Genomic DNA, 72,089 nt, shown 5'->3' with positions numbered 1-72,089 from the left:
CGCTTCAAAAACAACAGCATTGAGGTAGCCTCCGTACACATCACGCATACTCACAGCCATTCAACTCTGCAGGTTACTTATGTGAATGAGATCGTGAATTCAATAAATCAATCGTGTTTTAATGAGCCCTGCTTGACAAGCCCACGCTCACTTAAACCTGGCAGAAAAAAAGAAGAAAAAAACATGTAGCAGCAACACCAGCAGGTGTGGGGAACACATCTAGAAGTGCTTGCAAAAGTTGAACCCTCCAAGCAGCCACAAGTACAGTTTTGTTGGGTGCAGCCAGAAGGTAAGAGGCAGTATATACTCGTAAATGCGTGTGATGATTCAACATCTAAATGCATGCACCTGTATGCGTGTCTAATTCGAAATTAAGTTTGATCATATTATTATTTCAAATCCGACTGTAATATGCAAATTTCAGGTCTGTTTGAAGAAAAAGTGTATTGGCAATTGTCAATGCTTTAAAAATCTAACATTTGTTGAAGATGTCGCATCCTAAAATCACCGATCAACAATTTCGATTCAAACAATTACGTTGTACACAATAAAACTACGAAGATATACGGAACTGGATGTCAATTCCATTGTAATTGACGTACTTCAGCACAATACCCCGAGGCGACTGATGCGCTGCGCAGCAAAGTCGAACACAAACAAACGACCGTGTCATGTTAAAATAAAACAAAATGTGCAATGCAAGGTGACGATATTTCGGAAAAAGGCTTTGGCTTTGAATAATAACCACATTCCTATGCGAATCATTGGGTCCACAAAGGAGCATAAGGCAGACATTGTGGAACCCTAAATTGCAGAGCAAGCGTTACAGACACTTTGAAGTTGAAGCTCACTGTCGGTGCTTTTTTTTTCTTTCTTGTGACAGTAAAACAGACATCCTTCAGTTGTTTGGCATATTCCACTAATCATTCGCACATTTTTGATAACGTCCGAGATTAATTAAAAAACATAGGCCAATAGATATGAATACTGTACAATCACAGGCACTGTATTTATAATTTAAAAAATCTAGTTGCCAGATGAAATTTTTCAATTTTCTGAGTCATTCCGCGAGCTGTGGAGGCTTCTACTGTTCTTATCTCGTCGCGGATCAGCGCTGATGGCTATTGGAGGCTTGCGAGGTGGCAATTTGTGACGAATCAGCTGTAATTGGATCAGTCATTTGCGCACAACTCACAGAAAGTGCTGTTTCAGTCACTTTACCAGTCGAACGTAAGACCAAAACGAGGTTCTGCCAGACTGGGCCCAGTTAGGACAATCGCATCCTCTGTTCCCTTTCACCTGGTTTTCACTGGCAGAGAAAAACATTTTGGATTCACAAATGCGGTTCGTTTGAGTTGATCAAATGCCATACTGACAGAGTTGTTATTTAAAATAAATAGATTTCCTGCCATTATAAGGCAAGAGAAAACATGCAACTCGGTATCCTCTCTCATCATGCTGCGCATTCTGCCTTGAACACAAGCTCCTCATTGGACCGAGGCAAGCTAAAAAATGATCCCCGCCCGCGGATGAGGCAAAATCACTGCCAACCCGCACCTCTATTCGTTAATGATCAATTGGATTTAGATGTCTTCCGCATACTGACAAATGGACCAACGGGAATCATGCACGGAAAGCTTGCATGTGATTCCAACACCTTATTTATTTATTTATTTATTTATGTATTTATTTATTTATTTATGTATATCAGTTTGTCACCAGCTGGGCTGAAATTAAAACGCCTCCTCTGATCTGCTGCAGTTTCGTTCACAAATGAATATTCAAATTTAAAATATTGTACACGTGAGCCATGACTCTCCACATATATGCATTTTAATACAAATTCAGTTTTGATCAACTGAAAGTAATACAAATTAAAACTGAAGTCGTGCGTATTTTGTTTGTGTACGTGTGTATACACGCATCGGTTATTTATAAAAGGCCTTAAAGGTATAAATATAGTCGGAAAAGCGCACTCAAACATTAATTGGAAAACAAAATGTTGCTTTACTGTCTATTCATTATTTTATTGGAAAAAAAGGTTGTGCGAGAGTGTATAGAATTGGTTGGCCATTTGAAAAATACATCATGAGTATAATGGGATACTGTGTTAAGTGTAGTTTATTTTAAATCACTTTTTTTAAAAAATGATTTAATCAGTGTTCTTGATAAAACTCTTCAATTTTTGGAGAATCTGATGGCGCTGATTGCCTTCAATACTTTGATTTGATTTGACATTAGTTGAAGCCCATGACCTGATGTCTGAATTACAACATCGCCTCCTGCTGGGCAGTAGCGGATAATACAACACATTGTACTATCATTGAAACAACACAACCACAAAAGCTGCGCTTATCAATCAATCAATCAATCACATTTTATTTATATAGCACTTTTCATACATAAAAATGCAACTCAAAGTGCTTTAAAACATTCAAAGCAAAACATAGATAATTAGAAGAAAAAAAAAAATCCGTTCATGCCCTCCCTCCCAACAAATATATAGAAAAAAAAGAAGAAAAACAAAAATTATCTTCAATCAAAAGAAAAGATAAATTATTTAAAAGTTGTTGAAAGCCAAACTAAAAAGGTGTGTCTTGAGCTTCCTCTTAAAAATATCAACAGTCTCTGCAGACCTGACGTCCTCTGGCAGGTTATTCCAAAGGTGAGGACCAAAACGGCTGAATGCAGCCTGCCATGCATTTTGGTCCTCACCCTTGGAACAAATAAAAGGCCGGCGCCAGAAGACCTCAGGATCCGCGAGGGTTGGTATGATAAAAGCAATTTGATCTTTGTCAACATTTAAGATGCTAAATAAAACCAAGGCCAAACCTAAGTCATACACGCATTATTAATATTAAGTTTAATATTTGATTTGTATCTGATTCCTCCGCAACACTCATGCTTTTTGGGTTATACAGTATATAGATCAAAATATTGCCATTGTTAAGAAAAACAATTAAACGTAAAATATGAGTTAATGTAAAAAAAAAGAAATAATACTAACGTTTTATAGGTCTGTAAATTTAGTCACTTGCAGTTAGAAATGGCTCATGATGACAGTTATTCTGACTTGACAGTGTGATAGTTAGTACAAAAGCTATCCATCTAAATCCTATATAATCTCTATGCCGCACACATTATATGATTATATAGCCTAATTGTAATCATGCTCATAGCCTAATTGTAATTATGCTCATATCAATATTTCAACATTTTGTTTTGTTTGTTTGTTTCTGATAAGATGACTTAAATCTAAATTACCCATAGGCTGTGTGCATATATATATATATATATATATATATATATATATATATATATATATATATATATATATATATATATATATGTATATATATATACGTCACACACAGGGTAATTTTGATTTAAGTCACTTTATCAGAAACAAACAAACAAAACAAAAAAGAATCACGCAATTTTTAATGTCGCCTTTGTTCTCTGTGTGAAAACGTCTCTCATGCTGAAATAGCTGTTCTTGAAGTCCTTTTCTAAAAAAGTATTGATTATTCAAAATCGTAGTCCATAATAGCAAACACAATCCTAAAATGAATACACGGATTTAATGACAGTCCAATGCAAATGCAATCTGAACAAAAATTCTTAAGCATGTATAGGAAAAATAATTAACAATAGTGACGATTTAAATTTTTCCACAGGGTTGTTGATGGAAGCAGTGGCATAGGAAATAGTGGTGGCCCAGTGAAATTCACTTCTTGCACAGGTAACAATGAAGTCAAATAAGCATAACAGTAAGGGCATTTCATCACTTTTGCTGTCTGCTATTATGTGAATGCAAAATGGCTGCCACATCCTGGCACTTCAGATCACAGATCTTTCAGGTGTCGTGTAAGAACATAATTGATGCTCCCTCCAGTGGCAGTAACTGTGAAGACAGCTTGAGTGACACAGAAGGACCATTTGTTATAGAACCCTCAAAAAAGAAGAAATCCTAAGGGCCCTGAGAGATATTTGTGTCAGTTTTCATGAATAAGATATATGAGGCAATATGTAGAAAACAATCATACACATGTACAGTATATTACTATCTGTCCGTCCGTCCGTACGTCCATCCATCCATCCATCCATCCATCTAAATAAGAAACGTGGCAAATCATAAAATTTCATTTGTGACACATAACATTGAAGACATTTTGACATTAAAAGTGTGACAAATATTGATTGAGAATTTTTTGTTTTCTTATAAACAAGTATTACCATTTGAATGATAACAACTGTCAATGATTTAAATATTTGTAAAGTAAATAAATAGATTTTTAAAATTGTTGTTGCAAAAGCCACACATGGTATTGTATTGTTTATTGTAAAGTTAATTGACAATTGAAGCATGAAGTGAAAAAAAAAGCCAAAAACAAACATAAAGTGATTAAATTCACAGGGCAGAAGCTAAATTAACTGAGAATTTTTAAGGTACCGATCGATACTAATTTGATTTTCATCCATAAGTCAGTGATGTGTGCTCCATCTCTTTCGTAGCAATCAAGCCACCATTTTACGTGTGCCTGACCAACATCTGACAACATTTCGGAAGTCGCTGAAGCACATTCGTTTTTGACGCCTTCTTGAAGTGTTGGGAGATCCTGAGGCCTTGTTCCATCCCTTGATCGGGAGCTCATTCCGTGAGACCACGTTGACCAATTCACCATTCCGGGAACAGCTCATCCATGATAACACTAACATCATATGAAGAATGAATTATTATTATTATTATTATTATTATCATTATTATTTTTATTTGAATGTGCTGGGGCAGTTATCTCAGAATTCAGGAATTCTGTGTCCTCGAACTGTGAGCTGTAGCTATCATACAGCAGGTCAATTTCAAACAAGATGGCACCCTCTAGATACTGCCTTCACTATACTGCAAGTGTACACATGGAGAAATAATCCTCTATATCAGGGGTGTCAAACTCATTTTTCTCGCGGGCCACATCGTAGTTCTGATTTCACTCGGAGGGCTGTTACAACTGTTAACCTGTGTAAATGTATGATCGCCTTATACACATCTAATTGATGGATCACTGGTTTTGAAATCAGAAGCTAGTAAATAGTTTGTTCAATTATGTATTTTAAAGGAAGGATTGGTAACAAATGCTTGAAATATTGAATATCTTGTGTTCACAGTGAAGACAATTTAAAAAAAAACACATGATTTGTCTTTGCGGGCCACATAAAATGATGTCGCGGGCCGGATGTGGCCCCCGGGCCTTGAGTTTGACACCTGTGCTCTATCTGGACACGTAAGGAAAAACCTGCAGCTGGATAATTTCATACAGAATGGACCCATGGGCTCCAACTGTCTCCAAGATACACACGCCCACATGTAATTTGACTTTCTCTGACTGTTGATGAGTGCCTTAACAATCTTAAATCTCTCTATAACAACATGCACCATAGAGGTGTTAAGAGGAAAGGGCCACAGTGAAACAAAGTAACTTTGGACTTTGGGAAAACACTGAAAAAACACAGCTACTGTGAGGAAATGTAGCCTTTGACTGTTTCTATCATCAACAAAATACTTGCAGTTTCTTCCAGCATGATCATGGACTCTTGCAGATTTGTTTGCGTAAAAAATATAAAAAGGTTTCCTTCAAAAAGAAAAAAAAAAAAAATGGGTAGACAATAGTTATGACTGCAGAGGTATATAAAATTAAAAAAAAAAAAACTAATTCACTTCCACAGGCTACAACAGCTCCACAATTTATTGCGACCCAATGTAAAAATTATATGTAAAACATCAGGGCTCAGTTTTTTGGTCAATAGTGCTGTCAAATGAACAGTATTATTTTTCTAAAAACTTGTTCAACTATACTGCATAAAACTGAGCAGTGTTTCAAATATTTTGCGCTCCAAACCCAACTGCTCATTTGGGGTTCACTTGGTCTCTCACTGTGAGAGGAGTGCGGTTCTAGAATTGATTCATATTCAAGCACCGTAAGTCAAATCGCGTTGAGATTTGGCGCTGTATCAATAAAACTGAACTGAAAATGAATTAAATTCGCTAGCTAAATTAGGTACACAATTAGAAATGCTGGTCACTGTAGCCACGTTCATTGATACACTACTATAAACTAAATCCACAACAATAGCCAAATACTTTTGGATGCAGATCTTGTAGCTACTGGATATCACTGGATTATGCAGCTGTATCTAATGTTGTGGCTAATTGCAATACAAAGATCATTCTGAGAAACACATACTGTACTGTATTTGGAAAATCATGTAATGCCATATGGCTTAAAAATACAAAGCCACAATTGTTTTAAGAGAATATTTTGCAATGACAACCGTAAACTTTCACAATAATCATCAGCATTAATCGACATGATAGATGCTGTGCATCAAAGTATACAGTATGTATGCATCCGTATGAATGCAAGTATGTTGTAAGAATGGTAAATGGGCTGTCACTTATATAGCGCTTTTCTACCTTGGGTACTCAAAGCGCTTTACACTGTACCTCATCTACGGTAGAAATCATCCAGATGTTTTGCAGCTGCTTGTATCTGGTGGTGAAGATCTAGACAGCATCTGTCACGGGCCCGGGCCATTTCTAATCTGTTCAGAACATTAGGCAGAGAGTACTAAAAACCCATCGCGCGCTGAGAGTGCCGCTCAGCTCACAATGTGCTCGCCACGGGCTCGGCTGGCTTCAAGTTCAAAATTAAAGCAGAACAAGGGAAGAGGTGTATCAAGCTGAGCCGTACAGATAGGACTATTTTATACACACCATTTCTCTTTTAAACTCTTACAAGCGGAGTGAGGGTGATGGCTTTGAGAAAAAAAAAAAGGCTAACTGAAGTTATGAGGGCAGAGCGCCTCAGGCAAAAGACTGGAGCTTTGAACTAGAGGTCCAACACAGCTTATTGAGGTCAAGATCTGGCAAACACCAAGCAAAACTAACATCACTCTAAACTGGAAACAAACAACTTTTAAAGCCCCACATAGTTTTATGAAATTACTTGGCATGGAAAGATAGCTACTGGATGTATCCAAATGTGGTCATAAGAGAAATTAGTAGAGCATTACAGTATCACAGTATATTCGAAATGGAATATTGTGCATGTTCATGCAAAAATTCACACATTGGCACATTGCAAAACAAAAACGAAACTTGCCAAAACTTACAAATGCAACAATTTGCCACAAAATCACACAATTTTTAAAGCAGTTTGGGAGATTAGGGCATTCAATTACATAACACTAGCAGGCCTATGCGTTTTCAAGTAAACACACAGTCAACAAAATGCTACTACGGTAATTGTACTGTATTGAGATCATTATCATTTCCAAAAGGGTCAAATCATTTTGAGAAAGAAACATCGTACACAGGAAGAAGCAAATCTGAGATTCCTTATCTTGCCAAGGCTGCTGCCAAATTTCAAGTGACACAGCGGTGACACGACTGCACCTCAGAGATGTGTTTAGCTAACATTCTAAGTTTAGGAATGTCCCTGGTTTTTCCCTTCCTGGGTTCATGCGTCTAGTTACCAGCCGGTCAACCTTGTGGCCCCGTGAACTGACCCTGTCCTCCCTCCGAGGTTTGAAAGAAAAAGAAATCCAGCTCTCAGGGGAAAGCTCCGACTAACAAGAAAACTGCTGGTCCGAATCTCTCAGAAGTGCTGTGTTTTCCCACTGGACCACTTTCAGCTTAATAAACATCTTAACTAGCCAGAGGTCCCACGGGAGCTGCTGGGAAATCCGCTGGGCAGCCGGAGCTCAGGAGCTGGGCCTTTATTACATCCAGGTGGCTGTTAAAAAAATGCTGGCCTGCCATTAATGTCAAATAAAATGCAAGTGGCACCTTCGAGGGTGGACAGGGTCAGTGCACCTGTCTATGGACGAAAGCTACACTGGCACCCCCCAACCCCATGTCCAAACAGTTTGGTCTCACAGTCTTGCTGTGCTTTCTCACAGCCAGTCCAGTGCCTAAAGCAAATAAACGTATACCAGGGTCGATGGCACATTTAGTTTTACCTCTGCCAACTACCTAGCTGTTAAATCAAGGAATGCTGTTGAAATGGTCCACCATTAGGGTACTTCCTGTTTGTTTGTGCGCACTCCAGTCCTACTGTATGTGCACAGTGGCTGATCTGGACCGGAGCAAAGAGCGCTATAATTGTCCTGCAGGTTGTGGAAAGATGGTGATCAAGCGCTTTGATCAGACTTGAAAGGAGTTAATTGATTTCTGTGTTACAGGCGGCAGAGGCGGGGCAAAAGATGCTTGCTGGTCATTTGACAAATATCTTCGAGGGGGTTGCAGGGAGGGATGAAGAGAGAGATCACATCACACCCGACTACATCCCAGCTCAATTATAATAATTTGACTCACATGTGGTGGCCGCAGAATGGCAGGGAGAGCGCGGAGGCTGTGCTGGGGAGGAAGGGGTCTGTGTTCTGGGAGATCACTCATGTAACCTAACATTTGATGTCCCGTTGGAGTGCAGCCAGGAGGCTTGCTGAGGTGGTGGTGGAGCCACGACCACGCGGCTAACCTCTCACTTTAAGTCTCTGTGGGACACGCTGACGTTGGGTTGGATGATGTCACAATGCAAGTGGAGATGCAAGAGACCCCCAGGCACAAATGGCTTACAGGCTATTTGTCTCTGGGCGCATCATAACATGTTTTGATCTTCATTATTGTGTGAATACTGAGATTTTTAGATATCATTCGGCACATGTTATTATTTTTCTCAGCCTGAACACTTTTCAATTCGTAAATATCATTATTTTTATGGACTGAAAGGCACTGATGCAACAACATTCCCATGAAGTCATGCGAAAGCATTTACAAGCACCCTATGGACTTACTCTCTTGCTTGGAACCTGGTGATTGTTATGCAAACAATTTTCAAAATACAGTGGTATCTTTTAGCTGAATGTGTTTCGTGATCAAGTTTATAGCTCAGTTTACTAAAATTTCCCCATTTATATTTTCGCTCCCGATAAAAATACAACATTTTTTGGGGGTTACTTTTGTTTGATTAAAAAAATAGCACTGTTTTAGTAAAACAAATATACACAAAAAAATGCTGAGTTGTTTTCCTATCCCACTCGCTAGGTAGCTTTGGATTTGGAGCAGATTTGTTTACTTTTAACCAAGATTGGGGTAACCAAGCAGGTTGGGTTTTGAGATTGGATTTGGGCAGGTTGAGGAGAGATGCCGGTCACCAATTTTTAGGTGCAGCCCACTGAAATTGAAGTTTAAAATTCTTCGAACATGTGGGTATGGGTAACATCGCTGACTTTGTGGATCCCTGACAGGGGAAAGTTGCTTCCTATAAAATGTTTGGAACAAAATTACAACACTTTAACCATGGCTATACAGATAAGATGGTAACCCATTTCCTGGCATCTTTAATTCATCAATTAAAATTTTGACCCAACGTGCTGGGTCAAATCTTCAACCCAATGCGTTTGGTAAAAATAACCTAGGATGACTCTGTCCCTTTTGGACCCATCACTGGATTACCAATTTCACCCTTTTTGGGTTACTTTTGGTTTTTGTGTCATTAGTGTTGTGTTAGTGTCTGTTACATGCTCCTTGCAAGTGTTTTCATTTTGTATTTGTGTGTTCAAATGTTTGTCCCATTCAATAAGCAGCTGCAAATGCATCGCCAAATGTGGATCCTTTTTTTTTTTTCTCACATCACTCAAGCTTCCGCATATATAAAGCCTGCTCGTAATTACTATTTTACAACATAAATCAAAACCAGAAAAAGTCAAATCGGTGCTGCTTCTCAATCATGGCACCACTGTGGACCTCTAAAGATGCAATCATTCATTTGGAATCACAATCATTCATTATGCATTCAATCAGAAGGCTGTGAAGTCACCCTATTGGTCGCAGGGGGTGCATTTGCAGGGTGTTGGGTGATTTGTTTTCCACATTCTGTGAGGTATGAAATAGATTATAATCTTTGATTTTTGGGAGGCAATATCACAACATTGGTCGTGATTTTGTTTTGGTCGAATGTTGTGTTAAATGCAAACATTAGATTTTTACTAAATGATAACATTGTGAGCATTGTGGAAACATGTTTTGCCTTGCTATAATTTACAAGCCGAGAGAAATGTAAACGTCTCATTGTCATCCGTTTATCAGAGCCAGTATTACGTTTTCATTTTTACCAATGGTGGTGACACCCATTAACAGACAGCAGATTTAATTATCTGATGCTATGTCTAATTGGAAGGCAGTTGCTCATCTGTAAGAACAGTTCAAGTCCTGCTGCAGAAAATGTTAGGCAAGCCCTCTCACGGTCCGTTTTTAAAACTCGACACATTTCTATTCTTTGGCTTTTGACCCGATGTGAGACTGGCATTTTTCTGTTGTTTCCTGGTCTCCACTGTCCATAATAATTTTGTGTTTTAATTTATTGCTTTCAGTGTCTTTGTTGCTGTATTATTGCTATTTTGTTAATGTAAAGTGCTTTGTTACAGCTGTAGCTGTAAAAATTGTAAAGTTGTATTGTATTGTAAAACAACAACAGGATTAAAAAACAAAAGAAACCAAATTTGTGTTTCAAGTCTTTCTCATTTTATGCATTTTTTTTTATTATTATTTAGTTTTTTGTATTTTGCAATGTTTTGTTTCAACTATCGTGATTTTATTTTTCCAAATATTTCTGAATTTGGGTTTCACAGTGTCCCCTCACAATTCAGAAACTTGGGATTTGTCCTGTATTAGATTAGCATGTTCCAGCACCACGCACGAAGCTCAGACAAACCACCCACCACATGCTCATTAACTAGATGCTCAGTGGCATCCACATGATTGCTGCATCACCTGCTTGTGAGTTTGTTAGCTGTGTGTCCAGGTCTGGTCAGAACCTGTTTTGACAGGCCTTCTGCCTTTACTCCTTTGCCTCTATCTGTCTCTGGTCACCCAAGCGCAGGGGGAAACAGGGCTGTCAAAGGGAGAGTGGCAGGCTAAGCCCGTCTTAACACCGCATCTCAAACCACCTCATAAATATGGGCTTCCTTTTCCAATTTCCAAGCAGCCCATCCACCTCTGTCTACATGCTTACACACCGCTCTGTGTCATGCGCTCGGGTGTGAGTGTAAAAATGACCACGCGACATCTGGCATACGCACAGAGGGTGGAGCTTTGATGTGCTGCTCACCAGTTCAGCTCAGCTTGAGTGAGCCAAACCCTCTAAAACAACATACTCCAGCCATTGAGCCACAAGTAGGCCTGGTGGGTCAGAGATAGCGAAAAACTTTAAAGAATGCCTGAAAACACATCTACTGGTTGTGAAACGCATAGCAGCCTTCAATTATTGCTTTGTCCTTTTAATTTCTCCTCAGAACAAGCACACCCATACACACACACACATCTATTTTAATTTCCAAGTGTGGTCCAAAAATCCTTATTTGCCTTATCATAAAGGCGTTAATAGAAAATGGAAACCATCCGTGGCAGCTTTTTTAAAAAAGGTTTATTCTAGGCATGCAGTTCTGTGAACACTGTTTGTATGTGCCCATCTGCAGACCCACCTTGTTTCCACCAGGCAATGTTTTTTTATCTGACCTATACTGTCACATTTTTCCAGTGGCGGCCATGCATGTGTTACCTGGCCCAGTGAGGATGAATTTCAAGTTTGATTGGTTAACAGTTGTTGAGATAAGATAGTCTTAGCACAGAAGCCCACTTTTCAGCACACGTTCTGTCACACTGGTGGTAGCAATGCAGTAAATGGTTCACTCGCAATGCAGAAAGAGGGATTTGTGCACATAATGTTGCCTCCCCACTGACACAGTCCACTCCTTTCTGTGGTGGAAACCTAAGCCTCATGTACATTTACCAATCAGAACATGATTTTGTGGAAGAGATGGGCATTCCATCCCGGGGATGGAATTGTCCGTCCGTCCTGGACGTACACCTATTTTGTAGACGGACGGAGGACGAGAAGTCTTTTAAAAAGGATGGACTAAGCAAGGACAGAAGTGGGTTTTCGTCGGTCCCTTTATTCGTCCCTAACCAGGTCGAGTACCGATTGATTGTGTTGGGTTCTTTTAAAAAGCAAGACCACTGTTCTCTCTGCGATACCATGGATAAGCCTTTAAAATTAATTCCGTACCAGGCATTTTCAGACCCTCTTTTACCCTAAACGTTTGAAAAAAATAAAAAATAATAAAAATAAATTCCTGGGAATTAATGGCTGGACTGTGCAAATGTGGATCCTTTTCTTCCAAAATGTCTTTTGGGATTGAATTAGTTAACTGCCTGCACAACACTTTTCATGTGCGTTCCTTGCAATAACATTGCACAGGCACAGTCTGCCCTCTAGTGGTTCAACACATATAATGCCATGGATTATGCCACAAGACACCACACAGACAACTGACAGGAACATGCCCTGCCTGTTTTGTATGTGTAATCCAGGTTAAGGTTTGTATTGGGCATACAAGAAAAGTGGGTAACAATTTTGTTTTGTTAACTACCTGTTACATTTACATACCTTATCTTTTTGCACGTGAAGTATGTTCTTGTCTGGGACTGGGACATCTCTTGAGCGTAAAAATCTCTGTCAGTGGCGCCATAGAATCCGGACGTGGAAGTCTTTCGTTTCCTCCTAAAAAAACCTTGAGTTATTTTTCAATAATTATTTTATTGTTAAATAAGGCAATAAAAACGGAAAACGTATTGTATTATAACTTCAATGTTTTGCAAAAAAAGCAATGGTATTGTTTTATAAAGCAATCTTAAATATTCTCGTGAGCCCTGGCGGGTTCCTTTCTCGTGACCCATGTGGATGTTTTGGCAGCTAAATGCTATCTTGGTCAAACAGTTGTAAACAATTCAATCCACTCACAATACACCCAGCCGGTAAATGGATGTGAATAGGAAATTAGGAAAATAAATGAGCTTTAAATAATGTTTATGAATCATGAAATCTCTACCGTTATCATATCTCCCACGTAAGGACAGAAGGAATTTGAAAGGATGAGGATGAATGGGGTCGGAGGACGACTATTTTTATGAATAAGGTGGAGGGACGAGGACGGAAGGGTGCCCAGGTCACGGACAGAAGACTTACCGCCAAAATTGGATAAAGTGCCCATCTCTGGACTAAGGTAAACTGGACTGTGTTGCACGTCTTGGTGCCCTAAAACGTCTTAAGTTGTCATCAACATAAACCTGACAATAATAATTATTTCAAGACACAGCTTGCTTTGCTTGTATGCTAAATGTCATTCTTTTGACAAGTAGCAGCCATTTGTGGTCCAGGTGGAGACTGATGTTCTGGAATTGATTTTGATATATGGGTGTTGAGCCGCACAGTGGCCAACTGTTGCACATTATAGCTCAGAGGTTGTGGGTTCAAATCCAGGCTACCGCCTTCTTGTGTCGGGTTTGCAAGGTCTCCCCATGCCTGCGTATGGTCTTCTCTGGGTACTCCAGTTTAATCCCGCATTAAAAATAATTGCTTGGTAGGTTAATTGAGCACTCTAAATTATCCGTAGGTGTGAATGCGAGAGTGAACGGTCGTTTGTCGATGTGGCCTGCGACTGGCTGGCGACCAGTTGAGGTTCGCCCCGCCTCTCGCCGAGATGTCAGCTGCACACCCGTGAACTAAGTGAGGTTAAAAGGTACGGAGAATGTTTGGATGGATTATCATGGGTGGTAAAATGAAACCATCTTTTTAGTTTGGCTGTGTAAATGAAATGCTTATATAGCCTTCTGTACAGTACTTTCAATATACAGATTGTCATGCACTAACATACTCCACCGTAAAAAAGGCTTCCTGCCAATTTCTTCTGACAGGCAATGCACAACTTTATGCAAATTATTACATTTGAAGGGTACTTATCAGAGGTGGGTAATCCAGGTCCACAGTTCGGCTTCAGCCACAGGTGCTTCTACTCAACCGGCAGGTAAACAAGCTCAGTTGATTAGTAGCACCTGTGGCTAAAGCCAAACTATGGCAGAGTTTTTACTTTCTGGACCTGGATTACCCACCTTTGGTACTTATTGACTAAAAGTCTAAATGTGCTGGAGTTTATAGTTCATTTGTTAGTGTTTTTAAGGTACATTTAGTATAAAAATAGTCTGGTATTCTCTGTGGCAGGGATGCATTTAATACTGAAGTCAATGAGGAAAACATCTATATTTAAGTAATTTTTAGACAACAGAGACACAGATAATTAAACTCTGCTCACTGAATGGTGAGGGAATCATAATTTTTTGCTATACTAAAACATTTGCTGTACAATGATGTTCACCCCATGGGATGCAGTGGTGTAGTTACTGTGTCTTAATTACACATGCTCCTAATATCCCAATTCTGTTATGAATTTCTTTATTTCCAGTTTTACACAGGAGAGGAAACTAGGAAAGGACGGAAATGGCTAAAGTAAATATTTACATTATGAATCAGTTTAAAGCTCTTCAATGTACACCAGTGGTGGAATATACTGCATGCAAGTCTGTGGGTGAATGTGAATGCATATGGCATGCAGTTTATGCACTGTATGCACATCAGGAAGGAAGGCTTCGGGAGCCTCTCAGTGTGCTTTAGGGAATCACTGACATGAACTTAACCTCAATACAGAAGCATGAAAATGTTTCCCTGTGCGCAGAAGAAGAATCCTCAGATTGCCACTGCTACTCCAACAGCTGAACTGAAGAGTTAACGTAAAACCTCATGAAGGGATCTGCAAAAGTTGAATTGAGGCACCTGGACTCTTCTTGGTTGGTCCAGTTGTTCATTCACCAATTGTGAATTACCGTACACAGGATGACTGAAACACTAACACAGACACTCATTAAGAATTGTCAGGGATTCTGGTTAGGGAAGACAGACATTTAGGAAGCAAGTACAAGTCTGGAACGGAACAAGAAACTGCTTGTGTCGGAATCTAAACTACTCAGTAAAATAAAAATAATCAAGCAAAAATTCTTCAAAAAAATATTTGCATAATATCCTTCTGACAATTACACCCTTGTTTTGGATTGAGAATTGATCTTATTGATCTTTTATCTGGATGAAGGCGATTATGTGATACCCATGCAGCTTCAGGGAGAAGCTCACATTTATTTATTAGATGTTTATCTAAATCAGGTACAGGTATACTCAGTTTCATGACACGGATGAGACACAGCTGGTTGGTAAGGAGCTGACTGGCTGAACAAGGGAAGCCAATGACATACCACAAGGAACATAAACACACTAGTTTTGTCCATCCATTCAATTTCAATACTGCTTAACGTCATTGCAGTTGCCGGTGAGCTTCAGCCAAGAGGTGGGGTACAGCCTGGAATGGTAGCCAGCCAATTTCAGGGTGCATTTAGACAAACAACCATAATTCAAATTCACACCTAAATGCAATTTAGAGTCTTCCATTAACCTAACATGCAGGCGAGAGGCAACCGACGGAAAGCCAACCTCAGAGCTTAGAGGCGGATAAATATAATATTGTCATACATTAAAAATGATAAATTATATGCAGCCCATTTTGCTTGGAGCCAATTAAAAGATTTCTTCAAGGTGCCGAAGCTAAAAATGGATACAGGCATGCACAATAATTCAGTCCCATCACCAAATGCCATATTTAAAAAAAAACAATATGATTCTCTTACATGACATTACAGTGTCCATGTAATGTAAATTAGTGTATAGTTGTTAACAGTTATTGGCCTTTTCATCAACAGTTTAACACTTTCTGTGAGACTGTGGAAAGAGGCATGCTGTGCATCAGAACTGACATGTTTTAATATTTGAATGATTTTCTTGAAGCGCTGACTCAGTTGACGTGTCACTGCAGTGAAGAATGGGTGTCTGGGGTAAAGGCTCAGCGATTTAGAGCTCTGCTCACTCATTCCGCACACTGCATGATGAACTTTGTGATGAAAATATATTTATGTCAGAGCATGCGAGATCTGTCTGTTTGTCGTGCATTTTGGTCCCTCGGAGGCAACCAACCAACTGATGTCAAATGTCAAAGTCTCTGCCAAATTAAAAATACATATATTAATTGGATATTATTGGGCTTTATTTTTAGCATTCCATTGTTGTCTCCTCTAAAAAATACACAATAAACTGTTTTGCAAAGTCCAATTATCAAATGTAATTGATTAAAACGTTTTTGACATCGTACAAAGCCAAGCTTTTAAAAAAGTAATTTTTCACGTTGTTTTTTCTTTTCTTAATCACTTGGTGTTGATGCTTTTGTCCGTCAGCATGGTCCATCATGTTGGAGGATTTCAGAAGGATGTTATTTATCAATGCTTCGCTCTGTGCTGAAGTTGTAGTGAAACTGCACAAGGAGAAAATATACAGCATTAGTGAACAAATATTGCTGCAGAGCACACATGCTTGAATGCATATTGACACTTGAATCTGAACTGCAAAAAAAAAAAAAAAAAAAAAAACCATAACACAATACTGTATACAACTATTATAGCAGACAACTATATAGACTATTTTGATTAAATAACATGATCATTTATTTTGGATAAAACACGAGAGTAAGAGTAAGTCCATACACTTTTTTTATATATATACTTGAGATTGAATTCAACAGTACGACATTCCGAAGAGAGGATGGGAGGGAAAAAAAGTTGTACTGCCCCCTTCTGGTGACTACATCACTCTCACGGTCTCCCAACGTTTACTGAGCCAATGCACATACTGTACTGTACTCTAGTTCCATTACACAAATCTCATGGCACACCACCAAACCAAAATGTCACAAAAGTAGGCATAACCCTAATGGTCTTGGTGCGATTCACTTCCACAATTATCTACTGAGTATGAAATACGGGCCTGTTTAGTTGAATACAAAGCTGATGATATACCTGTCGGAGGTCATGACACATTCTGTTTTATGAATCAAGAGTCAGGTCTAGACAGGACCAAGGGCCTGGCCCCATCAAATAAATGATAAATAAATGTTGTGCCCCCCACAAATAAATCCCAGAAAATATGTTATATTTCACATATTTTTATTATCTTATGCCTCTTTCCTCCGCTCCACTTCTTACTGTCTCAATCTTGCTTTCCCCCTCAAATGTAAAATATATCTAGTTGTTTCTCGTGTCATGTTCCTCAACTTCGCTCCATCTCCCCTTTTCACTCTGCTTAGATCATTGGCTTGCTGCCGGCTCGCTGTGAGGGATAGCTGTCTGCAGCGAGCTGAGACCAAACTTCCAATCACCCTTCAGTATGCAAATGAGCCAGTGTCAGGTTTCTAATAGCAGCTTGCAGCAGTAGACTGCAAAATAGGTTTGTTAAACTCGTTCATAGTGTTTTGTGTAGTGACATACTTAATTGCTAATAATCCAAATCCAAGTGAGTAGATTTGTCAGTTAGACATGGTAAAAGGTGCTGGAGCTCAATGCCCTCTCAAGATTTGTGGCTGCCCCCTTATACATGCCCGTCTAGACCCGACCTAGGTATGAATAACAGTAACGGGAATGGAAGAGCATTTGATTGTTTTTCCTGTCAATATACAGTATGTCACTGTCATAGACGAACACAGATACAACAATTGAAGTTAATGTTTAGTATATTTCAGGCCAATTAAGTGAGATTGGATATTTTCCTGCAGCACACTAGAATTTATCTCATGCCACAGCACAGTGGTTGGGAATCACTGCTCTAGAAAGAAACAAGTCATGGTTTTCATAGCTGTCGTTCTTGAAGTCAAAATGGGACATGATTATTTTGAACATCACACTTGTTTCTGTATTATTGTACGGATTCAAATGACTGAGAAAAAATATACACATAACACGAACCACATGAGATACTCATTAATAAGTAAAATATTAAAACTAAAATATCATTCTGACTGTTGTAACGTTGCAATGAACGTTCAGTGACGTTTTCAATCTGTTGTACTACTGTAACACAACACTAGAGGGTGCTGTAAGATCACTGGAGTAAATGTTCCAGCTCTCTAAGAAAAGCAAATATGCACGAGGTATCATTGAAATGCGGGTTCTCTCAATCAAAACACCTCATTTTCTGATTTTCATCTACTTGACGGAACCCGGAAACCTGTCACATATCACAGCTGTGTTAATGGGATCATTCAGAGCCCCACCACGCGAGAATCCAGTTTCACAAATAAATCCTGTATGTATGTATGTATGTATGTATGTATGTATGTATGTATGTATGTATGTATGTATGTATGTGTGTATGTATGTATGTGTGTATGTATGTATGTATGTATGTATGTATGTATGTATGTATGTATGTATGTATGTATGTATGTATGTATGTAGCCCATGTGGGTGAATGTGTGTGGATGATGGATGGGGGAATGGGGTGTTATCGGGGCGAGCATGTATCAACGTCTGCCAGTTTTACACACGGGCTGACAGGACAGTGACACACTAGAACATGGGCGGCAGTCGCCCAGACGAGCCCAGCTTCATTTCCTGTTCCTGCTCCACTGCCAAAAATATGTGACATGTTGTCTTCATTAATTCCACCTCTATTTGGAGCTCTCCCTCTCACACCACGCGCACACTGTGTACCTCGGTGCCTCTTCTATGCAGCCGTAGCCATAGGAAGAGACGTCCACAAACACACGCTAACTCCCAAAGCAACGCTGAAAGGCCATCATGCATAGGCGCTAATGAAAATCCTGTCATGTGTGCACACACACTTCTCCATCTTCACACACTCCCCAAACTAAAATTAAGCCAGCCGCCGCCAACATCTTTCAGCAGAGTAAACCACATAAAGACGTCACTTTAAATTGTGTACTAATTAACACTTAAAAAGACACAAATTAGATATGCGTGGCTAAGAGCAATTATAATATCCGCAAGTTTTGCGAGTCATTTGGGAAATGAAAAGAATGACTAATTGCTGGAACCAACAACATTGCATGCATAGCCTAAGTGATGCCTGTTAGGAAATGGTCTTATCTACAACTGCGGCTGCAGTCTTTAATATAAGTCAGAGAGCACATCAAGCATCCATATTTTCAGTGGGGTTAGAAATCCGGCAATTCGAGGCAAAGTGGCGCTTGTTTTAAGGGTCATCATATGCACTCACAGTAACAACTTCTGGATGAGAAAAGAAGACTGAACATTCTGAAACCAGTGGCAGTGGGTTTTCAGTCAAATACTGTATGTTTTTCATAAACTCTCAAGGACACGACACCAGTATCGTGAGCCGACATCTTCTCTGATGCCGGAAAACAAGTACAGAGCTTACTTGAGTGGAAATGAAGCAAATGCACATTATTACCGTTTGATAATTAACACAATTACCTCCACCAGGAGGTTTCGCTCAATGCTGGTTGTCTGAAAGAAGGCTTATGCAAAACAACGTAGTCACTTTTCATATAACTTGTTGGAGACGAGGAGAATGGGTCAAGGGATGTGCTGCTAAATGGTGATATTGACCCTACTGGTCCAATTAGGACATTTGAAAATATTTTACGTAATTTAATGAGAATAATGGATGCATGTTGTTGAAGAAAGGTGGGCATATAAAGGTTTGGATTAGGAAGGCGCTGATCCAAAGAAGTATTGTTTGGCCTTGGTGGTGGTCTGCGCTCCTCTGAAGCTATTCTAGTTCCCTATGAAATGCACCACTTGCGTTATGTTTTGTAAAAGTCTCACTAATTATATTTCTCTCCTGCTTCTGTTGATATCATCCTGGGATAATAACAAGAGGAGAGAGAAGTAAAAATAACACAATTGTGAGGGATGCTTCCACTTGCAAACTAATTATCAAGCTAAGCTGCGACTTCATCCTCATCAGCCAGGCCCCGCCATTAATCTTGTGCTGTCGTCCACTTCACTAAATCCAGCGTGTTACACTATCTCACATTTACTTCATCAGCTCCAGTGCGGCTGTAATTAATGATTTCTCATGCCCTTCCCTTCCCCAGCTCAGCTCACCATGTGTCCGCCTGCTAATCACACCCGCCGAACAGAAAGAAGGAGGCGAGGGAGCGACGAGTAGTGCAAGGAGAGGAGAGAGAGCAGATAGGATGAGCAAACAGGTTGGGCTCACACACGCATTCAGACACACACACACACACACACCCACACACACCCGCACCCACACCCACACACACACACACGCACAGTTAAAGCCTACTTTGACAGTGAGCTTCAATCAGATGACTGCATGACAGCATGGCGACTGTGTGATTTGGATAGTTTGTGACAGAAGACAGAGGCAGAGTGCAGAACAGACACCTGGTTTGATGAGGGAGTGTTTGCTCCGTAACACATCTCAAACCCAACAGCACCTGTTCTTTTACAGTGGTCTGTCACTTCCTGGCACTTCAGATACCACGACACCGTGCTAATGAGAAAGAAGGGGGGGATTGTCTCTCTTTTTAAAGCACACCCATATACTGTACAACACACACACAGGGTCTTAATTTCTGCTGGCTACAGTGCGGAGAGGAAATTGAGCATGTTCTCTGTGCGAGCTCATGTTTTCTGGGACGCTGATTAGGAACTAAAAGAAGAGCAAAACCTACAACATTCTGAGAGATGCTTGATTGAACTGTTTGGGAGAAGAATTGGGGAATAAAAGTCAAGGGCTTTGGAACGGTAGACAAAGCTTTTAAGAGGGAATGGCTGCCTAGCCAGGGCATGCTTTTATTCAATTGGGGCTTAGTGGAGCCAACAGGGTCTCGCTGTCTCAGACACTTAATTACAAGCCCATGACTGTTTGCTTTGCATTCTGGGCCAGCGGCGGCAGCTGCAGCCGAGCGTTGCAGCCTCTACTCACTTCCTCCTCGATCTCTGCCAGGGATTTGATCGTAATGCCCATTAAATTGACTTGCTGCATCTGAAATCAAAAGCATTGAGAGGAGGGAGAAGGGAAGGGGGGGAAAAAACACAAGGAACATGGCGGTTAGGCTCCTGGCTAAGTAAGCATGCTTAAAATCTTTAATCCTCTCCCTCTGTGTCAATACGAACCGGCTATGGTGACAACCGCCGCCAGGCAGCCAAATGGACCGCATTGAGCCAGCGCTGCCTGAGTGCATGCATTCATCACTCAGGGTGAGAGAAAGGAAAGGATAGCAGATAAAGGGATAATAGGAGAAAGAAAAGGGGTATGGATGAGAAGAATTGAAAGGACAGTGAAGGAATGGAGGAGAAAAAGAAAGCTCAAGAAGGGACAAAAATAATGAAAGACGATCTAGAGGAAAAGAAGGCTCAGACAAGTAGGAGAAGGCAGGAATGGAAAGTCTGGGAAGTGCAGTGGAGAGATGAGGAGAAAGGGGGAAGAGAGTGAGGGAGTTCAGGAAAAGAGTTGAAAGAAATAAAACATAAGACCTGTACTTTCAGTGGACAAAATGGAATGAGACCCACCTTTTCAGGAAAAATCATAGCCCAATACGACCACCGTTGTGATAAGGTCCCCATGATATGTACCTTGGTAGGTGTTTTCCTCAAAGAAATGTTTGCATTTGTGTGTTGACTGTATGAATGGACAGAGAGTTGCATGATGCGACAAACAAATGTGATAAGGTGTGAAGAATACGTTCAGTCTGTCAGTGTGAACATGACTCAACTTCCAGCTAGCTCCTACAAACTTCTCACAACCTGGCGTTTCAATGGTTACAGAAAATGGAAATATGGATTTTAAGGTACCGGTAAATAAAGTTGTTTTCAAACTTTGTTTCAGCTTCAAAATGGGGGACTTCAAACTTTGCCTTGGCTACGGCTGTGGTTATGATATCCTTAAGTTAGTTTACACGATATAATCATCTTTACCACAAGTATTTGGTATGATTTTACCTCTTTTGATAAATCAGAGAATCGCTGAGTGATCCCAAAGGGCACATCATCCATGGCTGTAAAAAAAAAGAAGAAAAAAGTACTTTTGAAACATGACTTTTTATACCAAAAATGACCATTTTTTCTTTATTTTGAGGGTTTGAACAAAACTGCATGTGGCATAATGAAGCAACAAAGCTATCAACATCTCCAGGCTCTCGACACCTCCCCTCCCACCAGACAAGATGAAAGCCTTTTCTTATTCTTTGCTTCTCTCCTCCAACCCAACCCTTCCCAACCCTCTTCCACTTTAATTACTCCTGATTATTCCTGATTTTGTCTTGTCAGAGAGATGTTCACCTCACAAACAAAGACACACTTACACCCGGCACAGAAAAAATTGAAAGAATAAAGACAAAACGCCGGATATCAAATTTGCATGAAAATAAGCTACAGCGTTCGGCCCACAAAAAAGGTAGATTGAAATGAGGACTTGCCAAAAGCACGGTGGTATAATTAGCATTTGACCAAACAAACGAGCTTCAACAGAGCTATAATTAAGCAGGCCTGTAATTAAGTGTATGCCCTTTATCATAATGATCGTGGTTAAAATGGTGTGATGGCTGCCAGTTGATTATTAATGGTGTAACCCAGTACTGCCTGCATCCTGCACTGGAATCAAGGTGTCACCACTGTCAGGCTAGAGTGCAGGTCTTTGTTTATAAAAAAAACATTAGGGCACAAATTAACACGAGGTGACAAGAGATACAAAGCTTCTCAGTTCAGGCTCAAAGAAAAACTGCAGCTGCTTGGCCTCATTAAAAAAAAAAAAAAAAAAAAAACTCTTAAAATCTAGAGCTCCAACACTTGCCGCAAAGTGCTTTGACAGGGGCCCCAAATATCAGGGCGCTGAGCTTCAAACTGGCGTTCTGCAGGCGCTTGGTACGGGAAAATACATTTAGAAGTGTAAATTGAATCTTCTCCTAATTTATGGTTTTGGAGTTTGTGGTCGTTTTTAGTTTTATTGTGTTGTTGTTAAGTTGTGCTTCCCCGTCACACTTAAATCACTTGCTTTGCTTCTTTGGTCGTGGAACAATGTCGTCTTTGTAATCTATGGATGACCCTAGGCTGCCTAAGCGTGGGTAAGTGTGTTTAAATTGTCTGACTCCACTGTAGCACTAAAATACTAATCTTGAATGGCAAGCAGAGCACAAACCTGATAATGATGACAATTGGCAGATAGTGCCAGATTCCAATTATATGTAGTGTGGAAAATGGCAGAGATCTTTGCAAATGTTTTATTCTACTACAAAACAAAAATAGCCATTAGTTAATAGAACCTGTAGTGGATAAACATCAGAAAACAGCAGTCGTGATCAATGTAGCATTCCCGAATGATAGCAAAAATCCAGAAAAAGGAACACAAGAAGTTGGTGAAATACCAAGGACTGAAGGAAGAACTAGAGAAAATGTGGAGGGTAAAGACAACAGTGGTGCCAGTAGTAATCGGAGCACTGGGGTCAGTAATCTGTAGGCTGGGATGAAGACTCCTGCAGATACCAGGAACTACATCTCCGTGCAGAAGAGTGCAATACTGGGAACAGCTATGATTCTGCACAGAACCCTCAAGCTCCCAGACTTCTGATAGGGGACCCGCCCAGGTGGGCAAGGAAACAATGCTTTTTTGAATATATAATTATTATGATAATTACAAAAATGATATCTACTATTTGTTATTATTTCCACTCACCTCACAAAATGAGAATCGATTAGAGAATTGTTAAAGAATTGGAAAATGGAATCGCTAAATTCTTATTCCTGGTCACGTGACAAGGAAACTTGAGTCATCAGTTAATCAGCCTGGGCATTTATCCCACTAGTTCAGGGGTGCCCAAATGGTGCTAACCCTAAGCCTCCAGAGCCCCTATCCCGCCTGTTTTAGGTGTATCCCTATTCCAACACATCTGATTCAAATCATCAGGATTGCTACCTGGCTTTTGCAAACCTTACTGGTGAGCTGATCATTTGGATGGTTGAGTGAATTTGAGTCCCGGATGCCCATCATGTTTGAAGGTCTTTAATCACACTTTTAAAACAATGCATCCATCCATCCATCCATTATCAATACCGCTTATCCTCACAAGGGTCGCGGGGCGTGCTGGAGCCTATCCCAGCTGTCTTCGGGCAGTAGGCGGGGGACACCCTGAATTGGTTGCCAGCCAATCGCAGGGCACACAGAGACAAACATCCGCACTCACAATCACACCTAGGGGCAATTTAGACAGTCCAATCAACTTACCATGCATGTTTTTGGAATGTGGGAGGAAACCGGAGTACCCGGAGAAAACCCACGCAGGCACGGGGTGAACATGCAAAGCCGGGATCGAACCCACGACCTCTGAACTGTGAGGCGGACGTGCTAACCAGTCGATCACCGTGCCGCCCTAAAACAATACAAATACATAAAATATATGGAGAAAGAGCAATGTCCTAAAATAATTCAAATGATATAAAAAATAATAAATTAACAACTGTAATAAGACTTTAAAAAACTGTGAAAAACACCATGATACGGCATGGGTTTACTGTAATTATATTCTGTTGTCTGCTGCGTAATGGTTTTCGTAATGTTTAATGAATATTTTGCTACAGTAATTAGGCAAAGCTTATAGTGTGTGAGTGTGCATATATTTTCAGAAGGCTGAACACTTAAGGTATAAAGTCTTTATTTTATTACGTTTATGTGGATAAGAAACAGGCAAAAGCTTTACAGAGGGGATTTAAGGCACCTTGATTTCAACGCCATGAACAGGTATTTACTTACATTAAAATCTTATGGCTCAGGGTATTAAAAAAGATAAGAAAATATGAGCTATGCATTTGACGTCTTTGCATAACAGTTTTATCCATATTTGTGTGCATTATGTTTGTTTTATATTGTATTACAGTATAAAATATATTTGGCATTTATGGCCAGTATTTGTCATGTGAAATGTGTATAAGTCTAATGATATTTTGACGGAAAAATATCACCAATAAGTATCGGATTCAAAAGGGATGAAAATGAAAAGAAAGGCAGATGCCGATAATCGCCAAAATGCCAAATATCGGCCCCGATAATCGGCCTGGCCGATAATCGGTCTATCTCTAGTATCGCCCATTCGTTGTATGTATGTTGACTTGAATACGTTCATTTAAAAAATATAAAAACAAGAGAATACACATGCACTAGTACTGTGACTGGGAGCAGAGAGAGGGAGGGAATACATTTGAATCAATAGGCAGCCATGGAGTACTGAGATTGCAGCGGCTGATGGATCTGTGTGGCGTGGACAGATGGCTGCCCGGCACTAAAGGCCAGGGACTTTCCTTATTGCATTTATTGCGGGTCTCACTTTGTATTCCACCACCATCCATACTAGTGGGGCTATCTTACATCCAGATGAATGAAAAGGTTCTGAAGATGACTTGGTGTTAAGAAATGGATATCTGCACCACGGTAGAATCTAACACAAAGGGCAAAAGTAATGTAAATACAATCTTCTGGCTAGCAACTCCATTATAAAGCACGTTGGAGGCGCTCAAATGGCCAGGCTACGGTCCGTTAGCTCATGTGTATCGCAGTATGGAAGGATTGGGTAGTTACTTGGCATGTGGAGTATGTGAGGGCAGTCAATAGGAAAATGTCACCCCAGATTTTTGGTGCGGTGACTGTGATGATGGTGACGATCATGGCGGTGAGCACAGAGGTGGCGTTAAGTAAGGAGAACCCGTGGCTTGAGTGATTGTAGTGTAAAGAACGAAGTCAGCAGAGGCCCCGTGTGGATCATTGCCTTATTAATGGCTCCGTCAGGTGCGATGAGCAATGGCTGCATTGTCATCTCCAATCCCTGGGCACAGATGAATGGCTGTTTCAGGGCGGGAAGGGCTCCCTCGTACGCCAGGTTGCGCACTAATCCCTCACCCTTCCGTTGTTGGATGCACTGTTGCCCAGGAGTTTAGCAACGCCATACATTGCCTTTCCAGGGCTCCGGCAGACACAGCCATACACACCGGCAAGCACACACTATAGTGTTGCACCCAGACACTGACTGATGGGAAAATATGCGTGGTTGATCGAGCATGACCCATATTACCTGAACCACATCTTACGGGTAAAGCTTTAGGAATGTTGATGAACTTTTATTTTACACTTCACTTATCCAGCACAGTTGCATTGATCTCTGTCTAGTAGCGTTTCCAGGGTGATTCTGACTTGACCCTGAATTAGATGAAAAAGTAAAGGATCTGTTTTTTTGGTTTGTTTTTGTTCTCATGAGCCAAGATCAAAACCAAAAAAAACTTTTTTAGTTTTTATTTTTAATCCAGGTTTTCTCTTTATTGGACAACAAGCCAAACTTGAAGGAGTGTTCAAAATGAACCTGCATAACAAGGCAGGTGAATGGTTTGCTTCCTCCCAGTTACCCAGTTACCAAAAAATAATCACAAATATAGTGATGCCATGACTTTGGGGTTCAATATGTTCCGTGACGACCCTTAGAACTCAAGACACTTGTATCTCAATTTGTCTTTCCCTATTGAAATAAATGGAAATGCCTTACTCTGTTACAGCCCCCCCCCCCAAAAAAAACAAGAAGAAATGCACTGTTTTCTAGTCCGAAAAATTGCATACTTTAATATTATACATTATAGAAGCATATGGTAATGGCATAATTAAATTCTTAAACAGAATCAAAATGAATTAAACAGGTTTTGTTTTTCTCCTTCAACGCACGCATTGTGCTGCTCCTTCTGGTGTGCACGCCTTGACCACTTGGGAGCAGAAAGACACATGGATATACCACCTTGGAGAGTCAGTTCCTCTCTCGGCTACTCAGTACGACAGTAATATTAGTTATTCTTCACAGAGGATAAACAATATATACCTGTGAGTACTGCTATTTTAATCTTTTATGTGTTGCTCCATGGTTTGTGTTCAGATATCAGTTGCTTAAATGGTAACAACACTGTCACATAGATGCAAATTGTTAGCCTGGGTGCCTAAGGTGTTTCCAATTGTATGTTAACATTAAGCTAGGTTTTATCTGTGTAGTTATTTAAAATACCATAATTGACTTTGTTTAGTTTGGCAGTAACCTTTGTCAAAGAGTGGCAATAGCCAGTCTGAATTCTCTTATTTTAAGGCAGTTTTTTAAAGACAAAAAAATTATCAACATTTTTGGAATGTTTTTTGGCCTTTAAACAAAAAGTAACAAAACACTTAAATGAGTGTCAATTACACGTGGATATTCACTATTCACAGTCTATCCTGGCCACTATCAACCTCAAATAGCGGAGGTTGAATTGATTACTACTAACTGAAATAAGTTGCTACGTGAAATGAGTTGCATCACCTGCTACCATACAGCGCTCACATCTCAAGTCTGTGCTCGCAAGTCAAATCAAAACATCTGCCAATTGAGAGCTTGCGTCTTCAACAACAAATTGGGTCATTCATATCTCAAGGCACCGCTTTAATGCGAAATGTACATGTAATACTGTACTATTTGCAGTACTGTGAAATAGGTATAAGTTTGAGAAAAAGTCACACAAACTGCAAAAAAAAAGTTTCAAAGTAACACAGTGAGTGCCCTATAAAGTGTTGGGTTGACATCCATGCCACATGAGATGAATTTACACGTAAAGCTACTCAGAAAATGTATTATTTTATTCAAACAATGTGACGCAGCCTGCTCTCCGTGTGTTGCCTGGCTAGACAATGCACTACCTCTCATGCCACTGTGACTCACAATTTGACGGGGATTCTTTATGCAGGCCATGGAAATGCTATTCTAGTTGCAGAGCCGGCTCTCTGTCACCTCTGCAGATAATGGTGAGTAGAAGAAAAGTAAGCTAGAAGAGGACCCCCCTATGCCCACTCACAGCCCTTAGCCGCACTCTGACATGAGCAATAGTGCCCAGGCCTGACAGCATCTCGGAGACATATTGTAGTTTATTTTGTCGCCCGGGCATGCCATCTGTGCCATTCCAATGGAGGGTGTGGGCTCAGACTGCTGAGAGAGGGAGAGGGTGCCAGGCTCCGGGTCCCTCAGTAGCTCCGCAGCTACGGCAGGTCATTAGTCAAATTGCCTAATGAGAGAGAATACAAATGGCCCTCTACCCTGACAGGAGGAATTTTGGAAGTGTCAGAGCTCCTGACCCATACTACGAGAACAGATGATAGCCAGTTGCTATTTTCAGATTCTTTTAATGACTGTATGGCACTATGAAATCCATTATTTTTTTATTGTATCATTCTACTGTTTTCCTCTAGACAGAATAGTGTGGCATTTCAATTAATGAAACTTCTCTTTCAAAATTGGAAGTCTATCTGCTGAATAAATTATTAATTTAATATGATATTGTTCATTTGTTTACTGGCGCACCAGTTAGTATTTGAAAATGCATACGGTCCCTGTCCAATTACTTACTTGCTTGAAAAAAAAAAATTAAGGAAAATACATGTGGGTTTTTTTCATGGGTTATAGGCTTTTGTCATTACTATATATGATGCCTGCACACAATGCTGCACTTGAGGGTTTAATGAAGAGAAACCTTTGTGCAGAAATAAATGACATCGTGTAACATAACAACTGCTATAATATACAGTAGATTTATGTACTGTAAATAATTGAACTTATTATTATAGTAATTAGTATTTATCTATGTGTAATGAGGCAAACAAAATATAGATATCATTGACATTCACACTCACAACTTAAGTTACAAATCCAAACTCCCAAACTACAATTCAACTTGCTACCTGAGAGATGCAAAGAGGAATCTTATGTAGAATGACCCACTTACCTCTCCATCTGAGACACACATTTCTAAAAATCGGGATGGAAGGGAGCCAGGAGGCAGTCCCAGTTGGACACTGGCCCATCAATCTCCCAGAAAGTGGGCAGAGCCAGTAATACCGATGTTGAGTTCAATGCTCAATGCTCAGAGGATATAGTAAGTTGGGAAACTCGAAAACAGCAGCACTAATTGTATTTGAATTAAAAAAAAAAAAAAAAGGAAAATACACAAACTTTAAAGCAACAAAAGCCGAACAAAACACATTGAACCATTTTTCAATCTGGGTGATCCCCGGTCCCCGGCTCGCTGTTGTGAAATTAAACGGACTACCAGACTTTAATCAGCAATCAGCAACACTGTGTCTTTTCCGACACTGCCATGGCACTGCACCGATCCCCAGCTGTGGCTGCTGGTAAATGTGCAGCTGAATGTCTGTATAAATGGGCAGCGCCTCTCTGGACAAGTGTAAAAGCTGGCAGAGTGCTGACAGTAAATTGCATGTGCCGGATGGGACACAGCAGAAGGCACAATTACACAAATCCCCTCTTAATTAGCAGTTTCGGGGGCAAACTAACCAGTAATGATACAAGGAACGTGGCGATCTCCAGAAAGCCTAACAAGAAAGGCCTACCAATGGTGAACACTAGCTCGTGTGGTTCTGGTTCCCCTGAATTAGTGACTGATGTGTGAGCCCCTTAGTTGGCCTGGTCTCCACAACCCTGAGCCCTCAGTGAGCAACTTGCCCTCTGTACTGTGGAACAGCGGGACCCGCATGCTTGTGGTTGGCATTATTAAGTTCTCCATGCTCACAGTACCAGGCAATGTAAAGTGGCATCTCATGCGGTGAGTAATGAACGGTGCCAGAGTGGAAGCTGGAGGGATGACAGCCAAAGAGGCCTCCTTGGCAGCCACTAACCTGAGCATGCACCGATTTATCATCCCTTAGAACCGATCCACCAATGCAGTGCTGCCATTTATCATTAATTATGCTGATAAGAACAGGATTTTTCTCCAGAATAAACAGGCAACATTTATTAGTATTGATACACAATTAGGTTTTTTTTCCCACACACTGTTCATTGAAAATAGTCAAACCTAGAGTAGAACATAAACGGGCACAAGCATTGTGACGTCTTAGCTCCTAACAGTAAGAAGAATTTTTTGGAACTGCTTAACAGCAGTCATTTACATCAGTAGAGGAACTTTTCAACATAACTCTCAGTTGCTATTTTTCCAGAGCTTCATCCTTAAGGTCTCATAGTGCTTCCAAAATCGCCCCAAAATATGTATTAGAAAATCATTCATTACAAACTTAACACGCCAGCAGAGCCATTAAAAGATCTTAAAGGCATATTTGACCATAAATCTCCTTAAACTATATTTAATGACTGGACTTTGTGAAATATTTTTGTCAAGTTCTAATTAGATGTGCGATAACAAACCCTGCTGTACACGAGGCAAATGAGGGAGCCATGACAGGCCCATCTATTGAGTCTGACCATGTCTGGACACCGGAACTAATGGAGCTCTGCTTCTATCTCAGGGATGGATGGAAAGCAATGAGGGATGAGGCTCTGGAGCCCAGTAAGGTCTGCAAACCTTAGAGGTATTTAAAAGTCTGTTATTTGACTGTTAAAAGGGACCAAAACGCTTAAGAGGATGGTCCATTACCGGTAATCACGAATGCGGCCAAAAAATCAATTAAGATTCACACATGATTGGTGCACAAATTCCTATTGACACCATCAGACTACAATCGTTCAGATTTTTCATGAAAAATAGTATGTCAAAATTTATTTAGACTTTGTTCATAAATTTTCAAGATTAATCTGTGAACCTATAGAATTATAAAGTGATGCACTCTAATTTTTCATTTTAGAATACATTTTTCTAAACAATAAAGAAACAGGCCGAAGAGCAAAGGAGTGCATTGATTTTTTTTCGGAACACAATGTCATAAGGTAAAAAAGAAAACTTCTCCAGTTGTTTGAAATGAACATAATTTTAGTTATCATCAAATTTCATCCAGCCATTGCACACAATGCGGAGTGGTTATGTTAGTGCTGAGAAGTGTCAACGCAACACGAGAAGTACTGAGTTGCTTAACTATCATTGTAAGTAAAAAAAAAAAAAAAACGGGTGAATTGAAGATGACAATGTAATGAATAAATAAAAGTGAGTAAAAAAACACTATTCGACTTATAACAAAGGCTTCAAGAAACATTTTACCATTGTAATGTTTAAAGACTCAATAATGATCCATGACTTTGTAAAGGTATCGGTGTTGGGTGTAAATATTCATTAGATGCAAGTGCTGTTGTCCTCCTGAATGGTTCTCTGTTTTGCCTTTTACTGACCAGGGAAATTAAGAGGAAAACTTGCATTTTAAGAGCATTCTTTTCATGTCTTGATGTAAGCTCTGGCATTACTTCAGACATCAAGATTGGTTTCATAGAAATCCCATTCCGTGGAAACGAAAAGCACAGCAGTAAATCTGCCCATACCTCCCCCATAACACTTCCATAAATGATTCATTCAGTTCAGTTTAACTGATGCAAAACAGAATGTCAGTGAGCTGTGGCTGACCGAGTCGTGTTGCAAGTGGAGTACAATCCCGTGCGGGAAAAAGGATGACAAAAGACACAGAAGAGAATGACATTCACTAATAAGAGGTTTTGCGGCACTCGCCAGAGTTTGGTTGCATTTTGTAATTCCTCAGATTAAATAACTGTTATTCTAAACTATTGGCACAGCAGTACAGAAACAGAGTGAGAGAAGGAGTCAAATGATCGCCGCCCCCGCACAGCCTGGCTTAGAACCACACAGCAAAAATAAGATGGAACTTTTGTTTGAAACCTGATGAGAAACCTCTTAGTGAAAGTGCTACGCCAAAATAATCTTTTTTCTCAGAGTTAGTCAATCAAGCAATGATGTAGTTTGGGGGGGGGAAGAAGAGAAAGGAAGTAATTTTGCTTAATCAGTGAACACCATCTGGAACAATTAACCAAATTTCACAGAACTCAGAGGATCAGTCATATTGACTTATTAAAGATCCAGAATTATACAAGTTATAAATCCTTGGGAAAACGAAGCATACGCCTGCCTGTCATGACTATTTTAACTTCAAATACAGTGGAATACTTGATAAGGCTGAAAAGAGGAGATTAATATATGCAAATTATGTTGAGCATTTAAAAGCCCCCCAACAACTGTCTTGCTTTTTTCCTGTCTCTTATTACAGGGCTTTATGTTTTATTCATACACCAACTTACCTGTCATTCCATAAGCTGTAATATTACGAGGGTATTATTAAACAGCATAAAGTGGAGCTTTAATTGGAAAGCGCCATTGCATTTTCCAATTATTTGCTACAAATTAAATGAGGATGCACACAGTTTAATAAGAATTCTAATATTGTTTCCCGAGACTCAAAAATCACTGTCATCCTGTCAAGATATTTTGCAAACCCAAGTTAATTTTAAGCTTTCTATTTTTTCTCCTCCTCTTCCCCTGAAGGATGAATTGTCTTATGTCTGTTAATTGAACTTCCTCTAATGGATTGGGAAATAATTGCACTCCATATTACTCTAGATGAGGGCCAATGTCAGGATTTATTTTTGATTAATGGGACTGATATGCAAATGTATGACTTTTCATTAGATTAACTTTTTTTTTTTATCTTTCTTTTTTTCCAGGTACGTGTTTGCTGAATACATGTCTGCTGAATACTTTGCAGGGGACTTACTTTCTCGGTTAGTTTTATTATATTTCATTTTTTGTTCAAAGTAGAATTCTTTGACACATTTCAAGAATGCTGGTTTGGATTGTTTCATTATATAGAATTTTTCATCATAACAGACCTAATTGGCAATGCGCGGATCAAAGTGATGCGAGCAAACAAAAGCATACAATTGCTATGAAAACTTGATAACTTATCAAATGAACTTGAACCGTCAAGTGAAAGAGGGTATAAAACTGAAAGGGAATAGGTTTAATATTCTGGTAATACATGTCAAAATGCCTGCAAATCACATCTGTACATAATGTGACTGCTGATGACACATTTCACAGACATGTTACCTCTCCTCCCCTCAACTCGCTTTTCTTTCGTGTGTTGGGGTTTTTGTTTAGTTGGGAAGTGACGGAGGGTTTAATCAAGAAAGCAGGCAATTCATCAATCCAAAAGAAGGCGCCTGTACGAGCCTGACAGAGCGCACATGGTTTTAGAACAACTTGAACCTGGCCAGCTGTCAGCCTGCACACACAGGCTCCCACCCGCGTACACACACACGCACACGCATGCAGCCGAGCTACCATCACACTAACAGTTAACAATTAAATAGGTTGTTGTCTAGAAGGTCACACAAGGTCTGCAGGCAATCACATTGGTAATGAAGCTACGTTTTTTTTTTCAGTCGCATTTTAATGCTGTGAGTCAAGCAAAAGATGTGCTTCTTCTTTTTGTCCTAAGATAACTAACGATTGTGGTGAAGTGTATGTACAGTTCGTGCTTTTCTTCACTGTCACTCACATCCCTTTGTAACTATACCTATTTCTTCTCATTCTGAGGTCACACATATTTTCATCTCAACTTGCATAGATATCATACCTTATTCCAATAATTAATCATTTTATGATCAATGAAACTATATTTTAGCTTTGCATTCAGGAGATTTGTCAGCTAGAATAAGATCCAAACCTTCCTGTGAACCACCAACATCATAATATGTGTCAATAATGTATACATGTGTGCTACTGAATTCATGAAAAAAAAAATTCTTCGGCCTCTTTATCATTCATCAAAATATGTGAATGAGGTTTGGTAAAACTACCTCAAGCTCGGGTGTGCCTGTGCTGGAGCGGCAGGATGAATCCTCACCACATGGTGTCTCTCTCCAGCTAGATAAAAAACTGCCTGCTTCATACACCTCAAGTCGTCACACAATCAGGCTGCAGCGCCGATTCCATTCGGAGGTTTCTGTATTGCTTAAACTCTGCCTCTAAAAATGTAATAATCTCACCCTGGTTTAAGTCTCTTTGCCAAATAATGGGGTGCAGGGTAAATAAAATGGAAGCGATGGAATTAGCTTTTAGATATGTTGACGTTTCACAACTGCAGATCAATTAAATTGAATCTTAACCCTTAATAAATACTAACACCAGGGGTGAGCATTTTACAAAAAAAAAATGCCGGTCCATTTATCGCCATCCATTTGTGGTTTCTGGGTACCCCTTCTGGAGTCCGTCTATCCGCGCATTTCTCAACCAACTACCCCCTCCCCCCACTGAGGGACATTTGAAACAGAAGACTCACCGCGGCCAATGTGTAATGAATGCCTCGCCGTGGCCGGACTAAGTACGTCCCCTTTTAGGACCCCTTAGCTGTACCCCTCAGCGGCTAGGCGTTACATAGACAGAGAAAAATATGCACTTCCGCCTATGCTTTGTCCGCCTTTTTTGGGGCGTTTCCCTTCTATCGTTTATCGCATACAAAATGGGCGGCCATCATAGGCAGATAGACGGACCGGTCCGTCGGTTAAATGGAATGCACAGCTCTGCCTAACACAGCTACAAACAAACTGATGGGGGGGGGTTAACTCTTAGAGTGGTATTGTGCATGACTCCACATTGTCAATGATCACTTGTCGTTGTAAAATGTATGCTTTTGCTCAGGTCAACTGCATGAACCTGATGAATATGTAGAAACTTTCCAGATTGCTTAAGAGCAAAGTTTGTAACATTTTCATCAGGTTATCTTTGATGGTACAGCCTACCTAAAATGTGAAAATATACAGATTATATGCATGTACATATACATATTGTACCATTCCCTTTTCATTTCATGCACTGGTAAATATTCCTATTCCCGAAATGCCACAAAGCCAAATTTCCAATTGTTTTTCATTTTTTTGGGGGGAAGGGGGATCAAGTCTTGTTTGCTGCTAGTCTGAGTTTCCATCAAAATGTCATTGTTGACTACAATGACAGTAAAATAATTTACATGTGTAAATGTGAAGCATGAGAGAGGCTATACCTGTCATTGTATAGCTGCCACAGCTCTGATGCTCATAGTCTGGCCTGCTGATGGTCTTCGTGCTGTCAGAGAGAAATAAATAATACAATGTCAGTCCATCAATACTACGCTTCAATGAGTGCCATATTAAATGGAAGGTTGCCATGTGTGTGGAAATTTATATTCCTATAGCCTTTATTGGCACAGGTTTATATGTATCAGAGTCTCCAGAAATATTAAAGTGTCTCAGTCCGAAAGACAGACCGGAGCTGCGAAATCAAAGTTTGAGTCTAAACGGGGAAAATAAGGCAAAAGTTAAACCTGCATCAGTTGCCTGCGGGCTTGCACAGACCTTCAACGGGGCTTTAGAGCAGGATCTTGTTAAGTCTGGACGAGCCACGGGATTCCATTATTCAAGGGAAGTCTGCTTTTACCATTTCATGGCCTTGTATTACAGAAAACAGCACTGAATGCACTTTGTGGGCAGTTGAAGTTAACAAACCATATAAGATTGAAATCCTCATCAATCAAGCTATCACAAATTACACCCCCTGCTTCACCCCTACGGATCGATAAATCCACAGCTAGTGAGGAGGAGAGAAAAAAAAACTGCTTCAAGAGAGCTGCAAAACGATGTTCCTTGGAGGTAGCTAAAGAATACAGCAGCTATAAAACAAACGATCTCATAATGATGACGCAAAGTAGTCAGTAATATCATTAAAATGGGAATTGCTATGATTAGAATGCACAGACATTAGGCGTTATACAAGATCAGGTTAGCGAGATTCTGGAGAAGTCACCCTTGTGCCATAAAAGTAGGCAGATTGTGGAAGCAAATGATAGTGAGTGGTTTGTTTGTTTATTAATGTACTATATATGTTCTATCCATATAATACATACTGAATGTTCTATTCATGGATAGCAATCTGAAGCTAGTTGGAAGGGATATAACATTTAAATTCTTCAATTGAACGGCGGAGGCTGTACACCAATTGCACCGTTGGAAGACTTATCTTATCCAAGGAGAAAAATAAATAGAATAATTTCTATCAAGGGCAATAAAACAAGACTCCTGACTGGCTGTGGTATTCATGAGTTGAAAACCGCAACTCGGATTTCTTTGCATTGAAAGGGTCGACCCCCCCCCTCCCCCCCTTCCCTCATTTACATTAGCATTTGGCCATGTTGAATGCAGACCAATGGTGAATTTTTAAAAGGTTGGCATCAATCTTGTGGGGACGATTGCCATATTCGTTGCAGACTTCTTTACCTCGCAAAGGTTGATTCGGCAGCTGAAAGGAAAGCTGCACATCTGTCAAATCACACAGACACCCAGCACACTGATGAAGTGGTGGTGAAAGGTTTAAATGTCTTTTTTAGTAGTCTCTGTTTGATTTAGTCAATCAATACTCAGAGACACCATCAGAAACTTAAAGGAAAGTGGGAAAAGTAGTCAGTTAGCTTTACATTTGTAAATGAAGTCATTACACTCACCATGGAAACATTCATGTGTTCACATGGAGCTTTTCTAAAAGAAATCTCGAGGGTTGCATTTGCCATCTGCTCACGTCGCAAGGCCGCCTCACTCCAAATTTTCTAAATACATTTTAGGTACATTGGAGGGGCCAACATATGGCAAATCAATTAGACAACTAATGCCCAAAACAAAAACATGGCAAGTGCATTTGCTAATCAACAACAGTGTAGGGACTTGTATTATGGGAGCCACTGGAGTTTTGACAACAATTAATCCTCATTTCAGTCAAGGGGAGCCATATTGACACATATTCCTAATTCAATTGAAAATTCAATTATAGTGTAGTTCCTCATCAAATTGTGGTTAAATCGGGAACACGGCCTGGAAGACTTACAAAATTATGTTACAACACCGATGAGGACATTTCTGCTCCAGCAAAATATGCCCAAGATAAAATTCTAGTAGCGCTGGAAAGCCTACAATGAGTTATGTTGACTTCAGTGTTTTTGCAATTGCCGTTCAAAGCTTTTGTACAATGTTCTTCATGTTGCTGCATTGTCAATGTCAGATAAATAGGCAGGAGAAAACAAACTGAAAGACAGTGGCCACAGACGTGGTAGTCAGCAGAGAGGCAAGATGATGAAGGAAGTGGTATCAGTAAAAACCCAGAATTATAATACAGAAAGCAGAAATCTGTTGTTTTGACACACACCCAGCCTCTCCTGTGACAACACTTCCACACCTTCCTCTGTGTGCTGACAGTGCTGCTTCATAGGTGCCACTGTCGCAGCCATCATTATCCTCCTTTAAGCTCAGTGTCAGGGCCTGAAAAGAGGCACTCTGAGAATTTGGTGGCTGAATACTATGAGCTCATCAGATCTCCGCCAATCATTCAATCATTCCTGGCACTGTTCAGAAACCATTGTATTGATCTGAGGCATTTCCCGCAACTTTTCAGAATGTAACAAAGTAGCGTGAAAAATTAAGTATGAATGGATTTCAAAAACCTTGATAGTATGTCTGTCAGGAAACACACACAGACACACAGTCATGGTGTCTTTTTCTCTCAACAGTAACGCTGTATTAGGAAGTCTTGACTAACCAGCATGCAACACAAGCTGATAGAATCTCCTACAGAGGTGCTTCAATGCGAGTGTCACAGCCAGAAGTCAGCCAGATGCAGAATGTATTGAGATGCCAATTCTGTCATGGGCAACACTTTACGTGTCACGTGTAACAAAGCCAGCTTTACAATGGAAAGAAAGGGATATTCAGCCTTGACATTTTTATCACACTAGAATTTGATTTAAAAGGGTGCCTGTGTGTACACTGGGCTAACATTGTAATAGAAATGTCAAAAACTGTGATCCAAGTGAAGCAGAATCAATGGTTATATTAAGACAAGCCTAATTTATGCTAGCAATTGCTAAAGGGGTCAGATACCAGCCTACCAATGACAGTTTTATCAGGAGAACAAGTGGAAATGTGGCCAGGTGAAAGGATGGAGGGCATCTTTACCGGACATTTTTCAAGGTTGCTTGCATAGTGCAGACAGTGGCTGGAGGTCCTGATTCTCACACCAGCTACAAAGTTTGTTGGAGAAAAAAAATTCGAATCGTAGATGATATTTCAAATACTTAAAAAATATACCCATCACACTTAAGGTGGATATGGGACGATATGAGAATCCTTATCAAGCCTAAGGGAACTTCTATAGTGATTTAAAAAAGCACAAATAAAGACTAGGTACCTCACTCTGCTTTGATTTCTTTCATTCAAACAAGTCTTATATTCGATATCTATATATGGATATTCATTTTTTTCCACAATAAAATAAGATTTTTTCATTTTGTTTAATTGTTGTTGTCACTTTAGAATGTATGGTATATTTGGAGCCATGTTGATTGTTTTCAAAAGGGCTTTTTAATTTATGGAAATAATCCCTTACAGATTTATACACAACATGTACCCATCCATCCATTATTCCAACTGCTTATCCTCACGAGGGTCGCGGGTGTGTGGGAGCCTATCCCAGCTGTCTTCGGTAATAGGCGGGGTACACCCTGAACTGGTTGCCAGCCAAATGCAGAGCACACATAGACAAACAACCATTCTCACTCACAATGACACCTAGGGACTAGTGCTCAATTATCCTACCATGCATGTTTTTGGAATGTGGGAGGAAACCGGAGAAAACCCACGTAGGCACGGGGAGAACATGCGAACTGCACACAGGAAGGACGGAGCCCGGATTCGAACCCTGGACTCCTGTACTGTGAGGAGGATGTTCTAACCAGTCGAAATTAGACCGCTTATTGCAGCTTTCCTATATTAACAGCATTGGTATTTTTCAACATTTTTATGGATCTAAATGTTAATACAACAGTATGAAGAAATTCTAGAACTAAAAGGTAATATACAAAATATTTCCAGTGCTAAAATATAATTATTTTTAATATCTATGAATTAAAAAAAAAAAAAACCCAAATTATATATGCATTTAGATCTCAGACTACAGTATAGTTATTTTACTCAGATTCTTGAAGTGAAAAAAAACACTTAATGGTTGAATGTTATGCTTTAGTTGATGGAAACAGTCCAATGTTTTGCTGTTAGCCAATTTTGACTTTTCACTTAGTTGGGTCTTGTTGAAAGACCCACAAATTGCAGTACGGTTAGCGGTAGCTGAACCAGTGGCGGGGCCAGAACGTGGCTAATGGGTGGTCATGGAAAAATCAGGGTGGGCCTGAATATTTTTCTCACTGAGCGCAATCCCCCTCTCCCGACACATTGTATATTCAAATAAAATGACTGAATAATATGAAGTTCAGATCTTCCTGAGATAACCACAATTATGACATTCTTAATATTAAATAAAATTAAAAAAAAACCTCAAAGAAACACAAATCCAAAAACAATTTAATAATAATTTACTAAACATTTAAAAGTATATATTTTTTCATGAATCTCACTGGGTGGGCAGTCTGCCAATTATGTCTCCGCCCCTGACCTGAACCATGCAGTCTAGAGAATGCAAACTTCAAAGCTGAAATCGCAGGAGAAATGATCAGAAAATACGTGTTGACAGGTGCACAAAAGTCTAAGTCAAAGTTACAGAAATCATTTGATGGCAATGATTGCCTCAAAATGTTGTGCAACAAAATATATTAAGGTTACTATGTGCAAGCCATTAATAAGGAAATGACTGATTTCAATTAACAACCAAAGAACAAATTATTTTTTAAATGAATTTCTGTATTTTAAAAAAAAATTGTCATGAACTTATTTTATTGACCATTGTTCTTTAACAGTAAGGTATCAACAATTTTGTGTATAAACAACTGAGTGTGTACAAAAGGACAAAATGGGAGTCGTTTGGAAGGTGTTCAGGAAAATAAACAAAATAACTTGTTTAATTAATTTTAAATTAACCTGATGATTACTTTAAAACAAATGCAATATATCCAGATTAAGTAATAGTGCTGTTTATGAAGAAAAAAAAAACAATGTGGGCAATTTAACACACTTGTGAATACTAGCAATAAACAAATTACTTCTGCATTTGCACAGCAGTAAGCTCAACAGCTTTGCATCCTAAACATTTTAGTGGCTCAATATGGTGCAACAGCCTGAGCCAATAAGAACTAACTATTGCAGTGTATCCTTCATTTGACTTCAGCTTCCTGTACTAATTGGTGAGACATAAAATATCAGTTAAAAATGGAACTACGGACCACTGAAGGCCTGGCAAAGCTTGGCACTATTAAAACATAATTGATAGCTTACATCCATACACAAACACACCCCGGCCTGAGGCAAATTAACATTTGAAAGGAATGATCGCAGCTTTCAAAATGATCCTGAAAATTAAAAATGGATGATTGTTGACTGCGTTTAAAACGTTTTGTGCTGATTGTTGAGAACACTAATTGAAGAGGTAACCATGAAGTTTGTGTCGTCAGGCAGGAGTAAGTAAATAGAAAATATGTTGATGAATATAATTAAAGTACAGTATAGTGTAAGGCACAATGGTGTTAACAATCAATGACTCTTGAGTAGTTGCACATAAAATAATTTTCAGTATGTACTTCTAATCTGTGACTGGAATGTAAGGACGGAAGCGCTTTTATTTTTATGAATAAGGACGGAGGGTGAGGACGGAAGGGTACCCAGGTCGCGGATGTAGGACGGACCAGCAAAAAAGTGTCAAGTGCCCAGCTCTGCAAAAGAGCATGTATTGAAATCAAGTTTTAAGCAAGACAATAACTTATTAATGAGCCATGAGGTCAGAAAGTAGCTTGGAATACTTTTAGCTTTTACACATACCTGTAAGTTCTTGTGAGTTAAGTTTTAAATTCCTATTTTTATTTTGGAAAGAGTAGGGTTAGGAGGTTATGAAATGGTATATGCATCCCAATACTTAGCATCTATGTGCCCATTTGTTAGTATTATTATTCTTTTTTTGTTTTTGTTTTGTTTTGTATGTCACTAATATGTCAGTTCTATGTGCTGATTCCTTTCTGTCCTTCTCCTTCCTTTATTGGTGTTGTTATTGTAATGTTACTTCTTTTGACCTTCTAGGGACTGCAGATGGAAAGTAGCCGTTGGCTACTTCTGGCATATTTACATGTAAATGTTCATTAATATGCACTGTCCCTTTTAAATAAATAAATTACAAATAGTAGTAAAGCAGTAAAGCACTAACATTTCTTTGCCAACTGCTGAAAGACAGACGAAGTAGAAGAACAAATAAGTAGAAGGAAAAGCATTGATTGAGGCAACTTGGTTCCAGACACAGGATTCTGGTTAAGGTCAGCAAAACTTTAAAGACAAACTTTATGGCATTATATGAGTTGAAATGGCATCAGGCAGCCACCAGCGTGCAGTTCGATAGATTGGCAAATAAGTGTAGGCTGTGTGAAATGGATGTGAGTGTCTGTGTGTGTAAAGCTTTTTGATCAGCCACTGTATGATGTATGTACATACACTATAATGCACACCATTTTAATACAATTGTATTTTTCATCTGTTGGACTATGACATGTTTTTTTGGGGTGGCGTGGGGGGGCTGAAACCGGTGAAATTTACTGATGGAAGCGATGGTGGAAGCGTGGTTAAACCAACATGACGGACTGACAGACTGACGTTTACAGTTTCGTCACTTTGTGACGATGACGGACGGGTGCCCAGGCCGCTGAAAAATGACGAACGACGGACCGGCAAAATGTAGTAAATTGTGCACTTCTGCTAAATACAGTAATCAACCCACAATCTTGTTCTCACGTGTCAGTGAATTATGGATCGAATTAGTCTAAAAAAAAGACTCGGAGTGGCGAATGAATTTGAATGTTAATCCAAAACCAGCAGCCTGTGATCTCAGCAGGCATCGGAGGGGGAGTGAGTTGCTTCGAGCCAACCTCTGATTGTCACCAACTTCAAAGTGGGCTTCAAAAGAACAGACGATCACAGGTAAACGTTGTAAAGGCACACATAGGCCTGTTCACTGGCTCTGAATTTGTGGCTTTTTATTCAATTTATGTATTTATTCTCATTTAAATATATGACCATGTAAACAGTCTCTGACACTGTTTCACTTTTATGTGGCTTTTACTCAGCTCAGCAAATGATGGCAAAGCAAAAAGCCTCATGCTCTGGCAAACATACCAGAATTCTCTGCCAAGATCACTGTGACAACGTCTCAGCTATTTATTTACCATTTGCAGTGGAAATCCCCAGGTCTTCATTGCGATAAATAATTGAGCTCATCTGCCTTGGAGCTCACTGTGAGGCCTGAGGCAGAGGATGCTGCTGCAGCCTGAGCAGAGCGGACACGCACACTCCAGCATGCCAAAGATCTTGGAGCTCTCCTCCCTTCCTCTGCAGCTGTTTTTCCTTCTCCGGGATACTTTCCCTGCTGTTTGTGTGCACAACACTGCTGTTGCCCAAGTGAGAAAGTGGCCTGTCTCTGCCTTCTGGGAACTCCACAAATAGTGGGTGCTTAGCCCTCATTGAACTCATGTTACCCTTCATTGAGCTGACTCTGACTCCAATTGTGTTCAGCCACCTTTCCACTGAATTGCTCAGGTGAGATTACCTGATTGTGTATTGTGCCGTACAATATCTGACAAAGTGACGACAAGCAAAGAACCAGATCACATGGACTCTGATTTGACAAAGTATTACCTCTCAGTGTCAGAGGGGGCACCACTGCTAATGCCGCTGGGTCTCTGCTGCGAAGACTGCAGATGAGGAACCTCTCCCATTCGATACCATATCCCCATGTTATTGATCTCACTGTGAAATAATTTTAACAATTTTACACAGAGGAAGTTATCCCAAAAATGTAATCATGCTGTAGATGTAGCATCATAGTGTGCCCATATAGGGTTGTTGTCATTGTGACAGCCTGAAATGTGTTGTTAAACTGCAATTTAGAACTTAAAAAGAAAGAAAAGAAGGTACCGGTAGTCACATTTGTGGGTGGGGAAACACAGTAGACTTTGGACGCGAGTTTTACAGACCGAGCTGCAGGTTAGTAAGCTTTAAGCAATTAACATGACTAACATGACCACAGCACAGCACTGTTTGTCCTCCATTACTTTTGTGTTTGTGATTGTATGGATATGGTGGTATTCACATCATTTCATTAGTTTATTCCTCTTCTGATCGTAAAGGTAGAAAGAGGCAGACATTCTGTGTGATTAAATCTAACACTGCTTGATCTGTCGCAGCACGTCTTTGGTCACATAACGGTTGCATCTTTCATCATTCTTCCTGTTTAGGTGTGACATGTCCAAAATACGACCAGCATTTTTAAGCTATGATGGCCGTTTTTTTCCACAATTTACTGCACCTATGGACAAACTTGTATAGAACTTCTTGGCCTCTTGATTTTCCAACTCAAATTTATCTCCTGCACGCAAGGCATGCTGAAATGCAGGAAGCCACAGCAGTGACTACAAACAACTAAAGTGCAGTTAAGATTAATTTCAAGTCGGCTATAGTCAAAACAGGAGAAATAGCTTCATATATAGTCATTCTACAGGGCATTTAAGACACTGTTAATCACTGTATAACCAAAACAAAATAAAGTAAATCTGTTCACCCCTTTCAGACAACCGACTGTACATTTTCACGCTAGCCATTATAGCCACAATGCTTTCAGCTGCATGCTATTTACTGTTGCACAAATTGTGAAGTATTCTAGCTTTTTAAAAAAATATCTTATTATTTGCAGTGGTCAGCAACATACCCCATGCTGGTGTAGTCAACAAGATGGTGCTTGGATTTGGCAATGATCTTGAAGTCAAAGACAGCCGTCACCGCAGCTGCACGTGGGCTTATTTTCACACAAAGCCTCCTCTTCCTCATGGCAGGCTCCTCTGATCACGGAGACATGAAGGTATCAGACAGAAATTGTGACCATGTTTTCTTTCTTTCTTTTTTTTTTTTTTAGCGAAAAAAAACTCAAGGTGTTTCCATCCCCTCAGAACTCAATTTGTGCTAAATAGCTGACTTTAGGCCAGTAGTTGTTGGGAGACAAGGGCTCTATGAATCAAATTCAGAATTTCACATCAACACCCGCATTGTAGTATCAGTTTGTGTTGTAAAAACCAACAAAATAAAACAAAAATCAACAAATCAATCCACGTGTGCTGTGATCATTTGTATTTCAGAGCTAAGAAGGAGCATAATCCTCTTTCAACATTAGTGCACAAAAGGCATTTCAACTGGTTTCGTCTGAAAAGAAACTCATATGGTATGCGTATGCCACATGTACAGTACATTAAACATAGATCCACATAAAGTAATTAAATATTAAATTACACCATAGAAAAACAGAAAGTAATGTATTTTCTTCTTTCTCACAAAAAATGTCATCCTTCTGTATATTGCTTCTGTGCTTTTCCCATTTATTTCCCCAGCAACACTGTGAGTGCAGCATAAATGGAATGATAATAAAAATAATAAACAAGCTGTCCTTGCTCCACACACCAAAATATTATTACATTTCCAAGGCATGAATGGTGAAGGGGAAATACATAGCACTCAAAAAGCACTAAAGCATTGGGGAATGCATTTCATTAATATTAGATAACCCCCATCCACTCGTCCTCTTCCCAAATAAATACATAAATAAATAAGTCCCTCATAAAGAAAAGCACAGCTCCAGCTTAGATAAACAATGACTCATTATTCTCTTGTGTTGTACCTCTGGGGCAAAATGTTTATTTTATTCCCGCAGTCGACCATAAACTAAGTTAACCTGCACCCATAAAACATTCACAATCTCAAGCAAAGCTGGCCCCTCCATTTGAGTTGGTCAGGCAGTAAGAAGGGGTGAACTAGGCTGCGGTTTGCAAGTGCATTGTCTCTTTCCTTACTTGTGTCCATTGTTTGTTGTACTGCAAAGAAGCCCTCTGGCAATGCATCTTTAATGTCAGTCAACTTTACATCCACAACAACATCAGGGCCCTATAACAGATAAAAGCAGAAGCCATTGATGCAACGTCAGATTTCATAATGATGCGGGGCAAGGTATTGAAAAAATTCGTTTATTTTGGAGAGAAAATGTCAGTCAATAGTTTACAAAACAACTCAGACTAGAGCTGTACCCGTAGATTTCTATTTGGGTCGGAGTCCTTCTTATTTATTGGGTTTGTTTTTACCATATCAACCCTCGCGGACCCTGAAGTCCTCTGGCACTGGACTTTTAACACTTCCTTCAGTTAGAACCAAAACCCACGGTGAGGCATCCTTCTATATGGCCCACGTTTGTTGAATGGAGTGCCAGAGGATCTCAGACCTTTTTAGTTCAGCATTTGGATGATTTTATTTCCTTCTGCACTGCAGGACCCAAACTGCCAAAATAAAAACCAAGACTGAAAATAAAAAAAAACATATTTGAAAAAAAAAATATATATATGTATATGGAAATAAGAACAACTTTTATTTTTTATTTTATTTTAGCTGACTGAAAATAGACTGAAAATAAATAAGACCGAAAATAAAAAAAACATTTTTGAAAAAAATATATACATATATGGAAATAAGAACAACTTTTATTTATTTTTTTTACTTTTAGCAGTTTGAGATTTCCATAGAAACCAGGGACTTGGCTGATTAATGCGCCAAGGTGGAAAATGGCTAGGTAATTGAAAAAATTGTATCTACCATAAATACAGATACATACATGAAGAAAATGAGGGCTTTGGGGCTTTTCTCGGCAATTTTTAAGTGAGATTAAAAATAGACTAATAAAATCAATTAATTACAGATCATAATTCTATTACATATTTTCTCTTTTTTATCTGTTGACATCACTAATATATATATATATATATATATATATATATATATATATATATATATATATATATATATATATAGTAGCTAATAGCTAGGTTCAAAAAGGGGGAGTGTTGTCTAGGAAAGGAGGCTGGTTTGAGAGCATCCAGGGGCTGTGTCATCTGACATTTTCAAGCATGACTCTTCCATGACTCCTTAACATTTTCATTTTTGGGCATAATAAATTGCAATAATACACCACTGCACAAGAAAGTGGGCTGAACCAGGCATGACTTGATGGCTGAATTCCTCTGCTGTAGTTGCTTGACAGTCATTGCCATTAGAGATATTTTTATTCATAGTTTTTACACTGACTTAAGGAGAAATATGGATGAATGTTATTACTATGCATGGGAGCTTTTTTGTATTTGCCTCTTTTGCTGGGGATTTTTCCCCCCTATCAGGACGTGACAAAGGGGGTTCATCTAGTTCCAACCAGAGTATGATAAATCACAAACTATTTACTTCCCACCCATATAATTCAAGGGATAATTTTACAGAATCTGTTTTTGTCGTAGACAATTATAGTGGGAGCTCCTTTGACTGGCAGACAAAATAGCCTTTGTTGATAGCTCTGTCGTGTTTTATTTGTGTCAAAGTCTTTAAAACAGCGCAGACACACATTTTAAGATAATAAACAGGAACAAGGGCAGGGCTATTTGTATGCTATACACTAGCCAGCAGTCCAGATTGAACATGGGCATGAGGCAGCTGCTGCCACGTTGTCTGGATGTTAGAGGGCGTTCTGTAAATAAAAGAATCCTGTCAAATAAAGTAAATATCCAGATTTTGTAAAAAGTATTTCATAATTTACAAATTCAACGGGCACTTAATTAGGTAAAGCTGTAAAATAGAACCCAATCTCTGTGATTATCTTTGGTTGTGATTAGCAAAAACCTAAATGTAAAATTAACCTGTGTCCGATGGCTTTGTGAGCTTAGCAATAAAAAGAAATATTCTAATGTTAATGGACCAGGTCCAGAGCATCAACTTAAAATACAAACACGCAGTTCAACAAATGTAAACAAATCAAAAATATAATTACACATGTATTAGAATTTTAGTGGAATCTAATATGGTGTCATTTTCTTTCATAAAATGAAAGTGTTCATTTTCAGTAATCATAAATGCCATTTTCTCTTCAGATACACTTGAATAAGTAATGATAGATAGTTAAAATACAGCTCATTGTTGTGTCATCAATAAGCAAATAACCTCAGGAGGACCAGCGGCCAGAAAAATATTGCAATGAGAGGAATATTGCACACTTTGAATATGCATGCAAATCCATTATATGTAAAAGATTCAAAACTGCACTGCCAGCGCTGGCCTTTTTAAAATAGGAGTAATCAGAGTGCAAAGCTTGTTAAAATATTCTGGCTGTAGAACTCCCCTAAAGTAGCAGACGGGCAGACAAAATGCAGAATGCACACGGAAAGTGATACTTTACATTCCACCACTTACAGGTTTTCTGGTGAAACAGAGGTAGCGCGTGACCTTGGATTTGAATAAGCCGTCCTTCCACAGGTCGGCATCAGAGCCATCTGTTGTTTGTGCTACCTACATTGAAAAAAAAAAGCAGGCAGGGAGAAAAAATTCAGGAGGTGGGATAAAGTTAATGTATGTATGCCATGAGCATGTTGCTATTGTCTCTTCCTTGCATACTCTCCTTAATTAATGCTTGCCTACACTTGCACTCCATCTCATTATAGCTCTGCATGGGTAAAGGAGTCTTAGCCTCCCAAAAGCTGGCTAAAAATATCATCTCTTGGGAGAAGGCTGATTAAAGATGCCCTGACAACAATCCACTCTAATAAGGAAACAACACTTCACTGCGCTTCCATGGCAAAATATAATGTATTTTTTAAAATGTAGTAACCCCTTATCGAGGTACAGGTAAGATGACGGCACCTTGAAGTTTGACTGCTCTGCATCCTTGGTGGATTCATCCTAGTATTTAATGAGACAAATATTCTAACAGTAAACTGCTGAGGATAGAATGCAGTTTTACGTGTGTGCAGAAATGAGGCTACTCCCCAATAAAGGAGCATCTTGTCCTTGTATAATAGGCTCATTCATAGTTATAAAAGATTGACGCATGCAGTAAGAATAATAGATTGCATCATATTGACAGCATTTAGGTGCTACAAGTCAAGCTCAAGGTCCTAAACAACCACGCTGTGTGTTGTGCAGAATAAAATATAACCTGCAGACTCCTCTATCGTCGAAGCAAATATGCTTGGTTGAGGCGTCATGTTCCATTGGCTGCAATGTGAGAATCACCTAAATAACTGCCAGGGTTATTTTCTAAAGGGATCCTTTACAAAGAAGAGTCAATCTAATGAGGTTCATTCAAATGAAGAAGTCATAGATCTCTGCACCCACCCACACGCATTACCCCCCTTGACAATAATGATGAATGACCCCAGTGACTGGGTGGGGGAAGGATGGCACAGGGAGATTCATGCAAAACCACCACAGACAAGATGGGATGAAGGGGGGGTGGGGGGTGGGGTTGGGACTTGATGCAGGGAGCAGAGATAGTGAGGTGAGAAAGATAGAGCGAGCATTAGATGAGCAGCGAGCTCTTCTCTGGCTGGGTGTCACCAACGGCACTTCAACTAAAAGTCCCAGAAGGAGCCTATACATCACAGACCCTTCCTCTTCGCTACAAGACAAGCCGTCTTGGCCACTTTTTCCAGGTCAGTAGTCACAGCATTCTGTCAGCTTAACCAAAGGTCTAGTTTTGTGAAACCCAAAGTCAAGTTGAAGAGTAATGAGGGCACGGTCCTCTTAGGAGGCACCTCAGGCATCATCCTGCCAACAGGCGGGGGCAGCTTGAGAACGACGCAGCTTGAATGTGAAAGGCCAACTGCTTCGCCATGGCAGAAACAATGTGTAGTGGTTCTCCTAAACACTTTCTTCCGCCTGCTCTTTGTATTTACAAAGAGCTCAGTCAATGAAATACCATTTGTGAGCACCAAAAGATGTCACAGCTCTGCCACTGAAGTCTCTTGATTTAAAAAGCAATGACAGTTTCAACCGATATGTTCCTAAAATTTCACGGATGAGACATGTAACATGATGTAAACAGGTGGTGAATTTTCTAATGAAAGATCTCAGGAGACCGACAGATAGCACGGAGACTCACATCTGTACATAAAAGGCTAGTCTGGAGATAGAACCCACCCAGGGTTACCTATGGGAAACAGAATGGCAAAACTGATTCAAGTCTCAATTTTTTTTAAGTAAAGGACAGACGCCAAGAATAAAATTTCTAATTTGGATCATTGGCTAACAGCACACCTTATTAGATTCACAATATATGTGTCTGAAGACTGATATCAAGCTTGCTGCATCCATGTGATGCAACATGTATTGGAACCATGATTCCCAACCACTGTACTGTGGCACATTAGTGTGCAGCGTCACTTAGATGGGGTGGAAATTATCATTCATTAATTACAAACAAGATATTTTTGTTGAGCTATTTACACCCGCAACCTATAATGATAAATAATATTCCACTAGATGGCAGAAGTTACCATCAACCTGTATAGCCACATGTTGCTGTTCACACTGAGTAAGTAAATTGAGACAAGATCAGCATGATTCCATTGCATAGTACAGTATATACTTTTCCCAACATTTTGGTTTTTAGTTGTCCTATGAGGATTTGCTAGTATAAAATGTACTGTATATGCTTTGTACTCTATTTCGATATATTTACAACGCACAATAGATCAAATGTTGGACACTTTTGAATTCACTTACCATACATAAAATAAAAATGTAGTTATGCATAGTATATTATTAGACTACATAGAATAATATTTGATTTAACTCTAACAACAGATAATATACTAACATACAACTAATATCCAAATGATTAATAATGAAGGTTATTATACTAATTATTGATAATGTACCTTGTCCATATATTCTTATACTTTCACATATACTACGGTAATACATATGTACTTTTCCATGGCAATGCCAACAATAACAATAAAATAATATAATATTACTGATAATATAACAGCTAGTGTTGCAACATCTCATTATCAAGCCCTTCCTTATATTTCTGAAAAATGTTGGTTTTATATCTCATTTTGAACTGGTGAATGTTTGCACATTGTTGTAGATCGACATTCAGTCTGTTCCAGACTTTCACTCCACATACAGATATACAAAAGCTTTTCATTGTTGTACTTGAGTACTTAGGTTATACATTCCCCTCAAACCATAGCCACACTCTCTCTGAAATCATATTTTGGATGTGGCAGTAAGTTACGTCTTACATGAATTGTACATTTTAGAATTCCACAAGATTAAACAATTTTAAATTCGTATTGAATATCATACTTTTAAGTCCAAGAGGACAAATTATAGAGAAGATTGAACCGAGTGGTAACAAATGTTGCTCTCAAGCTCTTGAGAAGACATGAAATAGGATAGACTGATTACCAAAACTGTTTATTATAGCTGCATATTCTTCCTTAAAAACTGACAAGGAGTTTGTGTTTCTTACCCCTAATGTCCCAGCAAACGCAAAACCAATTTAATGCCTCTTGAAATAAATGCAAATTTTAATAATGACTTTATGAGAATAACCAAGTCAAATGCTTGCGAATTTGAAACGCTATCCCCTTTGGAACCCTTGCAGAGTCAATGTACGACTGAGTGTGCGCATGGTGTTTGATGTTGGGTGGCTGTTCATTCTTGAGCAAAGCTGCAGATCCCAGTGGAACGGTGTTTGATCTTGGCTTGTGCTCTCTTGTGTTGGAACGATCTGCTGAAGTTCAGAGATGAGAAAACACAGCACAGCACAGAATCAGAGAGCAAAAGAGTTAATCAGCCCTTTGATTTGGCGCATAAAGGGTAAGGTAACAGTGGTAAGCAGTAGGTTTTTTAAAAGGAGGCTTGCATGGAGGGCTGAAAATAATACATTAAACTAGTACGGTGTAACATTCCTATAGACACGATCCGCATTCTTAATTTACCGATTAAAGACATTTTCAAATGATGTTCCTCAAGATTGGATTATTCGTTTGAAAACCTTGAAAGTTATTTTATAAAATGCCATGGTGCGTTCTTTTCTCTTGGAGAATTCAAGGTTTTTAGTGTGAATGACACATCATATCCAAGTACAGAGGAACCTCCAAAGTCGAACACAATTCTGCATAGCTGATTATGTTCCATTTTAATGTGTCTTCTCCTGTCCCGAAAAGATGTATACAAGTGTACAGAGTAATTTGTTCTTATCATTACTTAAATGTGAATTTACCTCTATTCAATTGAATACACTACTAAGACAAGATATCTAATGTTCAGACTGATAAAATATATATATATATTTTTTTTGCAAATACTCAGTCATTTTCAATTCAAAGCCTGAAACATCTTCCAAAAAAGCTGGGACAGGGGCATGTTTACCACTATGTTACATGACATTTGCATTTAACAACACTCAAGAAGCTTTGGGGAACCGAAGACACAAATTGTTAAGGTTTGTAAATGTGATGTTGTCAATTAATCAACCAAACTTAATTGATAGAGCGCTTTTCATACATAGGAATTAGTACTGTCAAGCGATTAAAATATTTAATCACAGTTAATCCCATTTTTTCATAGTTAACTCGTAGTTAATCGCATATTTTACATATTGTAAAAAAAATCCCTTGATTTTTCTGTCCCATTATTTTCTTGAATTTTAATACCTTAACATGAATAAGAGGATTGATTTTCTTATGCAAATATTTTATTAAAGTGAAGTCAACCCAAACAATATTTTTTTCAAGAATATGTTCTATGCAGGCCCACTAGTTGAGACAAGGCATTCTGATAATTATTGCATTTGTGGAATAAGAGTTAATCCACCTGTTTTTAGCCATCACTGGGGGTGGCCATTTTGTCACGTCTGCCGACTAAAAATGACATCACAGTTTCTCAGATCTCAGGTAACAACCAATCACAGCTCACCTGTTTTCTTAAACTGAGCTTGGTCATTGTTTGAGCCCTCAGGGCATCTGTGATGTCATTTTCAGTTGACGGAAGTGATAAAATGGCCGACCCCTGAGATTGCTAGATTTTGCTGCTTGACTCATATTCCACAAACACAATATTAATCAGAATACCTTGTTTTAACTAGGGGGCCTGCATAGAACATATTCTTGAAAAAAAAATGTTTGGGTTGACTTCCTCTTCAATTGAAAAAACAAGCATTGGAGTTAACTCACACAAACAGCCCCTCAGCCCTTTCAAATACACGCACACACCTACATGTGCGCGCATGCATGCACCCACACGCACACGCGTCCGCGCATGCACACACCCACACGCACAATCATTTACATTAGTGTTGTTCTGACAGATATGTTTATTTTGTCTTGAGAGCGACTTGCTGCTCAAGCGCCGCCTGGATTTAGAACTATACGAGAGCAGTCATTTTTACATGCGTCACTTTGATTGGACTCTGGCAATGACTTAATCGAGAAAAAAGATTATTACTCGCTGCTCGAGTGTCTTATAAGGGTATTTTGTTTATTAAAATTCTGTTGTGGGTATATTTTAATGTAAATTGTGTCAGATAAATGAATGAGAAACAGTTGGTGCAACGGCTCTCGATTGCGCGGCATGGGTCCTGCTGTTATAAAATACATCTGCAAACGGCATATTATTTTGTATTTATAATTTTTCTAAAATCCTGCAATATTGTTTTGTGAGTAAATATTTATATTGTGCTTAAGTATTTATTCCTTTTTGATTTGGTTTGTTCTCAAACCTATATTGAAAAAACCATACCACGGCCTCCGAAGATAAGGAAGAACAACTTATAAGTGTTACATTACCAATGCGTGAGCAATTCATCCCCATCGTCAATATTTTGTAGCAGATGTAACGCCTCCTCTCTTCTAAAGCTTTTTTTTTTTTAAATATACATGTATAGATCATGGTGACCAGCAGCCTTTATCAATGCAGCCGCAGGTTGCTATAGAAACCTTAATCACGCGATCAAAAAAACTGACGGCGTCAAAAGGGGGTTGGATTAACGCATAGAATAACATGCTAAATTGACAGCCCTAATAGGAATACAACTCAAAGTTCTTCACGTAAATGAAATCACCCTCCTGTCCACGGTCCACCATCCCCAAGGATGCAAACTCACATACACAAACATACATAAGATAAAAGGTAAGAGTGCAAAAGAATGACCTAAGGACTTGAGGCTGAGCACAGAGAATTTCGTTGGGAAACGGCATCTCATGGAGCCGTCTGCACCAGGACCAGATCGCAGGCCGCAGCTGCAGACCGCCAGCATAAAAATAAAAATAAAAAAAACAGGTAAACTTATCAACATAAAAGTCTACAGACTAATAGGATTTAGAAACATAAATGATACACTAAAATTAGAGCTATGTAAAATTAAATAAGAGACAAGAGACCGAAAAGACAAGAGGTAAGAGACTGAAATTATACTACAAAATTAAGAAAAGTAAATATATACAGTGATCCCTCGCTACTTCGCGCTTCAACTTTCGCGCCCTCGGTGCACCACGGATTTTTCAGAAGCATTCATAACTATTTATATATTTATATTGCTTAAAAGCTAAAGTAAAAAGGTGGTTCTTGAACGTGGTTTTAAAAACACGGCTACACACTGTGGCTAGGAAATTTTTATACATTTTAGCCACATTGGCCAAGAGGTTTCATGAGCCAGTGCCAACACTGCAAGCAGGTACAAACCACTTTGATACGAATATGTTAAAACAATAAACCATAACAAATAAGAATTATAAATTTTTGTCTAAACTAAGGAAAATCAGGCATTGCTTAATTTTTGTGGTCCATCTGAATTATTTTAAAAAACAAATTCGTGGACAAAAATTATGTTCCCTTCAATTTAATATATTGTTGCACAAACCTTTGAGACAAACACTGCAATGAAGAAATTTCTGTAACCCTCAATAAAGTGTTGCAGCAAGCCAGTTGGCTAGTCAGTTGCCTAAATGTTACTCACGGCCCCATCTTTGTCATCGTCAAAGAGCACAAACCGATGCTGCTCAACGGACACACCAAAAATTCTAATCAAAGCTGACCAATACCTATGAGACGACTCTGGTAAACAAGGTCCATCAGGAAGAGGAAAAACGGCAAATAGAACTGTTAAAATAAAATAAAACCATTAACTGCCCAAAACATCCCTGGCAGTCATATATATACTCGTATATAGGTTGACTTGCACACAAAGAAATCACTGTAGTCGGAATCAAGCAAATGCAGTATTAGGACTTTGGCGACTATGTAAGACTGGCTGCGAACAATCAAAGTAATTATCAAAGTAAACTTCATGTCTCTCTGCAGAAAGTATACTTGTACTCTGCAACACAGGCGGGAGGAGGAGAAAGAAAGCCATCTATAACAGCATAGAGGATGCAGTGAATGTTACTAGGTGGCTCTGGCAAAAGACAGATGGTCAGGCACTGCTCAGGCACACGCTGAGGCCTGATCAACCTCAGCTGGGTCGCCTGAGTCAGGGTGTCTGGCGTTCAAAAGAACTGAAGAACTGGTGGACTCAGGTTATTTTAGGTACCCCTAAAGATGTGTCGTAGCTATGCAAAAAAACATAAATGAGTCATTACACTACACAAAACGAAACAAACATTTTATTTGATGCCTGCCACCATCATAGATGGATCTTATACTATGTAGAAATACATGCTGTCATACAGTATGGATTAAAGTATTGGAAGACAACTCTTAATTGATCAATCAATGTTGTTTCCCACTAGATTTTAATTCTTCATTAATTGCTTTCAGCACTGTAAGTTTGAAGAAAATCTCTTGGATATGGTGTATTTTCTGTTCCACAGTTCATAAAGCAAGGTTCATATAGATACGCTTGGATGTGTTTGCTGTAGGAAAACTTGACTTGACCAGAGGTAAATATACTGTAATAACTTACAACATAGAAGTCATCTGGAGCCTTGCTGTGTGAAGAAAGGACTCCGACTGCAGTGATAGGCTCTCTCTGCATCTGGTCACTGGCCCCAGACATGATAATGTTCTGACAAAATCTGGGGGAAATCAGACTGGCAATGATTTCTCTCCATATATGTACCTGGAATGTAAGTTCATATTTGCATAAGGCTGTACGTGTACAATTTGGTACAAAAACAAAAATGAAATCACCGAAAGACTGACAGTTGCACAAATTGCCTTTCGCATCATTAAGCTTCATTACACAGTGAATGGACAGTGCTCTTTCTGGCTGAAAGGTCCAGAACGCCACAGTATTGACTTCTCAATGAGGCTTATTGGGATGTAAAAGAAAAGGCGTCCTTCTAACACAGAATCAAATGACAACTCAGACCAAAAAGCATTTGGAGACCACCCAATTACTTCAACAAGTCACAAATTAGAGAGAGCAATCACGTATTTTCAAGGAAGTCCCCATCAATTGCTATCTATCCCTGTCTAAGGGAATTTTTGGCCTAATGGGTATGCATTCTATGCAAGCCTTTTACAGGGTAAGTGGCTTTGCAAAGGTTTCTGATGCAACTTTATTCAATTAACTTTAAAGCATTGTTGTACTAACTGACAAACTTAGTGCATTCAATCTTGATGTTTACAGAATCTATCGCAATTACCTTGATCAAATTAAGTGATTCACTCCAGAAACAGCTGTCCCCTAACAAATGTTAGATTGCTGCCGTTATTCAAATGAAGCAGGTTGGCGAATTGACTAACTGAAAGACAGATCTCTTTGTGACATGAATTTGAGTCTGAGGCTCGGAATCCTGACTCCTAAAAGATGTGTTTCTGGAGAGCTAACCAAGCCTCCCAGAACAGAAAGATATTGGTAATAGTGTGAAATTAATTTGAAAAAAACTTGTAAGTCATTTGTGTAGTTGTAGTATAGTGAGAGAAGGCATGTGCCACTAAGAATGCCGTATTAGGTAACTTAGACAGACTGGAATAGTACTGATTAGTCGATTTGCGCAATTGATTGTTGATTAAGTGTGAGGTAAAGCTGAGGCAAAACGTAATGCATTTAAACTGCCTTTTCAGGGCTCTGTCTGACCAGAGCAGTTGAAACAGTTTGTGTTGAACTGAATCATTCCTTTCCTAAAAAGAAGACAATATATTGGTATTGATGTTTCCTAAAAGATTGAAGCTGCTACATAATCTAACATTAAATATTTCATTCCATTTTATTGAACACATTATTTTATCATATGAACATTGTATTTAGGTGAGACTTTACTGCTAGGACTTACCAGTTTTTTGTTTCACATTACATGCGATTACAGTGGACCCCCTCTATTTGTAGGTGATGGCCTACGAATAGCAGAAATCTGTGAATAATTGATGGCCATTATAATTGCATTGCATTTTTTTAAACCCCAATTATTATTGAATTAGTGGGCATGAAGCGTCAGTAAGCATTTTCCATAAAAAATAGAAGTAAATAAAATATATTTTAAAAAAATATTGGAAAAATACAGAGGGGGAAAAAAACATAAATACAGGTAAGTAAATATGCAGGTGCCGAACTGCGAGTTTGCAGGGGTCCACTGTACAGCTGTTCCTGTTTATAGAAAATATAACGAGTAGCCTACTTTGTTCCCCTCATTTTACTGAATGTGAACTGAACTGTCACCTTTAAAACCTTAACCCTTAAAACCAAGGACTTAAAAAATGATTTTTGTGTCCCCAAGCATAAAGCCTAGCCAAAGAATGAATGGGTTACAATCCTTACCATTTTCTGTATGCGGACAGCTACACAATGTATATCAATGTATTGCTCTGACATCAGGCAAAAGATACATTGACAACACCTTGGACTGATCCCAGTCAATCACATGACGCATATTGTGACACATAACCATTCAAACTCACACTTACACTGTCACTGAGTAGGACCTGAATCCACGCTGCCAGCAGCAAAGTATGGCGAGTGTACCACTACATCATCAGTGATTTCAACACAGACTTTTTGATACAGTACTTAAATAAATCACAGGCCACTGTATGAAGTGCTGGAGTTCAGAAGAAGGGCTGTTAAAATGCGCTCAGGAGTTGGATTTTTGTTTACCTGACTGAAGCTTCTTTATCCCCTCAGTTCTGTTTCTTCGGACTTTGTGCCTCCAACCTCCAGGAAGTCAGAGCCTACAGGGTCTACTAACAAATCATTAACTAATACTAGGGCTGTTAAGTTTTTATGCAGTCGCTCCAGGTTTCTTTAGAGCTAAAAATAATAATAATAATAGTAAAAATAAATATATAAATACATTTCTAATGTCCTACATAACTTCGCCATCCACCATCATGCATAATGTCATTCAAGGAAAGAGATAACACATATACTGTACATGAGAGGTTTTATGAAATCTCATATTGAAAGTAATTCCATTTATCAGGGTCAGGTTGCAGAGGGAGCTCCCTGCATCAACTCAGACTAAAGGCAGATAGACATAAAAGACGCTGGCCAACAGTGACAGACACTTAGCCCCGGCTGTCGGCACGTCACGCTGGAGGAATACACCGCAGCGACAGACAGCGACGCTGACCATTAAAGTACCTTCTGCGAATGCATAAGATGTAATACCCGTCCATACCATCGGCGGCGGTAGTCACCATTTCTCATGGTTAGAAATATCCAACCGGAAAGATGTTGGCCGTGAGCGGATTATAAAAACGTAAACAATGCATTCAGCTATATTCTTCGCTCACGATGAACTCCCTCACGTTCTTGACACGGTATTGTGAAATACTTACATTGTCAACTCTCGCGCTTGTACTTTGCTCACTGCTTTTACGCATTTGTCACTTCACGTTGGTGCGCCGAGCGCTGATTTGCTAGCTAACAGCCAATCAGAGTGACCAAATGTCACGACTGGCGACGGCGATTCAACATGCGTAAACGCTCCCAAGACGCTTACAGACGGGTTATAACACTACGACGGTGGCCACTACATCAAACAGACGGCGCATTCAGACGCCACGACGCTTCATGACCTCCAACGTCGGTTTGGTCTATCAGGGCCTTTATGGTCCCGGGCCACCACTTGTGATCACAGGAAAGAGGGAGGACACAGATCAATCTGTAAATTGAGAGCTTCGCCTTTTGGCTTAGCTCTTCCCTCACTCATGAACAAGACCCTCAGATACTTGAACTCCTCCATTTGGCGCCCCAAGTTCCTGTCCCACATTCGCATGGGCACTTCACCCCTTTCCCAGTGAGGGTTAAACTTGCTGTTCCCAATAAAGTATTTTTGTCTATTATGAGGTTCAATGCTGTATGATTCAATGTATTTCCATGTACTGTATTATTCCCACATCCGTAAAGATATTGCATCAGCTTGGAATGAATGAATTTTAGATCCCAGCAAATTGTTTCTAAATCCCAAGTCGACCACTGTCACGAAATGTGATTGACATTAGAGTTTCCACTCTGTCATATCGTAATCATCCAAATATTATTATGTTGTACAATTTAATAACATTATATTGGGTTGTATAGTATAAATAGTATATAGGTCAAAAGCAACATCATCATATGCAACCTGATCAAATAAAATAAATTATATCATTTTGTAATTATGATCGTCATTTATTAAAATCTGACACTGTTTACTGGTGTGTTGCCTCTGGTAATGTATTGGGTTCGTGAGTTGCACTTGATGTGCTCACTTTTCCCAAATTGTTCGTTACAAGAAATTATTCTATAATTGAAGGGATAATGCTCAGCGGCAATCTGCCAACTCCTATGACCAGATTTTTCACCAAGCTGACACAGTCCGCCTGCATGATCTCCTGAAATGGTTTTCACATTTTACGGAAAAAACAAGACATGGTCAAGAGTTAACGCTTCAGATTTTTACAAAAAAAACAAAAGTAAAAAAAAAACATTTTAGTCTTTTTTTTCTTCCCATCCAATCTTCTGCAAAATTGTGAATAAGATAAGTATGGTTCAGTGGAATTTTAATGCTCAGACATTATATAGAGTCTGTTAGGACATTAGTAGTTAGGTTTTATTTTTTCTGTCTGAATACAAGACTACGGCTACAATATATTTTGGGCTCACTGTGTATAATTATAGGATGAGTCCGATTTCTCATAGTTGCCCTCAAAAGGCAATTACCGGTAGCTTATTTTTGTACCATGGTAAGAGCATTATAAACAATGTATGAATGTGTCACTGTTACTGTCAAATGTTTCCTTGAGCATGCTGAAGTAAAAGAAGCCCAATTTACGGTATATATGTGCATTGTCAGAATTGATATCAAATTAGTCCTTATTATGCTGTCCAAAAATCCTCTACTCTATTTTATGAGTTGAAGCACAGGTGAACAGATTAGTATGTGATGGATGTCATTGTATTTCATTCAGAAATATGACAACAATGTGGGACTAATCAATCAACTGAATGAATTATAATCCTTATCATGTTAAAAAATAGCCCCCGACCGCGTAGCTTGGCTTGGCCAGGCGGTCTCCAACTGCCCACATGACATGAGCAGCCAACTACCTCATCCGCAAGATGACGTCTTGCACTCTGCCTGAACTTTGAACGCCCTGGTTCTAATGCAAACGAGGCATGCTGCTACGATTGGCCGGGGCTCGGCTACGCTCCATCCCACACCGGCCCAAATGTTCTGTTACGCCCAATTCTACCTGTGCAAGGTCTAGAAAAATACCAAAAGAAAGAAAACTCCAAGTTTGTATACAGTTAAAATAGGCTTTGTGCTAGACTTATGCTAGGCACAAAAATACGGCCCTAAGGTTCATTAGCAGGGTTTTTTTTTGTTTTTAGCACACACCCTCCTTGTCATCATCATCATCACGCCACCCTTCTCAAACACTCACAAATTTCACAGCCCATTCTTTCACATCAAGGTGTTGGCATCCTTCTAAAATAGGTGTGCTTATTTAGAACCTCTTGTGGCAATGTTGAAGTTGCGATCATGACATTTCAGGTGTCGAGACAGGCAGCCAAAACGTGCTGAGAAAAGGTGCAACTGGTAGAGTATTTGTCTAATGATAGAAGAGGTGAGAAAACAGTATTGAGATATGAACAAAAAAAATCTATTATCATTGGCATCCACTATAAATTAAGACATCAGGTTTCTGTGAGGAGTAGCTGTTGGAGGATTCTTAGCACTGAAACTTGTAAATCTAACAGTGAGACTATGGTTCACATTTTACTTTGTGTTTCAAGTACAGTATATTTTATGGCTACTCAAGATTAACACTGATTCAAAATCCCTATCTTCTGAGTGCATAAACCCACTGTATGGTAGCTAGTTGAGTAAGAGGTAGCGGGTGACCCTGCACCATGCTCCACGAATGACTCTGCGCCTAAATCATTTTAAAACAGTGATCGTTTCCTTTTCCTGTTTAAAGGTCACCGGCTGTGTTTTGTAATTTGCTGACACTCATCTTGCAGCTGAAGATGGAGATTTCTGTGTTGCCACCTTGAGAGTACCAGTAATAATATCCTTATATCAACTTGGGAAATCTACTGCGCCCCCAATGTCGCTGTCACCTGTATGAACCCATTATGCACTGTGTAGAAATGTGCAGGGCTCATTTCAGATATGACCCTCACTCCCTCCTCCTCTCTTTTCTGACTACGCATATAAACCCCATGTCTCCTGAATAGCTTATAATAACATGTTTTAAGAAGCCTGTCCTTAGTGCCCCCATAGGATGGAACCTTGCAAGGCTTTATAATATCATGCTTTTCTCTAATTAAAGGTCAGTTTCGTCTCGTTTTTGCCATTGTTGAGGAATCTGTTGGGGGAAAAATGGTGCCTTTGTCCAATGGGATATAATTTTCATTGACAACATCTGTCTTTCTGGCTATTGCAATTAATTATCTATGGTAAAAATCAACGTTTCTAAATCAGTTTCAGATTTTAAAACCAATTTATGCAGGGATTGCATTACACCAGGACTCTATAGCCCTGTCAGAAATCGGTGTAGTCTCTTTTAAGTCCCTCCAGCGTTTTTTTTGATATTCTCAAATATATTTATAAATTATTGGTCAAGCACCCCTTTGGCCCCGTGAGAGAAAAACATCCTTGAGCCGTCCCTGAATTTATGATCAAAGGAAAAAATCCAATAGATTTCACTGATCACAATGTTAGATTTACTTCGACAATGTACGGTACATTGTGGTGAAGTCATAATAGTAGTGGAAGAGTCCTATTTTCACCCACTCAATCATCTTTCTGGTGTATTAAAATTCAAGCAACAATTGCTCTTTGTCAGGCCAGAATATATGAACACTTATCTAAGAATTCAACATTGATAAAACGGTACAGCTGTTTGGCATTTTCACTTTTGAGCATAGGTATATATATATATATATATATATATATATATATATATATATATATATATATATATATATGTATATATATATATATATATATATATATATATGTGTATATGTATATATATATATATATATATATATATATATATATATATATATTTATATATATAGATATATTGTCATCCATCATAAACATGTCAAGAGGAAGCCACTATGAAATATGATACAATAATCAGTGTGAAATACTGTGCAGATCCACATATGCACAAAAATGTCATGACTTCTTCCTTATACGTGTGTGTGTGTGTGTGTGTGGACTGTATATACACAACTGTTCAACAAAGACAGCAATCATTAGCCAAAGTTTTAACAAAACCCAACTGAATGACTGACAATGTTCATACATTTTTCCCCATTGTCAGAGGAGATGTTGTAAACATAACTGTACTTGTTATATTTAATATTTATCTTTTTTTTTTTTATAATTTTTTTTTTTTTGTGGTTTAAAATACAGTATTATTTTTTCCAATGCATTTCAATGGGTGTCAATTATACATGGATTTTCGCTATGGCGGTCGTCGTCTGTAAAGTAAATTAACAAGTTGTTTAAATAGATGTATTGCTCCATCTTCTGATCAAATTGATGATTTTTTTTCTTGATCTCTGATCGCTGATGGACCCCAAATATCCTGATTGTGTAAAGCCTGGTGAAAATCTACAGTAATGTGGACTGAGCATTGCATGAAAGTTTGATGATCATGGATCTGCCACAAAAAGGATGCAAGGGCCCGTTCATGGCTTCTCACAGTTTGTTGGAATTTAATACTGCAACCTGATTGCTTTACTGAAACTTTGTTATGGCACACCTGCATCACATACAGTATAATTAATTTAAGCGTGTCGATTGTACACATTATGTTTGTTTTCACCTCTTCAACCTTTCTAGTTATCTCTGTGATTGTAGAATTTTTGTGTGTATATTTTCAACAAAATAACTCACTTGTTTGGAGCATTAACATGCAATTAGAGATGGTGAGTTTTTTTAAGCATTTATTTTTGTCTAATTATACAGGCTTCTTATATCTCATCTTATCATCCCACACTTGCATGCACACCACACATATTCTCAGACACATGCATACTTCTCTCCGTCTGGTGGGGAGTCTGGACTGCTCCGACTGACTGCGCCTCACTGCCCTTGTGCAGTGGTGTGCCAGTTGTGCCTTCCCCCATTGCTGTGAATGCCACCATCTGGCATGCCACGTGGACATCATAATCTCCCCTTAATTACATTAGCAGTGCAATCAGTTACTGCATTACAAGGCCGGGCAAAGAGCTTTTAAATCTTGGAGGAAATCATAAATAATTGCACTAACTACCCAGCGCCAGATGTGCGTGCCAACTTGGCTTCCATGAGATCAATAGTAACCTCAACAACGGTGTTTCAAATGAACAAAAACCCAAGTATTTTGGGGCACACTGGTTCTTACCACTAACTCATGTCCCCATGCTTTAGCTTTGCCTTCCCTAATATTGTGTTTCCTCACACATAGATGTTCAGCTTTATTGGCTGTCCAGTCAACTACCTGTTGCAGTAGCTTTTCTACACAAGTGTAGTGACTTATGACATCCAGGAGACAATGTGTATGTGGTGTTTCTTACTGTTCTGTCCATTGCTGCACCTCTCAGTCATATTGCTGTCATGTAATTAGATGTCAAAAATTTAAATCCAACTACTCTCCGTTGTTGGATTGAAGTGTGTATGTGAATGCATGTGTGTAGTGTAAGTAGACATTGCACATTACATGATATTATCGCTGCCTCTCCTTGGAGGGTATGTCGTCTTGTATTGCTTGCTACTTTTCACTCATCTTCCTGTCATGTTCTCAGCTCCCAGGGCTGCTCGCACTGACACACTTCTCAGTCAGCTCCTAGACAGCTTGGAGGACTTCTTCAGACTACTATGAAGTGGCGCAGCTCTTTAATATTGTACAGATAGAGATATAGTATAATAACATTATTTCAGAAGTATGGTATCACTGAAAAATACTTTTTTTCACACATTGGAATAAATTGATTAATGAAAGGCATTTGAATTTACATCACAGAGGATGCCTGCATGTGTCTGCTTTGAGCCACCGTCCCCTATTTTCATAGACACGTGCGCTCGGCATAAAAAGTGGCACATCTTCATTTTCATGCTGGGGCAAGCCTATCTTAGCGTTCCCGGGAATTTGGCAGACCGCGCTTTGTCTCGCTGAGCGGGGACTGAGGGCATTTTCTATTACGCACCCCCGGCGTACCTGACAATTTCATGACAGAAAATAGTCTAGACTTGAGGCCAGGTGAAACCAGGTCTAAGTTGTGGCGCAGGTGATGTAACACAATTTTGATGGCTTTGATCCAGGCGCAGGCAGACAGATTCTGCGCTCCGCTGATGTGTGGTGGATGTCATCATATTTCTTGTTACCCTTAAAAGTTGTTCTACCTTGTCTTCGGAGGCTGTGGTATGACGGGTCACAATAGACATGAACAGGCTCGCTCCAATTCACCTCTCTAACTTTTTTCTGCGCCATACCAAACCAACTAAAAAAGGAGCAAATATTTAAGTAGTATAAAAATAAAGAAATAGACACCCACAATAGAATATTGCAGCATGTTAAAAAAATAAAGACAAAAGAATATATGCAATCCCCAAATTAATTGACAAAAATGATTATACCAACTGGCAACTAAATCCATCCATCCATTATCTATACCCCTTTTCGTCACAAAGATTGCGGGCGTGTTGGAGCCTATCCTTGCTGTCTTTGGGCAGTAGGCGGGGGACACCCTGAATTGGTTGCCAGCCAATCACAGGGCACACAGACAAACAAACATCCGCACTCACAATCACACCTATGGGCAATTTAGAGTGTCCAATCAACTTACCATGCATATTTTTGGAATGTGGGAGGAAACTGGAGTAGGCAACCAAATCATAAATCAATAATAAATTAATCAAAACAATATGGGGCACATGTTAACAGCATCTGTGGACACAACACCCTTTTATTTTTTTTATTTTTTGCTTATAGCGGCATGTCAGAAGTGCGACACATGCGTGCGACGTGGTACAAGTTAAGTCCGTTCTCCCTGTTTGGCTGACCCGGACCAACTGGGACCACGTGGGTTGTTTAAATATGCAGACGGGAACTCTGTGGCAGTTAGGTGATACCCAGCTCTGATAAATATACTTTGCATGCCTCAGTCTCCTGCACCGACTCCAGTGAGTCCGTTATCCTTCTGCCATGCAGACTGCACTGCCCCAAATTTAAATTGAATGCAGGGAGTCACTTCGATTGGCCGGGAATCAAGTCGGCTGTGTTCAGTCCAACAATGGCGCAAACACCCATTTCTAACTTCGCCCGTCTACGAAAATGCCAAACATTCACCGTGCGCAGTTAAAGTGCATGACTTGCTTTGTGCACAAAAATAGGGCCCACCATGTTAACTTTAGATAACACAAACGTTATAGCCCTAAATACAGAAAAAGTTTGGGGATTCTTCTCAAGAAAAAAATCTACAGTTAGTAGCACAGCACAGTAAATGTATGTCAGTTTCTATGTTAAGCAAAGCTGGGTAGTCTACTAAAAATTTGCGGTCCGTTTATCGCCTTCGGCCTACTGTCTTCTCCGCTATTTTGTCCAACTGGACCAAATAGTAATTGCCTATAAGCCGGTCCGATTATCGCGGGCCTCCGTTAGCGTTTCCTACAACCAACTTCGACCAAACTACCGCTAGGCCCCCCCACCCGCTGGGCGATATCTTTTAGCACTGTCCATAACCTTTTTGGAGATTTATATACCTTTAAGGACCTCGGAAGCATCACCACATTTAAAGGAGATGCATTTAGTGAGGCTTCCATGCCACGGTGAGTCTTTCGTTTCAAATATCGTCCAGCGGGCAAGGATGCGGGGGATAATGATCTATTTACGTCTAGCGTCTAGACGATTACATAGATGGAAAAAATGGGCTTTCGGACTATGCTTAGTCCGATCATTTTTCTCAAGTTTCCCGTTTATCGTTTATTGCTTACAAAATGGGCGTCCGTCACGGGCGGATAGGCAGACTCGTCCGTTGCATAGGCAGAATATCTAGCTCTGGTGTTAAGTGGGTCGGAACGTATGCTAGATAATGAATCTGAGCTATTTGTCAAATGTTAGATAGCAGTATAGCACATCAATATAAATTCTTAATTTTTAATCCTTACTTCTGTATAAACACTGCTAACTTTATCCGTTCATTCAAGTCCTTAAGCATAAAAAAGGCATCTGGACAGATCTTCATATGAGGGATTTTCAAGATGAACTTTTCACCGTCAGTCAAAACATCTTTAGGTACAAATGGTTGCCTTATGTGAAATAGAGGTAGTTTATGCACGATAAATAACTAAACTAGTGCAGCATTGTCTTTAAAAGTCAGATTGAAAGAACCACTTCCCTGATTGGCATCCATTTATTTTTCTCACGCCATGTACATAAATAAGATATGAATTCACAAAACAGCACTTTGACAATTTATCTCAGAGAGGGAGGTATTGATATTAACATGTGCAATGCCCATTTCAATTTGATCACAATCTGGCCTTCCAAGTGGGTGTCGTTCCAGCTACACATTGTGAGGCCACAAACAACAAAGTGATGAAAGAGAACTGCGATATTGACTAAATATGTCTTATCATTTATCATAATTTATCCATCCACTTTGTCACAGCTTCAACATTTAAGGAAGATAAATGACACAAGATGTTGTTCTCTTTCATACTTCCGTGCTCTGGGAAGTGTGTCCAATATGAACTCACTTTCTTCTTTCCAACCAATGTTGGCATGTGTTTGTCACGTTTGTCTGCTGCTGATTTTCCCCCACAATATTGTGAGACATTTGGCATTTGGTCAATAAACCTGTGTGATAGAATTCCGGTATGTATTTAGTGAGCAGCAATATAGCTTACAAATAACAAGTGGGGCCCTATTTTTGTGCCAAGTGCAAGTCTAACTGTACACATGGGTGGAGTTTTCTTTTTTGTGGTACTTTGCTAGACTTTCCACGGGTAGAATTGGGCATAACGGGGCGTTTGCGCTCTTGTGCACTGATGTGGGAAGGAAATAGCCTTTCCCGGCTAATCCTTGCATCCATCATTTGCATCAAAATCATGGCGTTCCAACCACAGTATGCCCAAGTACACTATGCTTGACAGTGCAGTCAGGAAATAAGACTCTCTGGGGTCCATGCATGACATTAGCAGGTAAACTGCAAGCCCTCCCCTTGCGGATGATATAGTCGGCCATGCATGTGACATGGGTAGGTTTTTACACCAGGCACAGACTATCTTCTCAAACCAAATTGTCGGATGAGTTGGTCGCAAGGCAACTCTGTGCGCCATAACACCCAGAGAAGCGCAACATGGCCCCGGCACGTTAGACTAGACTTGCACCTGCACAAAAATGAAGTTACGCCAGTTTTTATGCCGAGCGCATGGGTGTCAGTTTAGCGAAAACGAAAATGAATGTAAAAATGAATGTAAAAATAAGAAGTGCACATTTTAGTTGAGTCACCATTTATTAGATGTTTTTCAGGTTACTTTGAAGGGGGGCACAGTGTCACTTCATTCAGAGACTGAAGTGTGACATTTGCTTTTTCTGTTGCCATGTACATTATGCTGATGTGTTTGGCTCAGATGGTGCTATTAATACCTACAAGCAAATATTCCCATTGCAAGGTGACTGGGTGGAAGAGGTCCTGGTCCAGCACAGACACCTACAACACTAAAGTTAAAAAAAAAAAAAAAAAGTGCTGACTTCCTCATGAGCTTGCTAGTCACCGCCATCTGCTCCCCTGCCCACTAATGCAAAATAACAAGACTGAACAAATCTCCTGGAGGGATGTGATCTACTGTCCAATTTTTACATCCAAAATTAATCTAATCACACATATGCATCAAAAACATGCAAATAAAACAGGGACTTACAAAGAGTTATTAGTTTAATAAGATCCAGTGATCGGCCTAACCTATAACAATATGTCTCCTGTTTTTTTCCCTTTAAATCTATTACTCACACAGGACTTTGTCACTCAACTCTCTCATGTGTGGTATGTGAATGTGTTGTTTTTCTGCTGTGGTGATTTACCAGCAACATTTTATCAATTCTACCCAAGCTAGCTTGGTCTACCAGTGAGACAGGCATTTTATAAGGGTATAAATAATCAATGACACTGCATCCGTAATGGCCTGTAATGCAGTTTGGTAACCTCTTTCTCTCTCTCTCTCTCTCTCTCTCTCTCTCTCTCTCTCTTTATATATATATATATATATATATATATATATATATATATATATATATATATATATATATATATATATATATATATATATATATATATATATATATATATATATATATATATATATATATATATATATATGCACACACACACACACACACACATACACCCCTACATAAAATAGTTACTATATTGGCATCTGGATGGAAAATTTGCAGGGGCCCTGTGTGTGTGTGTGTGGGCGGGGAGGGGGGGGGGGGGGGTTCGTTCCCCCAACTGCAAAACGTTGTTGCAGTGCTTTGTCTTTGATATGGGACAATATCAGCCATTTTCAGGACCTCCTTCTGCATGGGACCCTCGGCAACTGTCTGAATTGCCTGCCCTGTTGCGGTTGTCTGCAAACAGCATACATAGTTTAAGTTTTATCCCTCCCTCATTCTCACCCATGATTCTGCATTTCCATTATTATTAATATCTTCCCGTTTAATTTTCAGCTCTGTCATAATGTGTCGCCCTAAACTACAAGAGACAATCTCTTATTGATTACTTTCCCAGCAGCCCTGGTGCACGCCCCAGCTGATCACGCCTCTCATGAACAGACATCTCATGCATTTCAGATAATAAGCCTCTGCTCTGGAGTTGAAACAAATTGGATGTGCAGTCAGTCACTGTCCAAGTGAATCATGTTACAGTCTGTCAGTGGACTAGACTTGGATTATCATTTTACCCCAAGCGAAGCCCAAATAAAGTGAAGGGAAAATGTCATGAGCCCATACTATGATAGGACAATACAATATGTGATCATGATTACATTTGAGCTTTGTACAGGAGAGCTGGGCATTCCGTCTATGTGACGGACCCTTCTGTCTATCCATCTCTGATGGATGCCCGCTTTGCTGACGGTTGACAAATGACGGGACACATGTTAAAATAGATGGATTATGCACGGAAACCCCTTTATTTAGTCCGCCATTCGTCTGCAGTCCGTCATTAGTCTGTTTTTCGCGGCGAGGCTTCGATGGCCGTGATGAGCGAGGGGAGGAAAATAGTGAGTTGCTGGGGCGTCGGGGGGTGCTAGTGAAAGTTTAGTCGGAGTCGCCGACGGACGGTTTAAAATTAGAGGCAGACCGGCCAATAGATGGGTACTATTTTTTTCCCCCCAGAAAAAAAGGCGAATGACGGACAACGGAAGAGTACCCATACGGATGACGATTAACGATAATTTTTTTGTAAAATGCCCAGTTCTGTTGTACAATATGATCTTGTACCAAGTTTTCAGTTTCCAGTATTTTGGGGGGTTAAAAAATTAACATTTTCATAAAATTAATCATTTAGAAAATAAGTATGAAAAAAATTCATTCAAGATGTGGACATTTAAACACGAAGGGGAAATGAGAAGTTCTTTATCGTGGATGCAAACTTTGTTGGCTTAACATCAATTTCAATACAGGACTATACGGTAAAGCCACAGAACTGACATTTCTTGTTTTGCAGAATATTTTTGGACCTATCAGCATCTCTCTGTATTGACTGGCATGCAGAGCTTGTGAACTTACAAGAGCGGATGCAAAACTCCATGCACATGCTCCACTATACATTGACAAGGCAGACACAGAGCCTTAACTACTGAATGTCCAACAACCAACAATACAGCCATTGTTGTTTACCCACTTGGGAGTTTGGAACAGGAAGAAAAATAAAGCATCCTGTCATGCTGGACTAGGCTCAGTTTCAAATTGTGTGCATTCTCACAAATCTAAAATGGACATTTTTGGGAGTTGCATGGAAGGACGTGATTAATAATACATCAGGATTATAGAGCACAGACTGTGCTGCACAGACTTTAATGAGTCCACGGAGGGAAAACAAAACCAGACAGAAAACAACTACAGACACATTTTTAAAAACATCTGCATTTAAAGTCTACTAAACCTATCCCCTCCTACCCCACAGCTTCAAGTCTTAAGTTACTCATTTATGTATGGTCAAGGCACAACAATATTCTATTTGATGATCTAATATTGATACACGTTGTATGAAATATGTAATTGTTCGATTTGGGAAGTACACCTGAGAAGTACAATAATTGGCACCCTAGTGTAAGCCTCCCCCTGTTTGGTGCCAGCTGTTTAAAATATGGATGATATTGTTTTCATTGTTTGGCTTTTATTGAGTTTCTTGGGCCTGTGGTATATCCTCAGAATTTGACCTTTTCTGCCGTGTGGAATAAGAACATAAACAAGACGCTGATGTATTTCCTTGTTTACTAGTTCAAATGAGCAGCAGGTTTGGATTTGAACATATTCTGGGATGTGTGTAGTGTCTGGGATGAGGTCTAGATGCCAAAGCAGGAGGCAAGGAGAGAGCCTTTACATTATTGTCAATTTGATAATGGTGTGCATTGCATTTAATTGCATTTGGATTTGTTTAGATCTTTCGAGATTAGATTTTACACCAAAATACACAGGTACAGTGTATGTTCCTGAGATAAAATACTACAACTAACGGGTGAGCACAAATAATAATAATAATAATAATAATAATAATAATAATAATAATAATAATAATAATAATAATAATAATAATAATAATAATAATAATAATACTAATAATAATAATAATAATAAATGGATTATTATTGTTATTATTATTACTACTACTACTACTACTACTACTACTACTACTAATAATAATAATAATAATAATAATAATAATAATAATAAATGTATTATTATTGTTATTATTATTATTTTTAGTATTATAATAATAATAATAATAATAATAAATGTATTATTATTGTTATTATTATTATTTTTAGTATTATTATTATTATTATTATTATTATTATTATTAGTAGTAGTAGTAGTAGTAGTAGTAGTAGTAGTAGAAGTACTACTACTGAAAATGAAAAGAAAATGGTCAAAAGAACTACATTCGAAAATGGCTAAAAAGTCCTACTTTTTCAATGAACACAGAATTGTGTAATACAAATGTGTTTTCTGAAAGTTCAAATACCACGTCTTTCAGTATAGGTGAGTATTGTAGATGCACACTATTTTATCCACTTATGGCCACCCGTTGTTAACTGTCAAATAAATACACAAATATGAAAATGATTAAATTTTTGTCTTTCTCAGTGTTGACTGTCATTTTAAATCATGTAGAAATGTGATAATTACCCGCACAAGGCCAAAAGGGCCCATCACTGCCACTTTAAATCCAATAAACGCCATGACCTGATCACTATAATTGACCATCTATCAGGGTCATTGAGGAGTCCAGCGCTGCTAACCGCCGCTTATAATTCCTCTTGATCATTGCTAATTACAGAAAGTGGGAGAAACCAATATCGCAGATACACAGAGACAGCTGCTGCCTGCATGTTCACTGACGTAGAATAGCATCTTTTATTAATGATGAGCTGTGAGGCCACATACATTCACTGCAAGTGATATTATCATAATGAGATCACCTGTGCTCCTGTTTAACGTGGTTGATTTAAATGCACGTACCTGTAACGTCAATATTTTATTTCTTCTTGAATTAGGAATATGAACATTTTAACAGTGGGAACGTCCAGGACAAGATAGCCACAAAATTAGGTACATCTGCTTTATCAAATGGGATTCCATACAAGAATTACTGTGAACCCATTTTTATCAGGGCAGCTACATTCCAGACCCACTCGCAATGGATAATTGTCACTGGCCCAGCGGCGTCCTTTTCAGACTCTGAAAATGGCAATGACAAGATGTCGGTAAATATTGGTCGCTCGTTTTTATTGTTCGATTAAAGGAGAAATGGAATGAATCCGAAGAAAAACCACGATGAGCACACTTCACAGCTGGCAAGTCAGAGACATGGCTCGATGACGTCTTATCCGCTTTCTTCACAATTCCCCCCGCCCGGAAGATTTTCAAAGTGTAATGCTAAACCTGCTTTCACTTTTTTAGTCATGTCTCCTCAGTAATATTATTGTACAACCGTAAAGAAAAAAAGTTTTCTGTTATATTTTGTTTCATATTAATATTATTTGTGTGATAGCATCCAATGCTCTTACTCAATACAGTAGCATGTCGCAACCTGCTTTCACTTTTAGTCTTGTCTCCTCAGTAATATTATTTGTACAACCGTAAAGAAAAAAAGTTTGCTGTTATATTTTGTTTCATATTAATATTATTTGTGTGACCATAAACAAACAAACACATAAACAAAATAAATGCACGTAGCAACCTGCTTTTCAGTTGTATTTGGTTTAATAATTTGTAGGACCATAAACAAAGGATGCATCAATCAATAAATCAATCAATCAATCAATCAACATGACCACAGGTGTTTTAGAGCAGGGGTCACCAAAATGGGTCTCATGGGCACCAGTTAGCCCGCAACAGCCGCGTGAGTAGCCCACAGCTTTTTCTAGAAATAGCTTTCCAGTGATGATGGGACATTGTGATTTCCTAGCCATGTTGTCGAAGTGATCATTTGAAAATGGAAACACTTGCAGAGATTTATAGAAATACACTGTTGCATATGTATGCTTCCCCAGTTATACAGTTGTTGATAAATGTAGTGAGAAATCATTAATCATTTCCGAAATGTTTTTCAAACTGGTAGCCCTTCATATTATGTAATCAGTAGGCTACCCACAAAGTAGCTTAGCTCTGTTTCAAAAAGACTGGTGACCCCTGTTTGAGAGGAAGCTAAAAGGTGCAAAACGAGTACAAGTGGAATTGATCAAATGATTAAGATTACTTCTGCAATAATTGGCACTTCATTTCTTTGGATTTGGTCATTGAGAAAATGCATAGTTTATTGAACTTTTATGGTAAGACGTCTACCCCTTTTCACCACTGTGCAATTTCATAAAAGCCATGCAGCCCTTGAGTAACCCTTTTTATAGTAATTCATTTATGACTCCGGTCACAGAGGCGCTGCATCTGCTGCCACAAACACTTCAGCATGTGTGTATGGCATGAGGATGAAATCC

At 39.2% G+C, this 72,089-nt stretch overlaps 1 protein-coding gene across 4 annotated transcripts; it reads right to left on the bottom strand.

Annotated features, from left to right (window-relative positions):
• Window positions 1-14,328: 14,328 nt before the first annotated feature.
• LOC147147682 (multivesicular body subunit 12B-like) lies at window positions 14,329-56,591 on the bottom strand. Of its 4 annotated transcripts, none has more exons than XM_086031036.1 (10): window positions 56,531-56,591; window positions 54,398-54,509; window positions 46,897-46,992; window positions 44,469-44,559; window positions 43,337-43,466; window positions 42,268-42,378; window positions 34,629-34,690; window positions 21,776-21,831; window positions 20,760-20,819; window positions 14,329-16,302 (listed from the first exon to the last, which is right to left on the bottom strand). In XM_086031036.1, exons 2-10 carry the CDS (start codon window positions 54,488-54,490, stop codon window positions 16,261-16,263), a joined length of 741 nt encoding a protein of 246 aa, XP_085887162.1. In that variant the 5' UTR covers window positions 54,491-54,509; window positions 56,531-56,591; the 3' UTR covers window positions 14,329-16,260. The 4 variants fall into 4 exon arrangements, with proteins under 4 accessions (XP_085887162.1, XP_085887164.1, XP_085887165.1 ...); XM_086031038.1 differs by having other exon boundaries at window positions 54,398-54,553; window positions 56,531-56,563; XM_086031039.1 differs by lacking the exon at window positions 56,531-56,591 and adding an exon at window positions 56,341-56,519 and having other exon boundaries at window positions 54,398-54,553.
• Window positions 56,592-72,089: the final 15,498 nt, after the last annotated feature.

This window comes from Filicampus tigris, chromosome 5 (assembly GCF_054856515.1).
Source record: "Filicampus tigris isolate MCC_2025a chromosome 5, RoL_Ftig_1.0, whole genome shotgun sequence".
Classification (NCBI taxonomy): Eukaryota; Metazoa; Chordata; class Actinopteri; order Syngnathiformes; family Syngnathidae; genus Filicampus; species Filicampus tigris.
This window is presented reverse-complemented; position numbering and strand designations above follow the sequence as displayed.

What these genes read in the sequence shown, in the direction of transcription:
- LOC147147682 (XM_086031036.1), bottom strand. Translation starts at nt 54,490, where the DNA reads ATGTCTGGGGCCAGTGACCAGATGCAGAGAGAGCCTATCACTGCAGTC. An exon ending in GCCCCCTCTGACACTGAGAG is followed by an intron (nt 34,691 to 42,267) that starts GTAATACTTTGT and finishes TCTCTCTGACAG; the next exon opens with CACGAAGACCATCAGCAGGC. An exon ending in TGGCAGCTATACAATGACAG is followed by an intron (nt 21,832 to 34,628) that starts GTATAGCCTCTC and finishes TTTTTTTTACAG; the next exon opens with CCATGGATGATGTGCCCTTT.